We start from the raw sequence: 72089 nt of genomic DNA, 5'->3' as shown, positions 1-72089 counted from the left end.
GAGATAAGATCCTCACAACCCACTCGCTCGTCGCGTGATCTTCGAACATTAAAATCGATCCCCGATCAGAACCATGAATGACCATGAGAGTTGATGAAACACTAAAACGGATGCCTTGAAGTATTTATGAGCAATACACTTGATGCATCATATCATAAATCAATCAATAAAACTCAATTTACAAACCGTTGAATCGCGATCATGCTCAGCCCAACAATCATCTACATGTCCATGCCATAGACAATTCATCAGATTTACTCTCTCTAAATCTAAAGAAAATGAAATTGTGAGTTAGGTTGTGAAAGGCATACCTATGTTGACATATCGATATCCAAGTTTAGCAAGCTCAATTGACACCAATGCATCCGTTATAACACCGAAACAAAGCATCACTAGCATGTCATAAACCGATCTACTTATTTTTTGTTAGAGAAAACACATCAATATATTTATACCTGATTCTCTAATTATAGTCTCGTTGATATCACAATAAAAATGATTCCATAAAAGTGATTCCAAGTGTTCCAACTGCTCTTAAAAATCTTATGATCAGAAAAAAAAACATACCCCATGGGAGGAGTCATCCCAAGCCCATTCGCGAGCAGATTCCGACGTTCGACGATCGCTTCTTCCTTCCTCACACAATTGTACTTTCTCATACACAGTATTTCCTTATAGCAATAGCAACACTCTATTCCGTTAGTATTGATAGGGATTTTCTGTTCTGAAAAGATATCGATTATCACGATCTCATAGATATTTTTAGAATATATTATTATAATTTTAAATTATAAAACATTATCTTGATTACATCAATAATAAAGATTAGATCTCAAAAAGATTTCCGATATGATTTATCACGATCTCCTAAATATTTTAATATTATATTATCATAATTGTAAATTATAAAATTGATAATAATATATTATCATGATTCTATAAATAATAAAGAATTTTTTTTAATTATAAAATAATATAGATATCATTGAGATAAGATTATCAAGATCTTGTAGATATTTTAAAAATATTTTATTAAAATTTTATATTATAAAATATTATCTTGATTATATCAATAATAAAGATTAGATATCAAAATGATTTTCAAAAATCTCTCTAGAACGATTCAATGCAATAAAGATTCTAAATCATGATCGAAAAATTCTAAATCATAACAAACCATGATACGATCTTCTTAATATTTTAATATTATATTATCATAATCCTAAATTATAAATTTATAATAATAAAAAATATGTTTTTTATTATGAAATAATATATATATCATTGAGATAAGATTATCACGATCTCATAGATATTTTGAGAATATATTATTATGATTTTAAATTATAAAATATTATCTTAATTCTATCAATAATAAAGATTAGATCTCAAAATGATTTCGGAAATTATAAATTATTTAATAATTATTTAATAATTATTTTTTTAAAATAAAATATATAATCATGATTAAGGGATTCTAAATTATGATTTATCACGATCTTCTAAATATTTTAAAATTATATTATCATAATCTTAAATTATAAAATTTATAATAATAGATTATCATGATTCTATCAATAAAAAAGAATATGTTTTTTCTAAATTATGAAATAATATAGATATCATTGAGATAAAATTATCACGATCTTATAGATATTTTAAAAATATATTATTATAATTTTAAATTATAAAATATTATCTTGATTCAATCAATAATAAAGATTAGATCTCAGAAAGATTTCTGATGTGATTTATAAAATAACATGTTTTTCTAAATTATTAAATAATATAGATATCATTGAGAAAAAATTATAACGATCTCAAAAATATTTTAAGAATATATTATTATAATTTTAAATTATAAAATATTATCTTAATTCTATTAATAATAAAGATTAGATCTCAAAATGATTTATGAAATTATGAAATAATTTAATAAAATTTTATAATTATTTTTTTAAAATAAAATATATAATAATTATATTTTTATTTATCCATATAAATTTATAATCATTAAAATAAAATTTTAGTGACTCATAATCATCGGTACCATTAATTAATCACGTATTAGGGTGAGTTTTATATCTATTACCAAAAATCTCTCTAAAATGAGTTAATGTAACAAATAATCAAGATCATGATTAAGAGATTCTAAATCAATGTAAACCATGATATGATTTATCATGATCTTCTTAATATTTTAATATTATATTATCATAATCCTAAATGATAGATTCTATCAATAATAATGAACATGTTTTTCTAAATTATGAAATAATATATATATATTATTGAGATAAGATAATCACGATCACATAGATATTTTGAGAATATATTGTTATAATTTTATATTATAAAATATTATCTTGATTCTATCAATAATAAAGATTAGATCTCAAAATGATTTTCAAAATTATGAAATAATTTAATAAATATTTTTATAATTATTTTTTAAAATAAAATATATAATTATTATACTTCTAAAATTTTTATTTATACATATGAATTTATAATCATTATCAATAAAAATTTAGTGAGTGATAATTATTGGTACCGTTAACTCATCTTATGGTGAGTTTTATATCAATTACCAAAAATCTCTCTAGAATGAATTAGTGTAACAAAGAATCGATATCATGACTAAGTAATTATAAATCATGATAAACCATGATATGTTTTATCACGATCTCCTTAGTATTTTAATATTTTATTATTATAATCTTGAATTATAAAATTTATAATAATATATTATCATGATTCTATCAATAATAAAGAACATGTTTTCTAAATTATGAAATAATATAGATATCATTAAGATTATCATGATCTCATAGATATTTTGAGAATATATTATTATAATTTTCATTTATAAAATATTATCTTAATTCTATTAATAATAAAGATTAGATCTTAAAATGATTTATGAAATTATGAAATAATTTAATAATTATTTTTATAATTATTTTTTAAATAACATATATAATTATTATATTTTATAATTATTATTTTTACATATAAATTTATAATCATTATTAATAAAAAATTAGTGAGTCATACTCATTGGTACCGTTAATTTATGGCCTGGTGAGCTTTATATTCATACCAAAAATCTCTCTAGAATAAGTTTGTGTAATAAAAAATCATGATCAGGATCAAGGGATTATCACGATCTCCTTAATATTTTAATATTATATTATCATAATCATATATTATAAAATTTATAATAATATATTATCATGATTCTATTAATAATAAAGAATATACTTTTATAAATTATGAAATAATATAGATATCATTGAGATAAGATTATCACGATCTCATCGATATTTTGAGAATATATTATTATAATTTTAAATTATAAAATATGATCTTGATTATATCATTGATAAAGATTAGATCTCAAAAATATTTCCAAAATTATGAAGTAATTTAATAAATATTTTTTTATATAATTATTTTTTAAATAAAAAAATATAATTATAATTTTTTATAATAATTATTAGTAAAAATTTAGTGAGTCATGCTCATCGATGCCGTTAATTTATGACGTCTTGTGATTTATATTCATTCTAAAAAATCTCTTTAGAATGAGTTAGTATAACAAAAAATCTTGATCACTAAATCATGATAAACCAAGGTATGATTTATCATGATCTCTTTAATATTTTTATATTATGTTATCATAATTCTAAATTATAAAATTTATAATAATATATTACCATGATTCTATCAATAATAAAGAATATATTTTTCTAAATAATGAAATAATATAGATATCATTTAGATAAGATTATCACGATCTCATTGATATTTTAAGAATATATTATTATAATTTTAAAATATAAAATATTATTTTGATTATATCAATGATAAAGATTATATCTCAAAAAGGTTTCTGAAATTATGAAATAATTTAATAAATATTTTTTATATTTATTTTTTTTTAATAAAATATATAATTATTATATTTTATATTTTTTATTTGTGCATATAAATTTATAATCATTATTAATAAAAATTTAGCGAGTCATATTCATTAGTACCGTTAATTCATAACGGAGCTTTATATCCAAACAATAATGAAGAACATGTTTTTCTAAATTATGAAATAATATAGATATCATTGATATAAGATTATCTTATAGATATTTGGAGAATATATTATTATAATTTTAAAATATAAAATATTACCTTGATTTTATCAATAATAAAGATTAGATCTCAAAATGATTTCCGAAATTATGGAATAATTTAATAATTTTTTAATAATTTTTATATTTATTATATTTTTATATTTTTATTTATGCATATAAATTTATAATCGTTATCAATAAAAAATTAGTGAGTACTTTTGGTACCTTCAATTCATGACATCATAGTGTGAGCTTTATATCCATACGAAAAATCTCTCTAGAATGAGTTATTATAAAAAAAAAAAATCGAAATGATGATTAAAGAATTCCAAATCATTTTCAACCATGATATGATTTATCATGATCTACTTAATATTTTAATATTATATTATAATATCTTAAATTTATAATAATATTTAATAATGATTCTATCAATAATAAAAATTATGATTTTCTAAATTATGAAATAATATAGATATCACGATCTCATTAATATTTTAAGAATATATTATTATAATTTAAATTATAAAATATTAACTTAATTATATCAATGATAAAGATTAGATCCCAAAATGATTTCCAAAATTATGAAATAATTTAATAAATATGTTTTATAATTATTTTTGAAATAAAACATATAATTAATATTAATATATGCATATAAATTTATAATTATTATCAATAAATTTAGAATTATTGATAATAAAATTATAATTATTATCAATAAATTTATAATTATAAATTTATAATTATTTATAATTTATGACGGTGAGATTTCTTAACAACCAAATTGCCCTATCAAAATCAAAAATCAAATAAAAAGTGATCAAATCTACAAATAAGTTCCTAAAATGCTTCAAAAATTATAAGCACGAAATTCAAAAATAGCTCATCGCGTGATCTTCGAACGTTAAAATCGATCCCCGATCGGAACCATAGTTTACGCACATGAAAAGGAATATCATAGTATGCGATTTCTTAGGGAAAACAAGTCATGAATAAAAAAAGCTCGTATTCCTCAATTTCATTAAAATACCTTCAAATTCATGAATTTGTACATGAATTTATTCATCCTACGAGCCATCTACTTCATTAAAATACCAATAAATTCAAACATCGAATTTATACATGTATTTATTCATCTGAGCAGTGACTAGACTTTCGGTTCATCCTCTTCTGATAGTGTAAGAGGCGTCAACAGGAACATCTTGCAGGCATGGTGGTGCACGTCGGCTGTCAGTTCATTCACAAACCTCTTCTCTAGCGTCACATGCTACAGCAACCAATAATGTACAACCATGTTAACTATAATTGTCAATCGGTGACTGCAATGTGTAGGAGAAGATGGCGAAACATTTGGAGTACCTTCCAAAGATCTTTGACTTCCACAACCGTGTTTGGTGGAAGACCGATGTCATCCCATTGGGCTGTGATGGTTCTGAATTCAGGGGAACGGTTCAACAGAATGACTACAGTTCTGTATCTAGAGAGAGGTCCTGCCCAAACCTACATCCAAATTTCATAATCTCATGACTTGCGTGCTTCATAGGATGACAGAATATGAGAACAACTTGCAATGTCAATTACCAACCTCGGAATCTCCATACATTCGCACCTTCTTAGCTTGAACACCGAGAGGATCTGTTCATCAAAAAACAAACCATATGTGAAAACCATGCGCATGAGAGCCCCATCGATCGAACTCGTCGCATATGCCTACCTTGGTTTACAGCAATCACTTCCTCGTTGCCAAGGATAGCCAAGGTTTCCTTGGTCATGCTCCTTACATCACAACCGATAATAAGAGGAGCCTGCAAGGATGGATTAGATTGGAGTGGAGCAATATGTAAATAGAATCTTCACCATGCAGAAAGATAATGAGAGAGAGAGAGAGAGAGAGAGAGAAGAGAGAGAGAGAGAGTTATGCTACCTTGGAAGCAGCCCAGAGGCTAAAGTGCACGATGTACTCATCGTTACTCATACCACCATTTCCAACTTCGAGCATGTCTGGATCTATAGACATAAGCCGACATGTCAGACGTCTTGCACAAAAAATGATGGGATCGACTAATTATGCAAGCACTTACCATTCCAACCACCGGGCCTTGCATGCTCAGCGTAAACCTCATTCTGATCTGCCCTCGAGACCATACTGCAACATAAAGAAACAACAAACATTATGCCACACAAGAACATCAAGAAGAAACAAAGATGACTGACCGTACCTTTCCCATGAATCGTTTATGTCGAAAGTTGTTCTCCAACTATTCCCCAACTTGTCAGCCCAAAGAGCTGGATGCATGTCTCCCCTGAATCAGAGAGAACAAGAGCAAAGTCGATCAGCGAAGAAGCAAGAATCGTTTGCTCATATTCTCTAGTATTCTTTTTCTTTTTTACCATTCACATAGAGAGACAAAAATTGGTCTGCCTGTTCTCATCAGAGCTCGAGTCATCTCAGGATACCTATATCGACAGTTCTTCCTTGTTTCAGTGGCACACACGAAATCTCACCGAGACGAAAAAAAAGAAAACCTTACCGCTTCATCGGTTTCAAATCATCATTGTTACAGTTGTCGTACTTGAGGTAATCAATGCCCTGGTACAAGAATAAGAAGAATCAACAAGCTAATTCGTATTAGAGAAAGCTTCAACAGTTCGACCACGCATGCTCACCCATGAAGCAAAAGTTTCAGCATCTTTCTGCTCATGACCAAGCGAACCTGGCATCGTCTGGCTGCATGTTTGGTGCCTGCAATGCCCGACAAGTCTTATTTCAAGAACTCACAGATCGAGACAGTCATGAAGAGATGATCAGGATTCATTGTTCCGCTAGACTTACCCTGCGTCCGAGTAAATACCAAGTTTAAGCCCCTTGCCATGAACATAATCCGCGAGAGCTTTGATTCCTGATGGAAACGTTAACCTTTTTGGCACCATATAACCCTGGAAGCATCCATGAATGACCATGAGAGTTGATGAAACACTAAAACAGATGCCTTGAAGTATTTATGAGCAATACACTTGATGCATCATATCATAAATCAGTCAATAAAACCCCATTTACAAACCGTTGAATCGCGATCATGCTCAGCCCAACAATCATCTACATGTCCATGCCATAGACAATTCATCAGATTTACTCTCTCTAAATCTAAAGAAAATGAAATTGTGAGTGAGGTTGTGAAAGACATACCTATGTTGACATATCGATATCCAAGTTTAGCAAGCCCAGTAGACACCAATGCATCCGCTATAACACCGAAACAAAGCATCACTAGCATATCATAAACCGATCTACTTATTTTTTGTTAGAGAAAACACATCAATATATTTGTACCTGATTCTCTAATTATAGTCTCGTTGATATCGCAATAAAAGTGATTCCAAGTGTTCCAACTGCTCTTAAAAATCTTATGATCAAAAAAATTTACATGAATCTATCAAATAAAAAAAAAAAAACATACCCCATGGGAGGAGTCATCCCAAGCCCATTCGCGAGCAGATTCCGACGCTCGACGATCGGTCTTGCTTCGACGCTAATCAAACATTGGCTACACAATATCACCACCGCGATCATCACCAAACCGATTTGCTTCTTCATCTTCCTCACACAGCTGTACTTTCTCATACACAGTATTTCCTTATAGTACTTCTTTATACTTACGTAGAGAGCTTTATAGCAATAGCAACACTCTATTCCGTTAGTATTGATAGGGATTTTCTGTTCTGAAAAGATATCGATAAGATTATCACGATCTCATAGATATTTTTAGAATATATTATTATAATTTTAAATTATAAAATATTATCTTGATTACATCAATAATAAAGATTAGATCTCAAAAAGATTTCCGATATGATTTATCACGATCTCCTGAATATTTTAATATTATATTATCATAATTGTAAATTATAAAATTGATAATAATATATTATCATGATTCTATCAATAATAAAGAATTTTTTTTAATTATAAAATAATATAGATATCATTGAGATAAGATTATCAAGATCTCATAGATATTTTAAAAATATTTTATTAAAATTTCATATTATAAAATATTATCTTGATTATATCAATAATATAGATTAGATATCAAAATTATTTTCAAAATTATGAAATAATTTAATAAATATTTTTTAATTTTTATTTGTGCATATAAATTTATAATCATTATCAATAAAAATTTAGTGAGTCATATTAAATCATGATGTCTTAGGGTGAGCTTTATATCCATATCAAAGATCTCTCTAGAACAAGTCAATGCAACAAAGAATCTAAATCATGATCGTGAAATTCTAAATCATGATAAACCATGATAAGATCTTCTTAATATTTTAATATTATATTATCATAATCCTAAATTATAAATTTATAATAATAAAGAACATATTTTTTATTATAAAATAATATATATATTATTGAGATAAGATTATCACGATCTCATAGATATTTTGAGAATATATTATTATAATTTTAAATTATAAAATATTATCTTGATTCTATCAATAATAAAGATTAGAACTCAAAATGATTTTCGAAATTATGAAATTATTTAATAATTATTTAATAAATATTATTTTTAAATAAAATATATAATTATTATATTTTATAATTTTTATTTATGCATATAAATTTATAATATTATCAATAAAAATTTAGTAAGTGATAATCATTACCACAAAGAATCGAGATCATGATTAAGGGATTCTAAATCATGATTTATCACGATCTCCTAAATATTTTAAAATTATATTATCATAATCTTAAATTATAAAATTTATAATAATAGATTATCATGATTCTATCAATAAAAAAGAATATATTTTTTCTAAATTATGAAATAATATAGATATCATTGAGATAAAATTATCACGATCTTATAGATATTTTGAAAATATATTATTATAATTTTAAATTATAAAATATTATCTTGATTCAATCAATAATAAAGATTAGATCTAAAAATGATTTTCGAAAATATTAAAATAATTTAATATTTTTTTATAATTATTTTTTAAAATAAAATATATTATTATTTTTTATATTTTTTTATACATATAAATTTATAATCATTATCAGTAAAAATTTATTGAGTGATAATCATCGGTACCACATCTTAGGGTGAGTTTTATATCCATTACCAAAAGTCTCTCTATAATGAGTTAGTATAGCAAAAAATCGAGATCATGATTAAGAGATTCTAAATGATGATAAACCATGATATGATTTATTACTATCGCATTAATATTTTAATAGGGGGATAATCCAAGTGTTCTATCAGTGGCATATTGATAGGGGGAGTTTGGTTAAACTCCGGGGAGTTAAGATTAACTCTGTTAGTCATCAATTAGTTGTCATCATCAAAAAGAGGGAGATTGTTGAATCTCGAATTTTGATGATGAAACTAATTAATTACGTTTAGATGTTTAATTTCATTTTGAGTGATGCAGGTCTACTCGATCAGGATTAGACAGTTAACGCAGGAGGAATTGACGTTGCGTCGGACAAGATCACGATAGGATATTTGATGGCAGAAGGCTTTGGATATCGGGCATCGGGCCAAGAGCGGAATTACGCCAAGGATATCGGGGTTGCAGAGGTCAACCGCCGATTGGGCAACAAGCCGCAAGAGAGGACGATGCGCCGAAGAATCGGACAAAGCACCAACCAATGACGTGCCAGGCAATAGAATGTCAATTCGCATTGTAATAATTATCTAGATCGGAGTAGAGTTTTGGCTTGTGTGTGCAGGATTAACTACGATAACGATGAAGACATAAAGTGAAACAAAGTGTTGGAGTCAAGCGCGAAGGATTTGTTGTGAGTTCAAGAGTTCGACGGAATTCCGAAGGTTCGTCGGGAATGCTGCCGGAACTAGCCGAGAATGAGTAGGGAGCTTGCCGTAGGGTTTTTCGGAAGCTCGCCGGAAGGTTCGTTGGAAGTTCGCGGAGCTCGCCGAGAAAGATCGGAGCTTGCCGAAGAAGCTCGTTGGAACTCGCCAAGATCAAATCGTGAAGTCTAGGAGCTTGCCGACAGTCCACAGAATGGTTTCCGAGAGTTCGTCGGAAGACCGTCGGAAGTTCGCCGGAAGCTCGAAGGAAAAAGTCTTGACTTGCGGACTTTGTAATAGCTTAGAAAATATCTTTAAATTCATAGTTAGCATGTTAATTAGGGTTAGGATTAAGTGTTAATCCTATAACCCAAGTAGGGGCCAATTGGGCCCGAGTTCGGACTGGTTTGGGCCAAGTTTGAAGCCCAACCAGTGAGCTTACCCCAATCAGTGGTTTGGGCCGAGTGTTAATCCTATAAAATAGTGTAGGCGGTGGCACCGCCCAAAACCCGAGAACTGAGCGGTGGCACCGCTGGACTGAGCGGTGGCACCGCCCAACACCCGAGAGGTCGGGCGGTGGCACCGCCACCGACAGGCGATGGCACCGCTAGCCTCGGGAACCCAAGAGAATTCAAAATTTGGAGCCCAAATTTGAATCCTCTTGGGGCTTATAAATACCCCTCAATTCTCAGCTGAGATTACAACCTTTGAGAAAGCAATAGATTGAGATAAAAGTCTTAGAGAAGTCTTTAGCAAGTCTTGTTCTCAATTGCTTGAGTGTTCACCTCCTTCTTTCTCTTCAAAAATTTGCAAGAGTGTGAACCATTTGTAAAAAGTTGTAAGAGGGATATTTGTCCTTCCCCTTCAAAGAGATTTGTTAGTGGAAGTTGGGAGCCTCATTGAAAATGGCTTCGCAAGTGGATGTAGGTCATTTGACCGAACCATTTTAAATTGGCGTGTTCTCTGGTTTGCATTTACTTATTACTATTTACCTTACTGCAAACCTTCATATATGCTTTACTTTCTCATTACTTTTGCTGCACACCTTTACGAAAACGCTTTCAAGTTAAGCATTTCCGAGTTCGATTTTTATCGTACGAAAGATTTTCCAAAACCGACGTTTTAATCCGCTGCACTAATTCACCCCCCCTCTTAGTGCTGCTCCGATCCTAACATTATCATAATCTCCTTAATATATTTATATTATGTTATCATAATTCTAAATTATAAAATTTATAATAATATATTACCATGATTCTATCAATAATAAAGAATATGTATTTTAAATAATGAAATTATATATATATATATATATATATATATATATCATTGAGATAATTTTGAGAATATATTATTATAATTTTAAAATATAAAATATTATCTTGATTATATCAATGATAAAGATTAGATCTCAAAAAGGTTTCTGAAATTATGAAATAATTTAATAAATATTTTTTTATATTTATTTTTTAAATAAAATATATAATTATTATATTTTTATATTTTTTATTTGTGCATATAAATTTATAATCATTATCAATAAAAGTTAGTGAGTTATATTCATTAGTACCGTTAATTCATAACGATGAGCTTTATATCAATATCAAGATATGATTTATCACGATCTCATTAATATTTTAATATTATATTTTTATAATATTAAATTATAAAATTTATAATAATATAGTATAATGATTCTATCAATAATGAAGAACATGTTTTTCTAAATTATGAAAGAATATAGATATCATTGATATAAGATTATCACGATCTTAGAGATATTTGGAGAATATATTATTATAATTTTAAAATATAAAATATTACCTTGATTTTATCAATAATAAAGATTAGATCTCAAAATGATTTCTGAAATTATGGAATAATTTAATAAATTTTTATAATTTTTAAATAAAATATATAATTATTATATTATTATAATTTTTCTTTATGCATATAAATTTATAATCGTTATCAATAAAAATTTAGTGAGTCATACTTTTGATACCTTTAATTCATGACATCATAGGGTAGCTTTATAACCATACGAAAAACTCTCTAGAATGAGTTATTGTAAAAAAAAGAATCGAGATCATGATTAAAGGATTCCAAAACATTTTCAACCATGATATGATTTATCATGATCTACTTAATATTTTAATATTATATTATAATAATATTAAATTATAAAATTTATAATAATATTTCATAATGATTCTATAAATAATAAAGATCATGTTTTTCTAAATTATGAAATAATATAGATATCATTGAGATAAGATTATCACGATCTCATCGATATTTTAAGAATATATTATTATAATTTAAATTATAAAATATTAACTTGATTATATCAATGATAAAGATTAGATCCCAAAATGATTTCCGAAATTATGAAATAATTTAATAAATATTTTTTTTATAATTATTTTTGAAATAAAACATATAATTAATATTTATTTGTGCATACAAATTTATAATCATTATCAATAAAAAATTAGTGAGTCACTGTACCGTTAATTTATGATGAGTTAGTGTAGTAAAGAATCGAGATCACGATAAAGGGATTCTAAATTATTATAGACTATGATATGATTTATCACGATCTTTTGAATATTTTAATATTATATTATCATAAACTTAAATTATAAAATTTATAATAATATATTATTATGATTCTATCAATAATAAAGAACATGTTTTTCTAAATTATGAAATAATATCGATATCATTGAGATAAGATTATCACGATCTCAGAGATATTTGGAGAATATATTATTATAATTTTAAATTATAAAATATTATCTTGATTTTATCAATAATAAAGATTAGATCTCAAAATAATTTCTGAAATTATGAAATAATTTAATAAATATTTTTATAATTATTTTTGAAATAAAATATATAATTATTATATTTTTTATAATTTTTATTTGTGTATATAAATTTATAATCATTATCAATAAAAATTTATAGCCATACCGAAAATCTCTTTAGAAGACTTAGTGTAACAAATAACCAAGATCACAATCGATTGATTCTAAATCATGATAAACATAATATGATTTATCGTGGTCTCATTAATTGTTTAATATTATCTTATCAGGATCCTAAATTATAGAATTTATAATAATATATTATCATGATTCTATCAATAATAAAGATCTTGATTTTCAAAATTATGAAATAATATAGATATCTTTAAGATAAGATTATCAAGATCTTATCAATATTTTGAGAATATTTTATTAAATTTAAATTATAAATTATTGTTATGACTCTATCAATAAGAAAGATTATGATCTCAATATGATTTCATAAATTATGAAATAATTAAAAAATATTTTATACTTATTATTAATTTTTAAAAAATATATAATTATTATATATTATGATTTTTATTTATTCATATAAATTTATAATTATTATCAATAAATTTATAATTATAAAATTTATAATTATTTATAATTTATGACGTCTAACGAAAATCTCTCTAGAATAACTTATTATAACAAAGAATATAATTCAACAACCAAATTGCCCTATCAAAATCGCATATGTGAAAGCCATGCTCATGAGAGCATGAGAGCCCCATGCTCATGAGAGCCCCATCGAAATCATCGCATATGCCTACCTTGGTTTACATCAATCACTTCCTCGTTACCATGGTTAGCCAAGGTTTTCCTTACGTCACAACCGATAATAAGAGGAGCCTGCAAGGAAGGATTGGATTGGAGTGAAGAAATATGCAAATATAATCTTCACCACGCAAAAAGATAATGAGAGAGAGAGTTGATGAAACACTAAAACAGATGCCTTGAAGTATTTATGAGCAATACACTTGATGCATCATATCATAAACCAGTCAATAAATACTCATTTACAAACTGTTAAATCGCGATCATGCTCAGCCCAACATCTACGTGTCCATGCCATAGGCAATCATCAGATTTATTCCCTCTAAATCTAAAGAAAATGAAATTGTGAGTAAGATTGTGAGAGGCATACCTATGTTGACATATCGATATCCAAGTTTAGCAAGCCTTGTATCTGCTATAACACCGAAACAAAGCATCACTAGCATGTCATAAACTGATCTACTTATTTTTTGTTGGAGAAAACACATCAATATATTTGTACCTAATTCTCTAATTATAGTCTCATTGATATCGCAATAAAAGTGATTCCAAGTGTTCCAACTACTCTTAAAGTACATCTTATGATCAGAAAAATTTACATAAATCTATCAAATAAATGAAAAAAAAAACATACCCATGAGAGGAGTCATCCCAAGCCCATTTGCCAATCAAATGTGGGCTACACAACATCACCACCGCAATCATCACCAAACTTATTCCGTTAGTATGATAGGGATTTTCTATTAAGAAAGATATCGATAAGATTTTTCTATTAGGAAAGATATCGATAAGATTATCACGATCTCATAGATATTTTTAGAATATATTATTAAAATTTAAATTATAAAATATTATCTTGATTACATCAATAATAAAGATTAGTTTCCGATATGATTTATCACGATCTCCTTAATATTTTAATATTATATTATCATAATCGTAAATTATAGAATTGATAATAATATATTACAATGATTCTATCAATAATAAAGAAAATGTTTTTTAATTATAAAATAATATAGAAATCATTAAAATAAGATTATCAAGATCTCATAGATATTTTAAAAATATTTTATTAAAATTTCATATTATAAAATATTATCTTGATTATATCAATAATAAAGATTAGATCTCAAAATGATTTTCAAAATTATGAAATAATTGAATAAATATTTTTTAAAATTTTATTTGTGCATATAAATTTATAATCATTATCAATAAAAATTTAGTGAGTCATAAACATAGGTACAGTAAAATCATGATGTCTTAGGGCGAGCTTTATATCCATATCAAAAATCTCTCTAGAATGAGTTAATGTAACAAATAATCTAAATCATGATCGAGAGATTCTAAATCTTCTTAATATTTTAATATTATATTATCATTGAGATAATATTATCATGATCTTATAGATATTTTGAGAATATATTATTATAATTTTAAATTATATAATATTATCTTGATTCTATCAATAGTAAAGATTAGATCCCAAAATGATTTCTGAAATTATTAAAATAATTAAATAATTTTTTTATAGTTATTTTTTAAATGAAAATATATTATTATTTTTTAATAAATTTTATTTATATATATAAATTTATAATCACTATAAATAAAAATTTAGTGAGTGATAATCATCGGTACCACGTCTTAGGGTGAGTTTTATATCCATTACCAAAATCTCTCTAGAATGAGAGAGTATAACAAAGAATCGAGATCATGATTAAGAGATTCTAAATGATGATAAACCATGATATGATTTATTACTATCTCATTAATATTTTAATATTATATTATAATAATAATAAATTATAAATTTTATAATAATATATTATCATAATTCTATTACTAAAAAATAACATGTTTTTCTAAATTATTAAATAATATAGATATCATTGAGAAAAAATTATCATGATCTCAAAAATATTTTAAGAATATATTATTATAATTTTAAATTATAAAATATTATCTTAATTCTATTAATAATAAAGATTAGATCTCAAAATGATTTATGAAATTATGAAATAATTTAATAAATATTTTATAATTATTTTTTAAAAATAAAATATATAATAATTATATTTTTATTTGTCCATATAAATTTATAATCATTAAAATAAAATTTTAGTGACTCATAATCATTGGTACCGTTAATTCATCACGTATTAGGGTGAGTTTTATATCTATTACCAAAAAAATAATCAAGATCATGATTAAGAGATTCTAAATCAATGTAAACCATTATATGATTTATCATGATCTTCTTAATATTTTAATATTATATTATCATAATCCTAAATGATAGATTCTATCAATAATAATGAACATGTTTTTCTAAATTATGAAATAATATATATATTATTGAGATAAGATAATCACGATCACATAGATATTTTGAGAATATATTATTATAATTTTACATTATAAAATATTATCTTGATTCTATCAATAATAAAGATTAGATCTCAAAATGATTTTCAAAATTATGAAATAATTTAATTTTTTTTATAATTATTTTTTAAAATAAAATATATAATTATTATACTTTTACAATTTTTATTTATCCATATAAATTTATAATCATTATCAATAAAAATTTAGTGAGTGATAATTATCGGTACCGTTAATTCATGAAGTCTTATGGTGAGTTTTATATCAATTACCAAAAATCTCTCTAGAATGAGTTAGTGTAACAAAGAATCGATATCATGAATAAGTAATTCTAAATCATGATAAACGATGATATGTTTTATCATGATCTCCTTAGTATTTTAATATTTTATTATTATGATCTTGAATTATAAAATTTATAATAACATATTATCATGATTCTATCAATAATAAAGAACATGTTTTTCTAAATTATGAAATAATATAGATATCATTGAGATAAGATTATCAGGATCTCATAGATATTTTGAGAATATATTATTATAATTTTAAATTATAAAATATTATCTTAATTCTATTAATAATAAAGATTAGATCTCAAAATGATTTATGAAATTATGAAATAATTTAATAAGTATTTTTATAATTATTTTTTAAATAACATATATAATTATTATTTTTACATATAAATTTATAATAATTATTAATAAAAAAATTAGTGAGTTATACTCATTGGTACCATTAATTTATGGTCTCTTAGGGTGAGCTTTATATTCATACCAAAAATCTCTCTAGAATGAGTTTGTGTAATAAAAAATCATGATCACGATCAAGGGATTATCACGATCTCCTTATTATTTTAATATTATATTATCATAATCATATATTATAGAATTTATAATAATATATTATCATGATTTATTAATAATAAAAAATATATTTTTCTAAATTATGAAATAATATAGATATCACTGAAATAAGATTATCACGATCTCATCGATATTTTGAGAATATATTATTATAATTTTAAGTTATAAAATATTATCTTGATTATATCATTGATAACGATTAGATCTTAAAAATATTTCCAAAATTATGAAGTAATTTATCACGATCTTTTGAATATTTTAATATTATATTATCATAATCTTAAATTATAAAATTTATAATAATATATTATTATGATTCTATCAATAATAAAGAACATGTTTTTCTAAATTATGAAATAATATCGATATCACTGAGATAAGATTATCACGATCTTAGAGATATTTGGAGAATATATTATTATAATTTTAAATTATAAAATATTATCTTGATTTTATCAATAATAAAGATTAGATCTCAAAATAATTTCTAAAATTATGAAATAATTTAATAAATATTTTTATAATTATTTTTGAAATAAAATATATAATTATTATATTTTTATAATTTTTATTTGTGTATATAAATTTATAATCATTATCAATAAAAATTTATAGCCATACCTAAAATCTCTTTAGAAGACTTAGTGTAACAAAGAACCAAGATCACAATCGATTGATTCTAAATCATGATAAACATAATATGATTTATCGTTGTCTCATTAATTGTTTAATATTATCTTAAAATGATCCTAAATTATAGAATTTATAATAATATATTATCATGATTCTATCAATAATAAAGATCTTGATTTTCAAAATTATGAAATAATATAGATATCTTTAACATAAGATTATCAAGATCTTATCAATATTTTGAGAATATTTTATTAAATTTAAATTATAAATAATTGTCATGACTCTATCAATAATAAAGATTATGATCTCAATATGATTTCATAAATTATGAAATAATTAAAAAATATTTTATACCTATTATTAATTTTTAAAAAATATATATTTATTATATTTTATGATTTTTATTTATTCATATAAATTTATAATTATTATCAATAAATTTATAATTATAAAATTTATAATTATTTATAATTTATGACGTCTTACGAAAATCTCTCTAAATAACTTAGTATAACAAAGAATAGAATTCAACAAACAAATTGCCCTATCAAAATCAAAATCAAATGAAGAGTGATCAAATCTGCAAATACTATGTACTTTATTATCCTATAATGCTTCGAAAATTACAAGGTACAAGGAATATATGCGATTTCTTAGGGGAAACAAGTCATGAATAAAAAAAGCTCGTATTCCTCAATTTCATTAAAATACCATCAAATTCAAGTATCGAATTTGTACATGAATTTATTCATCCTACGAGCCCTCTACTTCATTAAAATACCAATAAATTCAAGCTGAATTTGTACATGTATTTATTCATTCGAGTAGTGACTAGACTTTCGGTTCATTCTCTTTCGATAGTGTAAGAGGCGTCAACAGGAACATCTTGCAGGCATGGTGGTGCTCTCAGTTCGTTCACCAACCTCTTCTCTAGTGTCACATGCTGCAGCAACCAATAATGTACAACCATGTTAACTACAATTGTCAATCGGTGACTGCAATGTGTAGGAGAAGATGGCAAAGCATTTGGGATACCTTCCAAAGATCTCTGACTTCCACAACCATGTTTGGTGGAAGACCGATGGCGTCCCATTGGGCTGCGATGGTTCTAAATTCAGGGGAGCGATTCAATAGAACGACTACAGTTCTATATCCAGAGAGAGGTCCTACCCAAACCTGCATCCAAACTTCCATGATCTACCTCGTGATCTCCATCCATTCGCACCTTCTTCGCTTGAACACCGAGAGGATCTGTTCATAAGAAAACAAACCATATGTGAAAGCCATGCTCATGAGAGCCCCATCGAACTCATCGCATATGCCTACCTTGGTTTACATCAATCACTTCCTCGTTGCCATGGTTAGCCAAGGTTTCCTTGGTCATGCTCCTTACATCACAACTGATAATAAGAGGAGCCTGTAAGAATGGATTGGATTGGAGTGAAGAAATATGTAAATATAATTTTCACCACGTAGAAAGATAATGAGAGAGAGAGTTGATGAAACACTAAAACGGATGCCTTGAAGTATTTATGAGCAATACACTTGATGCATCATATCATAAACCAGTCAATAAAAACTTATTTACAAACCGTTGAATCGCGATCATGCTCAGCCCAACATCTGCGTGTCCATGCCATAGGCAATTCATCAGATTTACTCCCTCTAAATCTAACGAAAATGAAATTGTGAGTAAGGTTGTGAGAGGCATACCTATGTTGACATATCGATATCCAAGTTTAGCAAGCCCAGTAGACACCAATGCATCTGCTATAACACCGAAACAAAGCATCACTAGCATGTCATAAACCGATCTACTTATTTTTTGTTGGAGAAAACACATCAATATATTTGTACCTGATTCTCTAATTATAGTCTCGTTGATATCGCAATAAAAGTGATTCCAAGTGTTCCAACTACTCTTAAAGTACATCTTATTATCAGAAAAATTTACATGAATCTATCAATAAATGAAAAAAAAAACATACCCCATGAATCTATCAAATAACTCAACTCCACGCCGAGTTCTCGGCTTTGATACCAAATGTTACGACCCGAGTCTAATGAGCCAATTGGTCAATAACTCTATTTTGATCCTTCAACCACGGACCAAAATGCTCAAGCGGGAGTTAACGTAGTATACTCATCAGGCCCATATAAGCTAATCATGCACATTGCCCACTTCCGATGTGGGACTAATGTCAGGCTGAGGAACGCCTTAGAGGAGACGGAAGGTTGAGCAGCAACCATTCCCGGGGGTGATAACCCTAGGTCAGTGAACAGCCTCTAGTAGCGCCCCGTGGTTACTATGTTGGCCTCCTGTTTAAGGGGAGGTGGGTGTTGCTCCCCGAGCCCAGGGGTTGAGTGGGTCAGGAGGCGATCGTTTCCCGAGTGTTCAGTCGGGTTGCCTGGTTAAGGTTGATCTTGTGTCATTGAGCCCTCCTTGTAGCGCCAATATAATAGTAGTCCTTTACACCATGGTAGAGTGAGCTGGCCCAGCTTGGTTCAGTCTCGGGTACGTAGGATCATCCATGTCGGCGTTCGGTCGGCGAGGATCGTAGTTTGACGAGGTCGGGCTTGGGCTCTAGCTTCAAAGTCGAGGACTCCCTTGGGTTGACCGCCTGCTTCTTGCCTCTGATCCCTGTACACAAGTCGGGGTCGGGAAGAGGCTCCCAACTTTGATCCCTCCGAAGATCTTGTTAGAACTGAGTTACAATCCCCCCTCTAACCGACCCCATGAAGGGTTTTTTATCTTCCCCCTAGGGGACCAGTCGTACCTGTCATATTTATTACTACCAACGCTGTACTCGATCGGCACCATCCCGACCTTTGCGGGACGGCGTTGTACTCGATCGACGTCGTCCCTACCCTCGCAGGACAATATTGTACTCGGTGGGCGTCGTCTCGGCCTTTGCGGGATGGCGCTGCACTCGGTCGACGCCATCCCGACCCTTGCGGGACGGTATTGTACTCAGTGGGCACCGTCCTAGCCTTTGATGGACGACGCCGTACTTGGTCGGTGCCGTCCCGACCTTTGTGGGATGGCATTGCACTCAGTCAACGTCGTCTCGGCCCTCGCAAGACAGCATTGTACTCGGTGGGCGTCGTCTTGGCCTTTGTTGGACGACATTGTATTTGGTCACCGCCGTCCCAACCTTTGCGGGACGATGCTGTACTTGGTCAGCGTCGCCCAACCTTTGCCGAATTAGCATTGACCGAGGGTATAATCTGGCGTGTTGTCCTTGATGCTGTTATGGTTAAAAATAATGGTCAAAGGGTAGGTTCCCAAGATATGCCCCATCAGAATCCAACTAAATTAGGGAACGAATGCTCAATCAAACATTTGCCAACCCCTGTTTGCTACTGTTCTGAGTCGGATCTCTCTCTCTCTCTCTCTCTCTCTCTCTCTCTCTCTCTCACTCTGGCAACTGCATGTTGCTCCATCCTAGACCTCGATAGGTTGGTGATCTCCGACATGGATCTTCTCGTGCCCTCGTCCAAGGCAGCACAAGTGCTTGCTTTGTCTTCAAACAGCCTCTTCGTACTCGCATCCAATTCACTGAATCTTTTGCTTGAATCCATGATCAGCATGCCAGCTCTCAGTGCCAAACAGATTCGACTGGTTCACGTCGCTCCACAAGCGTCCGACCATTATTATTAATTTTTTAAAAATATAATTATTCTTATTAAGTTAATCATTATTATCATCAATTTTTTCATTTATTATGGTCTAAATATTTTAATTTTTTATTCATAATAAATGTAACTGTTATTATTATTTGTTTATTATTATTCTTAATATTTTTCATTATGATCCAAACGTTACAAACTTTAATTATTTTTTGAACGTTATGAAGTTAGATGGTAATAAATATTTTCGATGGGAGAATATCTATATAAATAAGAAAAATAAGTGTACCATCAACGTTATGAAGCTGATGTACACTTACTCTCCATTCGAAATTCGCTAACCCGGTAGGGCATGGGATCAGAAATAGTCTCAGGGGCTCTAAGGGGGTGGCCAAAAACCGTACAAGTTAAGGAAGTGGCATAGACAAGGTTCGTTCGTTCCATGCTTCAATTACGAGCTCCTTTTTGCTCCATATTATACTACATCTAGAATGTGTGTGATCAAGGACCGGGTCCAGTTTGAATGAAGGTGTTTGGCAGCTTAAAAATTTCCTACACCATTTAAAATGAGAGTTTCGAGTTGGAAAGTACCAAAATACTAAAAGAAATCATTGCTAAAATTCTTAACAATAACGGTTAGAGGTACGTAATTTTTGTTTTCGTATTAAATTTTCTTATAATTCTAATATCATATTATTTTCATAATTTACCTACAGGGATTATAAATTAAAATATAATTTGATAGTTTCATCATAAAGACTATTTGAATTAAAATTTTAGCTCACAGGTAATTTTTATGTCATGAGATTCATTTTTTGGCATGTTTCATATTGGTAAAATATGTAATTTAGACTATTAAGCCTCAAATTTTGATATAAGTATTTTGGATTATACGTAATTTCTTAAACTATTAATTTCTCTGATATCTGATGTGACATTTCCAAACTTAAGGTGATAACTATAAGATATGGAAGGAGAGGATTCTCCTTTGTTTAGAATGGATGAATATTGATTATGCTATTAGGAAGGATGAACCACCTATAGTTACTAATAAAAGCACTCTAGCTGAGGTCGTGCTATATGAGCGATGAAAGTGATCCAATCGGTTCAACGTGATGTTTCTCGAGACTAAGATAACTGCTGATATACGTGGTTCTGTTGACCAGCATGAGAAGGTCTGAGACTTACTACAAGCTATCGATAAGCAATTCATCACTTCGGAAAAGGCACTAACAAGTCCTTAGTAATGAAATTCTCATCTCTTAGACTCATCAACATAAAGGGTGTGCATGAACATATAATGTAAATGCGAGATATTGTGACTCAATTTAAGAAACTCGAAATTGATATGTCAAAATCCTTCATAGTGCACTACATTCTAAACACCCTTTCATATCAATATGTGTCTTTTAAGATTTCATACAACACACATAAGGACAAATGGTCAATCAATGAATAAATGACCATGTGTGTTCAAGAAAAAAAGAGGTTAGTGATGGAGCTAGATGAGAGTGTACTGGTGGTAACCACTCACGAGAAGAATAAAACTGAAAAAAAAATCAAACTAATCAAAAAGCTAATTAGTAGGGAAAATATAAAATATCACCCCAAACAAATATCAAGAAAGAAGTCAAGTGTTTCTTCTATAAAAATAAGGGATACAAAAAGAAGAAATGCATGAAATTCCAATAATAGCTTGAAAAGAACCTTATTTGTGTGCAATAAATCTAATATGATTAATATTAATATTAACACCTAGTGGATTGACTCTGAATCAATAATCCATATTGCAAACTCTTTGTAGGGTATGCAAAACCTAAGGAAGCTAGTGGGAAGTGATTAATGTATCTTATCAAGTAATAAGATGGGCTCACATGTGGAGGCAATTGGAACATGCATTTTTAACTCTAAGTAGTGGTTTTATTTTAAAATTAGAAATGACCTTTTATATACTAAGTTTCTCACAAAACTTAATTTATATTTTCAGACTCGTATTATTTAGATATTCCTTTAATTTTCAAGGCATATCGTTTTGTTTAATATATAAATAAGATTGTGTTGGGAATAGCATATTGTTTGATAGTCTTTATCGTATTTTCTTATAAAATGATGACACTCATAGTTCAATACATGTTCATGCTAGCACTAAAAGGTGTATTATTAATAAGGACTCCTCTATATTATGGTACTGAAGATTAGGACATATCTCCATAGAGAGAATTAAGAGATTAGTTAATGATGAGATACTTATTACTCTTGATTTTACTAATTTTAAGACTTATGTGGACTGTATTAAGAGAAAACAGATCAACAAATCCAAGAAAGATGTTAATAGGAGTTCAGATATATTAGAGATCATTCATATTGAGATATATTGTCCAGACATGGACGCATATAGTCAAAAAATTTTCATCTCCTTTATAGATGATTACTCATGATATATGTATATCTATTTGCTTTATAACAAAAATGAAGCATTTGATGCCTTTAAAGTCTTTAAGGCTGAAGTTAAGAATCAATGTGGTAAGTAAATTAAAATTGTGAGATCAGATAGAGGTGAAGAATATTATGTTAGATATACTGAGAATGGACAAGTCCCTAGTCTTTTTGCTAAATTTCTTCAAGAATATGAGATTGTTGCCCAATGCATTATGCCTGGTTCTTTAGACCAGAATAGTATTATAGAAAGAAAAAATCGAATATTATTAGACATGGCGCGAAGTATGCTTAGCAACTCCAATCTTCCTAAATTCTTGTAGACTAAAGTACTAAAGACTACTATATATATATTAACCGAGTTCCAACCAAGATTATCCTAAAAACACCATTTGAATTATGGAAAAGTTGAAAATCGAGTTTACGACATATGCATGTTTGGGGATGTTCATCTAAGGTTAAGATATATAATGTAACACCCCTGATTAGACCCACATCGAAAGTGAGTAAAGATTAAGATTGGCTTATAAGGGTCTGATGAGTGTACTACTATCAACTTCAGCTTAAGCATTTTGGTCAGTGGTTTAGACCAAACGAAGTTGATAGGCTAGTTAGCCCATCAGGCTCGGGTCATGATATTTGGTATCAGAGCCAACCTAGCATTTGAGCATAGTGAGGGGGGCTCGAGTAGGAAAGGGCTACCCGTAGACGGAGTCAGAGGACTCATCATGGCGTGGAGCCACCACTGGGTTACGCCTCATATGCACTATGCTAGGGCCTGGGTTATGTTGGGCGTTGACGAGGACGTCAAGCCTTTGAGTGGGGGTGATTGTAACACCCCTGATTAGTCCAACATCGAAAGTGGGCAAAGATTAAGATTGGTTTATAAGGGTAAGAGAGTTCCAACCAAGATTATCCTAATGTAACACCCCTGATTAGTCTCACATCGAAAGTGGACAAAGATTAAGATTGGCTTATAAGATTGGTTTAGACCAAACAAAGTTGATAGGCTAGTTAGCCCATCAGACATAATAAATAAAATCATACATCAGCCACATGCAACACATGCATAATAACACTGCCCTCGACAGGGATACTTAGTCACATAAGTTAGGTTGTACATGACCATATGGTTTGAGTCGATTCGATTTGATCGATCAACTTGACTCAAGTCATACCCCAATTAGACTCTAGTCCCTTTATATAAGAGAAGATGAGATCTCCTCGAAAAGTAAGTAATAATTTAATTTTTATTTTTAATTTATTTTTTATTTACTTTCACACATAAAAAAAGTAATATAATATTCATTTCTCATAGTTCACACACAAAAATGGAATGTAAACTATTTACTTCCTAAATATCAAATCACTCATTAGGAAATAAATCAATTAATAATTTAATTGATTAGTAGAATTCCTAACTTATCCATGTGATTAAGGAAACCAAATTTAATTATTTCCTTAACTATAATACACAAATATAGAAGTTAATAATAAAGTAATATATCATTTATAGTAATTAATTTATGTTAAGGGAGAAATTAACGGTGATTACAATAGCACTCGGTTGAACAACGAATCATTGAGATTCCATAAGTTACTAATAGTATTCTAATAGATCAAGTAATTTAGGAATTACAACAAGCTCCTGAACAACTAGTTGATCCATAAGTTACTTAGGGAAATATTGGTACCACATTAAGAAGATCTATTAGAAATAAAATATCAATAATTTCTAGTGATTATGTTGTATATCTATAATAATCTGACTACAATATTAGTGCCAAAATTGATCATGAAACCTTTTCATAGGCCATGAGTTATAAAGAGTCAGATTTGTGACATAATACCATGAAAGAGGAGATGAATTCCATAAAGAGTAATAAAGTCTGAAATCTTGTAGAGTTGCTTAATGAAGTAAAGGCTATTAGTTACAAATGGGTCTTAAGACCAAGAAAAATTTGTTAGGCAACATTGAGAGATACAAGGCAAGACTTATTACAAAGGGATTTACTCAAAAAGAGAGAATCGATTACATTGAGATATTTTCTTCTGTATCTAAGAAAGATTCTTTTTTTATTATTTTAGCATTGGTTGCTTATTTTGACCTTGAGTTACAATAAATGGATGTAAAAATAATATTTCTTAATAGAGATCTAGAGGAGGAGGTTTATATGAAATAACATAAAGGTTTCTCCTCTAGTGTCAGTGAACACTTGGTTTGTAAGCTTAAGAAATCTATTTACAGTTTAAAATAAGTCTCCCGATAATGGTATTTTAAATTTTATAGAGTGATTTCTTCATTTGGATTTGTTGAAAATCTCATGGATCAATATATATACCAGAAGGTCGGTGGGAGTAAAATATATTTTTCTTATTTTGTATGTAGATGGATATTTTGCTTATAACCAACAATAAGGGTTTGCAGCATGAGATGAAACAATTCCTTTCTAAAAACTTTGCTACGAAGGACATGGGTGAAGTATCTTATCTCATTGGCATTAAGATCCATAGAGATAGACCTAGAGGCATTTTAGGTCTATCATAAGAAACATATATTAATGAGTTTTTAGAAAGATTTTGGATGAAGGATTGTTCACCAAGTGTTGCTCCCATTATGAAAGGTGATAGGTTCAATTTGAACCAATGCCTAAAGAACAACCTTGAGAGGGAATCAATGAAAAACATCATATATACTTCTATCGTAGGAAGCCTTATGTATGCCTAGGTCTGTACTAGACCTAATATTGCATTTGCTATGGGGATGCTATGTCGATATCAGAGTAATCTAGGTATGAACCACTAAAGAGCTACAAAGAAAGTGATGAGATATCTTCAAGAAACCAAAGATTATATGATTATATATAGACATAAAATAATTTGGATGTGATTGGCTACTCAAATTCAGACTTCACTAGCTGTGTTGATTCTCATAAATTAACATCAGGATACATTTTTATGATGGCTGATGAAGCTATTTCTTAAAGAAGTGTCGAGCAGACTTTGACTGCTACTTCTACCATGGAAGCTAAGTTTGTCTCTTATTTTGAGGCTACTTCAAATGGTGTATGGCTTAAGAGTTTTATTTCTGGGCTTTGAATCATGGATTTTATTTCTAGGCATCGACATTAAGAATTTTCTATGACAATTCAACTATTGTCTTTATGGCCAAAAATAATAAAAGTCGAAGTCGAAGTAAACACATTAACATTAAGTATTTAGTCATAAGAGAATGTATAAAAGAAAAAAAAAAAGTGGTTATTGAGCATAGTAACACTGAATTGATGATTACTGATCATTTGACTAAAAGCATGCCACCTTTGAAATTCAAGGATCATGTAGAGAAAATGAGACTTTATTTCACTTTATAATTGTATTGAAACTCTTATATATTATGATATTTTCTCATTCATTTACACATTAATTTGAGAAAATATATTTGTGTTGAATCTCAGATTTTGATGATAAAACCAATTGATAAGTGTTTATGATTTAATCTGTATTTTGAGTGACGCAGAATCCTTCGATTAGGGAGAGACAATTAAAGCAGGAAGAATTATGTTGGGCCAAAGGAAAACGTGTCAGAAGATTGGACGTCGGGCCGGAGGATTGGTCGACGTATCGATAGAAGGTTTCGAGCCATGGATTCAGGCATCGGGCTAAGAAGAGCAGATATTGCGCTAAGGATATCGAAGTTGCAGAGCTCAACTGGCTGATTGGGCAATAGGCCGCAAGAGAGGACGATGCGCCGAAGAATCGAACGAAGCATCGATGGACCAATGACATGCCGGACAACATGATTCATGCTTAGTAATAATTGTCTAGATCGAAGTGTATTTTTATATGTGCAGGATTAACTACGATAGCAAGGCATAAAGCAAAATGAAGTCTTGGAGTCAAGAACGCGATTTCGTTAGGAGTTTGAGAGTTCGTTGGAAGTCCGGACGTTCGTCGGAAGTTCTGTCGGAATCAACCAAGAAGTCCAGGAGCTTGCCAAAGAAACTCATCGGAACTCGCCAAGAAGATCATCATGAAGTCCAGGAGCTTGCAGGGAGTCTACCGGAACATTGCCAAGAGATCATCGGAAGTTCGCTGGAAGATCGTTGGAAGAAATCGGACTTATCTTGCTTAGAATATATCTTAGGAATCGTAGTTAGCACATAATTAGAGTTGGGATTGGGAGGTAATCCTATCAACTCTGTTAGGGGCCAACTGGGCCCGAAGTTGGATTGGTTTAGGCCGGATTCAAGGCGCAACCAGGGTGCTGAAACCTAGTCGGCGGTGGCACCGCCTAGGGAACAGCACCCCAGGATTCCTAGGCGGTGGTACCACCTGTAGCAATGCTGCCAGTGGTGGTACCATCTAGTACCAGATCCTGCGACTGTAATACCGCCCAAGAACGATCGTGGTACCGCTAATACCCAGGAAACATAGGATGAGACCTTTTTAGGCTCCAAGTTTGAATTAACTTGAAGCCTATAAATACCCCTCTCAACCCTGGTTAACTTACACAAGCACAGAGAATTTAAAAGTGAGAAAACGCTGCTGCAATCTCTTGAGAAATTCCCTCCTCCACTCTAAGTTTAGAATTCTGTAAGAGAGGAATGAGTGCTTGTAAGGGTTGTCTCCTAAACCCGGTAAAAGAAGAATAGGGGTGTAAGAAGGAGGTTCATATTCGCCTATTAAAGGAAGATCGATAGTAGATGTCGGTGGCCTCGACGGAAGAGGAATCAACGAAGTGGATGTAGGTCACGATGACCGAACCACTCTAAAATCTGGTTTACATTTCCTTCTTGTAATTTACATTAACTGCAAATTGCCTTCAATACTTTTACGAACACGCTTTCAAGTTAAGTTTTTGAAATCAGTTTTTAACGTACGAAGAAATTTCCATAACCGACGTGATTTTACTGCTGCACTAATTCACCCCCCTAGTGCCGACCCCGCTCTTGATCCGAACAATTTGTACTAAACCAAGAATAAACATAAGGTTTATTCATTAAGTAATTTACCAAGATTAATTCTTAAGAAACTAAATACATCATGATACATGAATGATAATACTCGCTCTTAGATGACTTATCGCTATGATTCATGTATTTATTTCTTAAGAAAATTATTCGATAAGATTAATTAAGTTATTAAGTTAAACATATGGATAAAGTAGGAGAATGTAATCATTCTTATTAAATTTCTCATCTATTATCATTATTTTTTTAGTGAATGTAACCGTCTCGTTAAGTTGATCATTCATATTATTAATTTCTTCATTTATTATGGTCTAAATATTTTAATTTTTCATTCATTATGAGTGCAACTATTATTATTAAATATTTTATTTATTATTATTAAAAAAAATTATTATGATTCAAACATTATAAACTTAAATTAATTCTTGAACATTACGAAGTTAGTGATAATAAATATTCTTGATGAGAGAACGTCTATATAAATGAGGTTTTTGGTCTCTAAGCTCTTTCTCTTTCAAATCTTAAGGATTTTTTATACCATCTAAAGCAAGAGTTCTGAATCGAGAGGTGCCAAAATACTAAAAGAAATTATTGTTGAAATTCTTGATAATAATAGTTGGAGGTATGCAATTTTTGTTTCTACGTTAAATTTCCTTGTGTTTCTATTATGGTGGTTAAGAAACACATTTTGGTCTTAAATTTTCTAATCGTGATCTTATGCTTGAGCCCTGTTCGTGCCTTCAGCCGGTATGTTGATCTTCCTAAAGCTTCTTCCAACACGATCGACGTAGTTGACCGCCTCCTCGTGCCGACAGGAGGCGAACAGGAACCGGGAGCTTGTGAAGTACTCAAAGACGGCATTGTCGTCCTCCGCGTTGACCTTGCGTCGACACGGCGGGCAGGTAGAGTGAGCCGCCAGCCAGCGATCAATGCAGTCGATGTGGAACGCATGCTTGCACCTGGGCAGCAGGCGGAGGAGCTCCGCGCCGTCGAACCTAAACAGGCAAACGATGCATTCAAGGCCATCCCACGCATCGCGCAGCCCCGAGAACCAGAACACGAGAAGCGACTCGACCGCGGCCTTGTTGATGCCCGAGAACCGACACTGCGGAAGGAGAAAGCCATCGTTTCTGGATAGCTCAACGACCGTGAACCGGCAAAACTTGACATATACGAGGAGGAGGAAGGTGACAGAGAACATGACGGTGAAGATGCCAACAACCATGGCCAGGCTGGGCCAGAAGGAGAAGGTGGCGTCAAGCAACGACCATGTGCTGCCATCGGACGGTTGCACGGCGACACGGACAGGGGCCGAGATCAACAACAGGAAAAGTAGAACATCAAAGCAGGGAAGGAAGACATGCTGTCTTGTAGGAAGAGTTTTGGCCTCTTCCTTCTTCCTCTGTGGATTTGTGGCTCTGATGGCTGTCATTATTTTGCTGAGTTAGAATTGGAGTTTGAAGCTCTAAAGCAAACATTTTGAGAGTTATCTTTAGGAGAGATGATATCGGTCGAGAGAGGAAAAAAGAATTTATCGGAATTGACAAGAATTTCAGAACGATAAAACAAATCTTAATAGGACGAGAAGAGACAGAGTTCGAACCATGCTAGATTTTCTGATAACTTCTTACTCACGAGCATCAACTGGTGCAATGGGGAACTCGAGGGGAATCTGTAACCCTTCCTCTATATTTCCTGTGCCACCTTGTGTTGAATTCAGTGGAGAAGGAAGCATCTTCATGCATGAACATGTCACCCCGTTGACTCGGACGATGTTGAAGGACACACGGGCGTGCTGTGCTGTCTTGCGGGTGCGCGTCCAACGGGCACGGTTGGACGTGGGTCGTAAGCCACATCTGCCGAGGTTTGGTGTCGAGCAGGAATGGTGCAGGATTGCGTCATCGGCGGCGGCGGGAGAGTTCAGCGGGCACAGAAGGTTTCTCTATCACGATCGGCGTAGCTCCAAGAAGGCGTATGGAAGCAGAGGGGACGATAACTCGGCGCGGGAGGACAAATCCCACACGGCATTGACGGCGGTGAGAGAAGCGGACACGGGCAGGCACGTCCACCGTTGTAGAAAGGTCGATTACCTTCCCAAAACATAATAATAATATTATGGACTTGTGCACGACGGGTGTTTGATAACATTATTGGGCATGTAATCTGCACGATAATTATTTCTCCCTTTGACATAAATTAATTATCATAAATAATATATTATTTTATTTAAATTATTAATTTCTTTATTTATATATTATAGTTAAGAAAATGATTAAAATTAATTTTCTTAATCACATGGATAAATTAAAATTTTTATCAATCAATTAAATTATTAATTTATTAATTTCCTAAAAAAGTGATTTTTAGAAAGTAAATATTTTAAATTTTATTTTATGTATGAACCATAAGAAATAAATATTATAATTTTATCATTGTGTGTAAAAAAAATAAAAATTAAATTATTATTTACCTTTTAGGTACATTAATCTTCTTCTATAAAAAGGGAGGTTCTCCTCTCTCGTTATTTTATCGAGCTTAATAGCGAAAAGATTTAGGAGAGGATTATTTGAGGAAAGAAATTTTCGAGGAGAGGTTAGATTTTCTTTTTTTTTCTTATTAATTTTATTTATATTTTAAAATCTTTGATGTTAGAATTATTATAATATGTGTGATGCATAATAATATTTTAATTTAAAATTTTTATAATTAATAAATAATGATAATTAAATTATGATGTTAGAGTGATTAGTTAATTTAATAATAGTTCTAATTCATTTAATTAAACATATTTATGTTTCAAGAAATTATATATAAATTATGTGAGAATTTAGAATAGGATTTCGTGAGAGAAGAGAAATCCTCGAGTAAAGGTAAGATCTTCTATTCTTTTCTTATTAGTTTTTATTTATATTTTAAAATCTTTGATGTTAGAATTATTATAATTTATGTGATGCATAATAATATCTTAATTTTAAAATTTTATGATTAATAAATAACGATCATTGAATTATGATATTAGAATGATTAGTTAATTTAATAATAGTTCTAATTCATTTAATTAGATATATTTATGTTTCAAGAAATTATGTATAAATTTTTATGATCTAATTAGTTTTAAATTTGGAATCGTGAATCTAAATTAGTTAATTCATGAAAATAATAATTTTAAAGTTAATTATTATGTCATAATATTTTAAAATATTAAAGTCTAATTTAATAGAAATGATTAAATTAAAGTCTAACTTAAGTTAAAGTTGATTGATTAGACCAACCCATATGGTCAAATATAATCTATCATATATGGTTAGGCGTGACTCTGAAGTCAATATAACTTATGCAATTAAGATATGACTAGTCCATATGATCAAATACAATTAAAAATAAATAGATATATTATTGCTTGTAATTTGACTCGTGTATATATAATGTTAAAGAGATAGTGAGTGGATATTGGTTTCCAATAAAAAAAGATGTTGGCATCAAACAAAGGAGTCAAGTATTAAATTCCCGATAAGCATAATAAATTCCTCCACTAAATGCGTGTCTACTATCCATATTTCTTTTTCTCTCACGGGATCATAATAATTCTTGACATGTTCTATAATCTTGTACCGATTGGATCATTTGTCCCGAGCCAGGCATCTAATTCAACCAAATATTTTCCATTTTTTAGGATCCAGAATCGAACCATATATATATATATATATGTACATAAAAAGATCAGGAGGATAATGCAGATAAAACATACCATGTTTACCCGGAATTGCATTTGGATTTATTTTATCCGATCATTGAAACCCCTCATAAAAGCCGACCATAAATTATTCGGTTCTTTGACTTTTCATATCAGAATGAGTCAACAGATCCATGGTAACAAAGGAAACAAAATTCTTGGTTGCGTCACATCATTGGATAATCCTACATCATCAGCCTCCTCTTCTGACCACTGATATCCGAAGCAAATGATTCACACGACGATATTGGTCATAGATGGCCACAGATATGTTCGTTGCTGTAAGGAAACATTATCTTTGTTGTGGCTGCTAAAATTGAAATTTCCATATGATGATGAGATAAAGTTAAATTACGTGGGAAATAACAATGAAACAGCAGCCGTCCGCTTCGATTCCGCAAGAATTCGAGTCCTCTGTTCGTCGTCTTACCCCCCCACTCTTTTCATCGAAAAAAGATCCTATAAATTATCATCATATTACCAACTTCAACCAAAGTCAAACCCCGCAGCCGCCAAGATATTGATTTCTTTCACCGTATCCAAACCTAACAAAATTGTTTCTTTCGACATATCCGACCCTATCATAGACTACTATTTCTTTCCAAGTCGCGGTTTGCTCTTATGCCGGTCATGTCCAGCGGGCATATGCCATTCTTTTCTCCCCTCCCTCCCTCCCTCCCCCTCTCTCGGGAGCCTCACCAAGATCGAGACCCCGCTGCTCTAGTCAAAGCCTGCCTCTTATTTTTACGGATTCACATGACTTGTCTGTCTGTTGATTCATCGACAGGCATCCTCCTACCAGCTAGTAAAATAACACTGATCATCTAGTGTTCGCTTCATGTTTTTTTTCTTCCTCGAGTTTGACCGTCGTTCTAACAGATCTGGCTTGCTCCTGCAGTTACAAGAAGCTGAGTGACAGACAGGGAGACGGGAGCGATGGCTGGGGGCTTTGTTGGTGGTGAGTTGGGCAGGAGAGCAGAGCTGTACGAGGGTAGGATCACCGGCTACTTCATATTGGCATGCGTCGTGGGATCCCTCGGAGGATCCCTCTTTGGTTACGATCTCGGCGTATCCGGTAAGTCCTCGTTGCCACCTCCCCCCCCTTCTTCGCGTTTCCTGGTCTTCTCCAGAGTTCATTGTTTGTTGGAGAAATGATTTCATCTGATGTGCCATCGCTCTGAAATGAAAAGTTTTGGTCGTTAATGGTTCCTCGATCAAATCTTCGGGTGTTCTCGGAAGATAGTTGGCGTTGATGGGTATTTTGTGTGTCTCGTTATTATCTCCATGAAAATTGTGTGGTATTTAACTCTTCCTGGCCGGAGACCGGAGAGATGAATCTATTCTTATTGTGTATTCATGAAAAGGCCTGAAGACCGCTCCCCCACGAATTGGGAACTCAGACGGGCACACTTTTTAGAGTTACTTTTTTATCTTCTTTTGACTTTCGGATATCCTTTTCCTCGTTTGCGCAAACGAAAGGTTCACAGTTCCTAATCGCTTTAATATAAATGCTCTGAAAATTTTGCCAAGAGCTTCGATTCTTTTTCCTTTAACCTTGTGATTAAACAGAGCAATTTTGTGGATCAGTAAAGTATCATTTTCCCAACAATTAATTTGAAAGTCTACTAGGATTTATTTCGTGATGAAAGAGAGAAATTTTCGTCCCAGTTCACTCAGCATCCAAACCTGCAGGTGGAGTGACTTCCATGGACGACTTCTTGAAGGAGTTCTTCCCCCGTGTCTACCGGAGAAAGCAAGCACATCTTCATGAAACCGACTACTGTAAATACGACAATCAAGTGTTGACTCTCTTCACGTCCGCCCTCTACTTCGCGGCACTCGTCTCCACTTTTGGAGCCTCGCCGGTGACCAGGAAATACGGAAGAAGGATCAGCATCATGTGTGGTTCGGTCAGCTTCTTCCTCGGCGGAGCTATCAATGCAGGAGCAGTCAACATCTTCATGCTAATCGTCGGCCGAATATTACTTGGAATTGGCATCGGATTTGGAAATCAGGTAAGAACTTACTAGCCATACGCATCGGAGCGTGACCCATCTGAATGATGCTCCCCGGTAAGCTAATAAGCTAGAATCGCAAAATTTTGGTATTGAATCAATGTTGCAGTGCACGGAAGGAAGATCCAAGCTAAAGTTTTGATTATCAAATCGATCTAATCGCTCTAACCATTAAGCTTATCGCGTTATCTATGCATCAGCATGATCCTAGAAACAAACAAGCATCATGTAGAAGAGCAGGTTCAAGCGAAAAGCATGTTATCTTTTTTTGATGTCTCGACGCGTTCCTGATATCTGTGATGCTGGCGACAGGCTGTTCCCCTCTATCTTTCGGAGATAGCGCCACCGAAGATCCGAGGGGCGGTCAACCAATTGTTCCAGCTGACCACCTGCTTGGGTATATTGGTAGCTGACATCATCAACTACTTCACAGAAAAGCTTCACCCATGGGGATGGAGACTCTCCCTTGGCCTCGCCACGGTGCCGGCGACGCTGATGTTTGTGGGCGGTGTCTTCCTTCCCGAAACCCCCAACAGCCTCGTCGAACAAGGCAAGCTAGACGAAGCAAGATTAATACTGGAAAAAGTAAGGGGGACCAAGCAGGTGGATGCAGAGTTTGAGGACCTAAAGGAGGCCAGCCAAGCAGCGCGAGCGGTGAAGCATCCCTTCAGGAACCTCCTCGAGCCAAGAAATCGTCCCCAGCTCGTTATAGGAGCTCTTGGCATTCCTGCGTTCCAGCAGCTATCCGGAATGAACTCGATTCTATTCTATTCTCCCGTGATCTTTCAGAGCCTGGGCATGGGCTCCGGGGCTTCTCTCTATTCGTCCATCATAACGAGCTCTATGCTTGTGATCGGGGCACTCGTCTCCATGTCGGTCGTCGATAGGATGGGAAGGAGATTCTTGTTCATCGAAGCTGGCATTCAGATGATAACCTCCATGGTAAGCAGCTTCCGTAGTATCCAACTCGTTGGCTCTAAAATTCGGATGCCAAGTCGATTGGTAACAATATGCCAATCGATGAGAAAAAAATACATATATTAAATTAAATTAAATCTTTAACATCTTCCGAGAGCTTCGAATTTGAGATGATATAGCTGCATGTTTTCTCCATTTAGCAGAATTAAAATATGATAGGTGCTAACTTTTTTTATGACCGACTGATGTGCTTCGGTTTGTCGAGAACTATGATGACACTCTGGACTTGCTTCACTCACAACATCAATGCAAGAGTGTTGATGTCGTCGCCAGAGTGTCTTCACTGATTCTGACTGACAAAAGTTGTTCTTTTTTTTTTGTCTCCGACAGGTAATCGTCGCTATAATTCTTGCACTAAAATTCGGTCATGGGGTGATGCTCCCCAAAGGATTGGCTGTGATCCTGGTGATCGCAATCTGTGCCTTCGTGGTGGCCTACGGATGGTCCTGGGGACCTCTTGGTTGGCTGGTTCCGAGCGAGATCTTCCCTCTGGAGACGAGATCGGCAGGTCAAAGCGTTGTGGTGTGCGTCAACATGTTCTTCACCGCCGCGATCGCTCAGTGCTTCCTTGCCATGCTTTGCCATATGAGGTGGGGTGTCTTCATCCTCTTTGCTGGCTTGATTGTGATCATGTCCTCGTTCGTCATCTTGCTTCTACCCGAAACCAAGCAAGTTCCGATCGAAGAGATGTCACGGCTTTGGGAGAAGCATTGGTTCTGGAAGAGCATCGTCGCCAGAAATCCTGCCTGAGAGCCAACAGCAGGTCTCCAGATGATTTAGAGTTTGGTTTACGTTTTAGATGGGTGAACACACACACACCTATGTTATTTTCATCTTTCAAGCTGTTGATGAAGCAAACAGCAAAGATAGGAATAACTCCAATTACCTGTTGTTGTTGTTGTTGTTGTTATTGCAAATCAATCAAGTTTCCACTAAATGGCCTCATGTCTCCCCATCCATATATCCATAAATAAATATAGATATGATCATTGCTTTTAGCGAGAAGAATCAGATGCCTCCATCGTAAACAGAAAGTGGAGGGTCTTGAGATCATCCTTGTCGCTTCTTTCATGATCTCCCAAGTTTTACATGTACGAGTGAGAGTCCATTTTTCTGCAGACTATCCGTGACATCCCATCTTAGTTTTAGACTTGTGACACTGCAGTCTGGTTTTTCTTTCTTACTCAATGGTGGAGTCTGATGCCCGTAGACTGTTATCTTCTGATCGGTGTCTTAACGATGAAGCAGAGGAACGAAGTGAAGTCATCCGAGTGAGGCAGAGGCACTATAACTCGGTGCTCATTCAGTGATCCGAATGGACACCCATGGGATGGATGTTGGTGGACCATTGGTTAGCGTGTCATTGTTTAGTTACGAGGGAGTATGCTTTCAGAAGAAGAAGAAGATAAATATAATAATAACTTTTATCATTATTATAGTAATTATAATTTAAATACATGATGCTGCTTTTCTATTAGCAGTGATGGCATGCCTCCCAATTCATCTTTCTAAAAATCATATGGTCAATGTGGTTGTTGTTGGTCTTTTTTTTATAAATATTTTCTTTTCTCTAATAAACAATGAGCAGTGATGCCATTCCTCCAACAGCACTAAACGCAACATAAGGTGATTCGAAATGTTTATATTTATTATATTTATTATTATTATTATTATTATTATTATTATTATTATTATTATTACAACAATACTAAGGCAACATTGAGATTAGATTGTTTTACTATATATATATATATATATATATATATAATTGAGATTAATTGAGATTTGTTTACAATGTCTTTGAACTAATTAAATTTTGATTACGGTGATCCAAATAGAATTAGTAATAAAAAACATTATAACTCTATTCAAAATATTATGATCGATTTGGACTAACAATAAATCGATATTGCTAGTTCGATTTAGTTAGATTATAATGAAACTAAGAAAGTTGTTAACGAGGATAATATTTTATTTAAGATAGAAAAGGGCTTACTAAAAGCATTATAAAAATTTCAGAGGTGAAATATGAAAAAAAAAATGACTTGGATTTTTTCCTAAGAAACCGCTCAAAAAATATATTTTGTCGTAATTTAAAAGATAAAAAAGAAAAAGGAAAGGAATGAGAGAGAGAGAGAGAGAGAGAGAGAGAGAGAGAGAGAGAGCGAGGGGAAAGAGTCTCATGGTAAAGCTAACTGGATTGGATAGTTCCCCCCGAGGATCACCTGCAAGTATTGTAACTCACTCTCCCATCACACCCGTGCATCCGCGGGGGCCACTCCACACTTCGAAACAATGAACGCTCCGATTGACGGCGCGTCGTTACAGTAGTTGGAGAGGATTCCCAGTCTCACTCCCCCATCTTTTTCCCTCCCTCGTCTCTCCTCGTTCCTGTCGTTCCTAAGTTTCCTTCTTCTCGTTCGATCATACTATTTACTTAATCCCCGATTCCCCCCGTCCTCCCCTTCCCAGGTCACCGAAACCCTAGTGGAATCAACGCCGATGGCCGCCATGGAGCCTCCGCCCGCCGCCGAACCCGAGTGAGCCCTCCATCCGCCCCTCGTCTTCCCCACCAACAATTTCGCTCACGGTTCTTCGACCTCCGTGCAGGCTCGTCCTCTTCTTCGGCAGCTCGTCTTTCCAGGATCCCGATATCGTGGAGGTCTCGCCGTCGGCCTGCACCTCCAGCCCGCCGAAGCCGAAGCGGAGCCAGGTGCTGGTGTCGATCTCCCTCCCCATTCTTTTCTCTCGTTCCTCGATTCCGTAACTTCTCTTCGATTGAATCATCTCCTGTGATGTTTGATGGGTCCAATAAAAATCCGATCTTGAGGGCTGGGTTGCGGATAGGTCATCGTGTTGTCGATGTCCTATTCTTGGGCGGAAAAAGGAAAACCCTAGAGTGTAGCATCACGTCTTAGGAATGAGTTTAATACGCATATTTATCTGTCTTTTTTTATTACGTCCATTTTATTGCATGTGGAACTTATTGATGACTCATTGCTTTCTCAATTGGATGGATATTCATTAAATCTGGCTCGTGAATGTGCTTCTTGGCATAGAAAATCCACGTTCTATTAAATCTGAGAAATACTTATTGTTCTATTTATCGTGAACTGATATCTGATACCTACGAATGCTTCAAAGGTAAGACCATGATAAACGAAAAACTGGTAGCAGTTTCTGATTAAAAGAATTCATCTTCTGCTTGTGAAAGAATTAGAGTGTCTGTCTTGTTTTCTGCCCACATTAGTTCTAGATTGTGGTACTTCTGCATTTTATTCCGTTTGGTATTTAAGTTTTCTTTCATATTCGTTTTTATGGATGGAGCTTATTTGTCATTGATAAAAAGCTTTATATGGATGCTAAGAAGAATTGTGCGTATGCAAGTCTTGCATCAATCTCAAGCATGCAATTGTCTTACCATCTGGGCTCCACTTCATGGGTCTGGCTTGCCCAAGAGGGGCTAGATGCTCGGCCAATGCAAGTCTTGATTTGCAGCACCTTTATCGCAGCTTTCTGTTTTTGAAGTTATCTTTTGTGCAGGAAGATATATGCATCCGCTTTTTATTTCTGTGATATGAATTGTATTGTTGTGACATGTACAATAATTAACATCCTAAACCGATGAACTGCAGTGTTATTTTTGTCGTATTGCTTCTAATCTTTTTATCATATTCATCTTTCACCATCCTTTCTTTTTTTTCTTGGTTTGGTGTTGTTGTTAGTGTTGATTTGATACCCTAGGTAAAGTACATAAGCCTTGTTGGAGTTTCATTACCAATTTTCTTATTTATCTTCCTTTAATAGAAGCTATCTGAATGACATATTGATGTTGATTGCAACTGTTTATTTCTCATTGTTGATTTATTTTTTGGATCATCAGATAATGAGTTTGTTATATAGGAAAGTTTAGATGCTTGTTGAGCTTTAATTTATGTTTGTGTTTAAGGTTGTTCCTCATGTTGTAATTGAGCTTGTTGGAGATGATGATGGTGTTGTGTCAATCGGTGAAAGCACTTCAGACTACAAGAACAAAGAAGCTGTCAGAAATGATAAAAGCTGTCCAAAGCAACCGAAGGTAGAAAAGTTCTTCATTTATACCCAAAGAACTTCTTACTCAGAATTTTTATTTTAGCATGTTATTTTGCTTCCCAAATTATCAACCACCCAAACTATCAACTAATATGAATAAGAAAGAAATTATTCCTTTTCTGTCAATCTAGGATGCCTTGCTCAATGACCTTATGAGTTCGAGTGCAAATAATGATTCTGAACATGTCGCACCACTGGATAATTTAAAGAGCTATGAGGCAGGACAACTGGATCTTAAATATTATGATGATGTAGAATATGATTATGCTTATGATGATGAATATGACTACGAATATGATGCTGAAGATATTGAAAATGATTTTGATCTTAATTTGGCTACTAAATTTGATGATCTGGACCTGCCAACTGGCATTGAGTTAACTGTACCATGGCTGGAAGTTCCTGCTACCAAAGAGCTAAGCAAGAACAAGGACAAGATAGTGATTGAAGATGAAATTGATGTGAAATATAGATCATTTAAACAACTTGATACTGTTCAGGATCATGAAGATCATTATTTCAGCAGACCAGATCTTCTAAAAGCTATTCCATCTACTAAAAAGGTCAGTAATACAAAACATTTCTATGCAACTTTTAATTCTAAATGCTGTGCTAACTTTTCCTGATATTTTTATACTAACAGCCTTCAAAAGATTGGTCAAAGAGGATTCAGCATGAGTGGAAGGTCTTAGAAAAAGATCTTCCTGGTGAGTTTGTGACACACGCCGCACCACAGTCAATTCTGGATATTTATAATTTTGTTGATGTAGATCTTGTTAGATTTCAACATTCAATCCTTGTGAAAATTACCAGTATGTCCTATTAATCACTTAGATGGTAAGGTTGTCCATTTTATTTGTGATATGTTGAATTAGTGTAGCATAATTTTCTGCAAAGCATATAGGTTGAAAAGAAAAAGGAAAGCAGAAAATAAGAAAAGACTGACTTCCTCATTCTTCTCATCTTAGGAAGAAATATCACTAACCCAAATAAGTTGATGTGTCTATCAGCCACACAATTGTGTCAGATACTTACCTCTGTTTTCCTCAAATAGTAGTGTTATATCATATTCTCACGCTAATGTCTGAAGTAAACGATAAGAACTATAAGCTGGACAGACTCATCCACACCATCCACCATGTATTGTCTGTTATCTGGTATTTTCTGTCTTCTTGCATGTATGTGACGCTAGTTTTTACGCATTCTTTGAACTTGGGAACATGTAAGTTGAAAAGATTAGGCTCTCTTTAAGCAGACACTTGCATTCCTAATGTCAATTAGTGGAATTTTTTTTTTTGGAGAATATTATGTTGTGCTCGTCCTGCATTGTTTCTTTGGATGCATACAATAACTTGTTTTCCTACATGATAGCTCTCATTACACAATTTTCATGTCATCTGCATCATGTTTCTCAAGTGTCACTGCAGCGAGGTTCATGTTACCAATGTTGTTATAATATGGTCTCATAAAATTCTTGACAGCGTAGTGCTTTTGCTCTGCCAGAATTGGAAACCAAACGAGTGATACTCGAGCTGATCAGATTCACTTTTGTTTTGTTTTTCATTCTTGTTTCATTTGATATTGTTGACTTTTTGGTTCTCATGTCACGTCCTGAACAGAGATGATATATGTTAGAATTTATGAGGGTAGGATGGACATTCTAAGGGCTGTTATAATTGGACCACCTGGAACTCCATATCATGATGGCCTTTTCTTCTTCGACACTTACTTTCCTCCGAACTATCCCCAAACCCCTCCGGTGTGTAACTCTTATTATACTTCTAGCAATCAATGATTTCTATCTTTGTCGCAAGAAATAGATTGATTCTTTTCTAATATCATGCAGATGGTTCATTATCATTCTGGTGGGCTCAGACTAAACCCAAACTTGTATGCTTGTGGGAAGGTTTGCCTTAGCCTTCTGAATACATGGCCTGGCAGTGGATGCGAAACATGGAATCCATTAAATTCAACAATGCTGCAGGTCTTGATCTCTATTCAGGCTCTTGTTCTCAATACCAAGCCATACTTCAATGAGCCAGGATATGCACAAACAGCTAATACAGATCATGGGGAGAAGGAATCTCTGATGTATAATGAGAATACTTTTCTCTTGTCATGCAAAACAATGTTATATTCACTAAGGAAGCCTCCAACGGTATGAATCATGCATCATTATATACATATTTCTTTTTGCACTTTGAGGTGTGCATCCCTCTGTTGCATCCTGGATACAACTAGAACAATTCATATGTATTTTTTGTTTTTTTTTATGACTTTGAAAAGTTAAACTTTTGCAAGCTCTCTGTATGTGTTTTATAGTTCTCTTGAGAAGCTAAACTTCTTTATCTTTGAGCTTGCAGTGCTTTTAATATGACTTTCATAACCGCAGATTTCTACCATGTTCTGATTACAGCATTTTGACGACTTTGTGGCTGGACATTTCCGAAATCGTGGGCATACGATTCTTGTGGCATGCAAAGCCTACATGGGTGGTGCACAAGTCGGATGTGTTGTTGGTGAAGGCGTGCATGATGTTAGTAAGGGTGATAAGAGTTGCTCACCAGCATTCAAGAGCTCCCTAGAGAAATTATTTGAGGATCTTCTGATGGAGTTTGCTGTCAAAGGGGCTGACTGCATTGAATTTCTGCCTCAGAAGGCTAAAGTTGGAATAGCCAACACAGCCGATACTACTTTATGATTGTGAAATCAAGTTCAAATTAATTTTGCCCAGAAGGCATTTAGGTTACATTTTGACCTATAGAGTTCAGAAAGCACCAGCTGTATGGTTTAACCATCTTAACTTATTCATCATGTAAATATCATATGTAAATATTTCTAGTTTGTTATTCTGATCTTGGAGTAGATTGTGCATGTGTTCCTTTGCTTTGCTTCATATTGTGTGTTTATTTTCCATAATCAATGTTCATGCTACTTTAGCTAGTTCAAATGGTATGTTCAGGGAGATGGCTGAAAGCAACATTATTCAGTTAACTAGATTTTGTTTATTGCTTAGCTAGTATCATATACACATAGATATTAACATATATACTATTAGCAATAGACAATTGAAGCTGAAAGCATTATTATCCCAGACCAGGAACTAGAGCTTAAGTTATGTAATTGTGTACTTCAATATTGTTCAAACTTTAACATGTCTGATTGAATTCAGAAATTTCAAATTATACTGTTCATCATTTAATGCTCACTTAGAGTTCATTTGGTGGTGTTATATCTTTTTTCCTTTAATAGGACATTAAATGGTGTTTTATCTAAAAATGTTTATCAATGGTGTTATATCTTTTTTCCTTTGATAGGGCATTGGATGGTGTTTAATCTATTTTTTTTTTTGTTAATGGTGTTATCTACTATTATAATATGTCTGAAAAATTATGATTCAAAACTAAGTTGATTAGATTAGTGTGTCATTCCAAATCAAGACTAATGTCATGGGCATTGTCAAACAATGATCTAGAACCTCTAGTACAACTTATTCATTCAAATACTTGAAAAGGAAGTAAAAGATTTTGAAGACCTCTAGTCATGTATGAAGCAGAATATTTTCTTGTACTAACTTAGCTATGATTCCTTCTTCTTTTGGCTCATAATTATATTGAAGGAAGTCATCTATGTGGAGTAGGTGGAATTAAAGGCTTGATGTTAACGTGGCTGTTTCTTCTCAGTAAATGTTGATGTCAATCTGTATCTCCTCTGTGAACACCTCCACCACTGACAATGCTTCCACATTGTTGCTTTCACAAAGAAACAATGTGATAGAAACAATGTAGGCATTTAAACTTGTACTGCTCCCCTGCCTTGTAAATGCCTCCATAGAACTGCCACTTGAGTTTCTTATTAGCAGGTATGAAGCTTTTGTTTGATCATCAAACTTATGCACGAACCCCAATTATGTTGTTTTACAAAGATGTGTTAATTATCTCAAAATTCCTCCTCTGTTTAATGTATTGCAGGGTTTCCAAAAGAAAGCTCGTCTACAACTCCAAGATGCTGCTGTAGGGATTTTTAAACTATCTTGCAGCAGCCAGGGAACTCCCAACTGCACAAATCAGTGAGGTTCTAAGTCTTTGCCTTCATCTAACAAAAACAATGGTGTTCCAATAGAAATTTGTGTGTGCAGTAGATAAATGGACTAGAATCAATATTGTTAAGTGTCAAATTTAATTTGGTAGTTCTGCTGTGATAACATTGTCATTGTCAAATTTAAAAATTAAGCTTGTAAAATAGATCTTGAATTGAACTTTTTGATATGACAATCCTGACTAGGAGAATCCTGATGTGAGTCTGACAATGTCCCATCTTCAAAGTCACTCCCCAAAAGACTTATGTCTGATGAGATCTCTGTGTGTTTGAGATATGTTTAGAAGAATCATGTAGATTGAAATGAAATTCTAGAAATCAAAGAGTTTGAAAAATATTATTTGAATAAAATAATATTTTTCATTTGGATCTATGTTGGCATAACAATTTTTTTTTGATTTTTTTAAAATTTTCTATGGGTTATACTTCATTCATTAAGAATATTATAGAGATAACAAGTTAATCCGAACTTCAACTCTCCAATATATCTTATTTGAAGGTTAAGATAAAACAGATACATTCTACGAAGATAAAAGTCATGGGTGATCTCATTATAATGACAATAGAAAAATGTTGCCGTCTTTTGTTTATTGTTTTCCACTTCTTCGTTTATATTATTTATCAATAGAAAAATCGGATGATTAAAACATAAATGCTGCATCATGGTGATCAGATTCGTTGCATCAACGGTCAACGCAGGTGACACGTCGTACCCACTGAAGTGGGACCCATTGTAACCCATAACTTGTTTTATCGATACATTTAAATGTTTTTCCATTAAAAGAAACGCCAACGTGGGGTTTGGGATTCGGCGGTCATATAACTTCTCGTTACAAACTTTGTAACGGTATGTGAATGTTTCGTTATGTTCGGTCCACGAAAATAACGTTTCGCCAACCAATAAGAAGGCCGGCCGGCCTCCCTCTTCGGCCACTCCCCCGTCATTCTCACCCTCGTCCTGCCTCCCTGCGCGCTCGCAGCTTCGCCCATGGCGACGACTTCCTCTTCCCCTCTCGTTAGGGTTTCTCCCATCTCCTCCGTAATTCTACTCGCCCTCGTCCTCTCCTCCTCCGCCTCCTCCTCCCCGATCTCGTACGCCGACCACTGCGCCACGGTCGTCGCGGAATCCCCCACCACAGGCCACTCCTTGGACGCCACCGCCTTTCGTCTCTCCACCGGTATCTTCTCCGGCGCCGACGCCTTCTTCGGCGGAAGCGACCGCTCCAGATCCTTCTTCTTCCGTCGCCGGTCCATCCTCCCCACCCAGACCCCCGGCGTCCTCCAGATCATAGCGACCCTCACCCTCCGCTCCGGCGCCGGTTTCCACCACATCCGAGGCCGGCACGTACTTGATCGCTCCGCTGGCGAGTTCCATCATGTCCGGCCTCGGATCCCTCGGACATTCCCCCAGCGCGGAATGGTTAGCTTCGATCTCTCCGGATACTGGTCTGAGGCCGCTGGGAAGCTTTGCATGGTGGGGACCGGCCATGGCCGATCGCTTGAAGGTGAACCTCTACAGATTTCTGCTGTCCTAATGCTCGATTACCCAAAGATTACAGACATCTATTCGAGCTTGATTAGTGGGAATTTGGAGAACTTGGATGCCGTCGGTAGCTCGAATCATTTCGACCCCATTGCTATCTTAGCGTATGCACCGGGGAATTACGCGTACACACAGATATCTCATGCACAGAAATCATGTGCTCGTCTAAATGCTGTGGAGTCGCTACGGCTTGAGTCTGCTTCTTTCTGCTACTACATGCAGAGTCTTTCAAGGGTGCGGTTTGAGTTGGATTTGGGGAAGAATTGCTCATCTGGATTTTGTAGCCCATTTGCTGAGATCTCAGAATCTACTCTAGGTTTCATGTCTTTCAATCAAATACAATGTTCTGGTGATGGAAAGTTTCATATGTATATCGGATTCTCCAATACCAGTAGCTTTTACTTTGGCAGTCTCTTGATCCCCGGGAAGGCACTGGTTGGTGAAGGGGCTTGGGATCCTCAGAAGAACCGGCTTTGCCTTGTTGCGTGTCATGTAAGGAGCTTGAACGATTCTTTGTCGAGATCTACTGTTGATGATTGCACAATTAGGATTTGCTTGTGGTTCCCTGCTGTATGGTCGATTGAGAGTCGGTATACTGCTGCCGGGCGTATTTGGAGTGACAACAATGAGAATGATTCTGGCTCTTTTGACGCAGTCTCATTCTGGAGCACTGACCGTTATATGGGTTCTCTTCCTGGCTTGAAGTACAATTACACTAAGACAGAAGTTGTGAAGAAGTCTTGTGCAAATGACAGTTCCAGAAGTGTGGGAAAAAGGACATATCCTGATGCAAATGCTTTTCGTGATTTTAGATTTCATGTGTCTGTGAAAAATTCTGAAGGAAAGACGACATGGGGGGACTTCACCCCAGTTTCAATTGGCCAGATGATTTATGGTAATTTGTTTGGATCCAATGTAGATACTATGCCCTCAGTTAGCGAGGAGCATCGCAGCCTTCACAATGTGAGCTATGGGATACACTTTACGTTTCCAAATGCATCTTCAAGTATGAATGAAGCAGAAAAGATCTCAGCAGAAGGAATATACAATGCTCAAACTGGGTTTCTTTGCTTGGTTGGTTGTCGGCATATAGGCTCCTTGGCTGGTAAGAAGGAAGCGAAACAAGGTGAGTCCATGGACTGTGGAATTGTTATCAACATACAACTTGCTCCTTTGAATCCCAAAGTGGGGGAGCAACTTAATGGAACAATTAGGAGCACACGAGACAAGTTGGACCCGCTTTTCTTTGAACATCTGGAGATTACTTCATTAACTATCTACAGGAACCAGGCAATTCAATCTATGTGGAGGATGGATATAGAAATTATCATGGTTTTGGTCTCTCTGACACTTTCGTGCATTTTCATTGGATTGCAGCTCTTCCATTTCAAAAATAACCCAGAAGTACTTCCATCGGTATCTATCACAATGGTCGTCATTCTCACTCTGGGGCATATGATCCCTTTGGTGCTCAATTTTCAAGCTTTGTTTAGAATAAGTGGCAGTCAAAATGTTTTATTGTGGAGCGGTGGGTGGCTTGAGGTAAATGAGGTGATAGTAAGGATCATGACAATGGTAGCTTTCCTACTGCTAATTCGTTTTCTTCAACTTTCATGTACTGCAAGATCAGCTGATGAAGGCAAGAGGGATCTGTGGACAGCAGAAAAAAATTCTATTAAAACATGCTTACCTTTGTATATAGTTGGGGGGTTGACTGCCTGGTTCGTTCACAGAATATCTAATCAATCGGAATTAAAAAGAAGACCACTTTATGTTACCCAGCCTCATCATACTCTGTGGGGCGATTTGATGTCCTATGCTGGCTTAATACTTGATGGATTTTTGCTCCCACAGGTTCTATTTAACATATTCTCTAGCTCCAAATATAAGGCTCTTTCTCCTTCCTTCTATATTGGAAATACTATTGTTCGAGCACTGCCCCATGCATATGATGCCTATAGAAGTCACCATTATGTGCCTCGTTTCAATTCATCCTACATGTATGCTAGTCCATACGAGGGATTTTATTCGTTGGTATGGGATATCATTATTCCTTGCGGAGGACTGTTTCTTGCAGTACTCATATACTTACAGCAGCGGTTTGGTGGTACTTGTCTCTTTCCTTTTAGAAGTAGCAAGCCTAGGGCATATGAATTAGTTCCTGTAGTGAGCTCTTCGAATATACATTGTTAACTGTTAACACTCACTGTATATCAAATATTGATGGAGCTTTTCCCCATCAAGTGACAATTCTGTTTGGTTACTGTAAAGCTTTCAATTGATAAATGTTAAACTGGACATGTTTGTTCTGCCTCCCTCCTTTTTGTTCTCATGTATTGTATCTAAAGATAAAATTGAGAAAATTATGCTTGGTATGGCACATTTTGTTTTCTTGTGTCATGTGATGAAGCAGATCCTTCATTTACATTTTGTGTTAATTATCTGGAACAAGCTAATCTAGATAACTCTCCTTTGAATTATTCTTGTGGCCTTTAGTTGTGAATTGTCTCACATCCATGCAATAGCTGGCAAGGTAATGGAGCAGTCAGACATGCAATTTAAATGAATCGAGGGAATTCGAAGGAAGGATGCAAGCAACAATGGATATCCTGACTTTTAGATTTGAAGTTCTTTGTATGTAATAGCTGGGGAGGTTTGATATCTACACCACTTAAGCTTGCATGGAGCCAAGTACCTGAGGGAGTCCATAACGAGAGCAAGAAGCTGTAATGTCCCATCTGCATGGGGTTGGCCACCATCAAGTTTTATTCATGACAAAATAACTATTCAAACTAAGAGCAATCAAATCTCTATTATTGCTTTCAACAATGTTTTCCGAGGTATCTCTCTAACTCTCTTCACATTTAATATGAATCGATTCACCACTAAATATCTGCTGGTTCATATGCATTGTTCCTTGTGGACTCCTTTTAGTGTCCATACAGCAATGATTTGGTGGTAATATAGTAAGCCTAGGGCATATGATTTACTTCCCCTAGTGATCTCATAGCATAAACATAGTTAACACTGTATAACAATGTCAATGGAGTTTTCTCCATTGCACAAATCTATTTAGTCATTAGAAACCTTTCATTAGATAAATGTTAAATTATATATATTTGTTCTGCTCTCTGCCCTTTTATTCTGACTTATCTCAGATGAGAAGGATAATTCTTGTTGGTATTACACATTGTGTTTTTATGTATCACTTAATGAATGCAGATTTATCATTAATACTATACTGATAATTTTGAATTAATCAAAGCTATATAAAATCTCTCCTTCAGCTCTCCTGTACTTTGAATTTCCTCAAATTTCATGCAACAACTGGCGAAGAAGTGAACCGGTTACAACTGATCGATATCCTGATCTTTTTTCTTTCATGCAACAACTGGCGAAGAATTTCCTCAAATTTCATGCAACAACTGGCGAAGAATTTCCTCAAATTTCATGCAACAACTGATGGATATCCTGATCTTTTTTCTTTCTTTTGAATTGCTTTGGATTCAATAGTAGCTGAGGTGGGAAATTTATGTCACTGCAGCTTGTAAAGAGCTAAGTACCAACCTTAGCATCCCGACTTTTGGGTCGGTTACGTGAATCTTTTCATGATATCCAACTTAGGACAATATCACTATTCAAAATAAATATGATTGTCTCTTCCTCAAGACATTGTTATTGCATGGTTTAAATGTCTGAAATGTTAGACGAACAAGAAACACTGCATTTTAGAGGGCAGGCATGATATGAATCTGTATTTTGAATAATATCTCCTATTTGTTTCGGAAAGTCTCACTACAAATTCTAGGTGTTGATGCACAGGGCAAGCATCTACCTTTTGAATGTTTATTAGTTTAATTTTGTTATTCTAACTCAACTTGGAACTCTGACCTTTACTATGGAGCCCTTATGCCTCGTGTACTGATAGGTCTGCCGATCATGCCCAGTGCGTGAAATTATTAGAATGATTTCATTTGGATTCCCCTTTTGACATGTCGGGTACAGACCATGATTTGTTTCCTTTTTTTTTTTTTAATCCTAATAATTAGCTCATGAGCACCAAGTTTGGAGTGTATTGGCAGCATGCTCAATTATCATCCCACATTCATCTCCAGCTTATGTGAGAGCTTGGTTGCATCCTCCATTAGCATAGCAGTTAATTTTTAAATGGCAGGTGTCATGCTAAATTTATCAAGTTATGTGTTACTTGGAAGAATTTTTATTTTTATTTTAAAATTAAATTAGATTGTACAATGAGTTTGTTGATATATCTCCGTACGCAATTGAATCGTAGTATCTGCAATAACAGATGGGAATTTCATGATGTCATCATGGTCGTGTTGACGCGAGAGGTTGCAGATTTCATCGTTTATTTCCTGCCTCCTCCCTTCCCAACAAAGAAGCATAATTTATAGTTCTGAATGGCATGGCTGATACACCAACCATCAGGTATGTAAGTTGAAAACCTCGTCCTGCAACCATCATATGTGTAGTCTTGTGATGAATGCAAATTTCTTTGTTTGTACAAGAAGGTTCTTGATATATCTCTGTATGCTATTTGAGTTGTCATATCTGCATATATTTGATGGGAGTTGAATGATGTCATCGGGGTTCTGTTGATGCTGGAGGTGCAGGTTTCATTGTCTCTATATTTCCTGCCTCAACCAACCAAGCACAATTTTAAAGAGTTGTGAATGGCCTGACACACCAACCATCATGCATACTTCTTAGCCATCCTCCAGCCTCCAGCCTCCAGCCTTGCTATCTTGACTCGCTGTCTGCAGCCTAAAAAGTGAGGACCTGGGCGATCACACTGCTGTGGTATTTTAGGGGGATTCACAGGACCAATCTGTTCTCAGGGGAAAGCCAGAGAGCCTTCATGATCAGGGGGATATTGTGGAAGCAGAGTTCATTGACTCATGATAAATAATGGTGTGGTTACCCATTTCATGTAATTATTACAAGAGATGGGGAAAAAAGAAGGCCTACCACACCTCAAATCACTTCCACAAAGTACATTCGGTACTCCTTTTTTTAACTTGACTCCACCACGTCCTTCGCCCTCTGTGCAAAGCCCCATTGCTTCTACCCCCTCTACTTCTCTTGATTTCGCTCCACCACCTCCTCCTTCCGCCGCAAAGCCCCATCGCTTCTCTATCCCTTTTACTTCTCTGCTTTGTCTCCACCACCTCCCTCCTTCCGCAAAGCCCCATTGCTTCTCTACCCCGACGACGCGACGATAGGAGAAAGACATGAGCAATAGGGGGAAACAACATACGGGAAAAAAACCCACCACCCCAAAAGAAAAACTTCTTTTTAAGAAAATAACCCTCTTTACTATCTATAACTATATTTTAGAATGTGATGTTCTCACAAAAACAGATTACAAAAGCTTAAAGATCTTCGAGGCAGGTTCATTGCAGCAGGATGTAAGGTTAGTCAATCTACACTCATCCTGCAAGCAGAAACCTGAGGTAGAGGCATTCATTTCATTTGTGCGATATCCGACTCCCAACTGGCAAATAAATCTTTTGGAACAGCGTTTGAAGGTATCTTTTTCTTTTTCTCCCAAAAAAAATTATACCAATTCCAAAATTAAAGATGCAAGAGATCATTACCACAAATGTTTTCCTAGGCATGCAAGCCAATTAAAGTAAGACTCAGAATTCAGATGTGCCTCAAAGTACCAACTCAAGAACACATTGTCCAACTATCAAACACCAAATATGGCTGAGCCAAACACCAACTTGCTTAGGATGCACTTCTTCTAATCACCTTTCTACCAGAATTGACTGCTCACTTATTGTCAGCATCAACTTTCGGTCTGCTCCCTCAACCGGCGAATGGTGCTCCTCACGGTAACAGCACTGGCAGTGCTAATATATACATCATGGAGACAACGTTATGGAAGAGCAAAATAACAGAGGCAAATAGCCAGGCCAGAGCACAAAAGAACAACACACTTACTTCAAGGTATAAGCACCACCCGCCTTCACCTTCCCACAATCCTTGCATCCCCAAATCCCAACTGCTTTTCTTTTCACAGCATACTAGGAAAGTGCCAACAAGGGCGTTAAGATATGTTGGTCAGTAGCAGCTACAAATTTATGAAAAAGAGATTAAAAGATACAATGAAACACCAAACACGGAAACAATTTATGCACCAATTTAATCAAGGAACCATACATTCAGCGAGCTCTTCGTGATAGCAATGATGAACAGCACATGACCATTAAAAAACCCACAAACCATACAGAAACCACATGAACTCATATGTTAGACAAAACGACAATCCAACACAAGCTAAGCCAAAACTTTACTCATGACACAAATTTTAAGGCATTGAATCACAAGATCCATATAAACAAAATTTTTAAACTTCAATGATGTGTTTCGGGAGAAGGGAAATGTAGAGCTCGGTCAACTTAATTGTTTTTTATAACTAGGTTGTACATGCAATGCAATGTGCCTAAATATGACCAACCACACTCAGTTGAAAGAAGTTGTACCTTTCCACAGAATTCACAGAAATACTTTGCATGCTGCGAAACTTCCATTTTCTTAATTTGCTTGCGCAAACTGGCACCATATCTGGTACCTGAAGCCAAGAAATGTGACTTAGATAAGCACACAACTGGTGAATCTATTACGTAGAAAGGAGAAGAAATTATTGAACAGATTCAGAGCACAGCATACCATATTTGCCAACAATTCCAGCCTTCTTGGTGCGCTTCGTCTGCATTCAAGTCAAACAAAAAGAAGCCATGATCAGAAGAAAGAACTAAATCAGCTTTTAAATAGTTAGTGTTACTGTTCTAGTCGATTCCAAGCACTGGTACAAGTCCACACCAAAAAAGCTGCACTAGTCACCAATCTAGATTAGCCAACATTTAGAACTAATGTTGGCACATAACAAATAGCATATGGCAAGCTAATCACAAAATAAATATGAAAAAACCTCCTTCATTTGCCCTAAGTTTCTGCACTGGCCCTTTATGACTTTGGAGATACATACGATCCAAGGAGAAACTAGTCATAGACTCTCAAAACCCAACATATGACAAGTTAGAAACACGCTTTTATCGAGACTTGAAGTATCTTTTGAAGCTGCATAGTTAGAGATGAGTTTCGACTACAAAGGCTATCTCTCTCTCTCTAACAAAATGCATTATAGAAGATGGACTTATATATCTATAATTGTCACTAGTATTTGGCTTTATTGGATCTTCATTCAGCAACTTACTTTTAAAAATTGCAATCAACATAAGTGTTTTTTTTCATTTAAACATTAACAAAAAAAATTGAAGATTCCTTAAGAATATTTTTCTTCAATCACATAGATTCCATTCCTTGCATCAAATCACAAAGCCACTCCCCAATGCAAACACTACTAAGTCTCGTTTAGTTCTCTTATGAAGTTTCACCATCCCGAGCACCTCATCGCACACCATCCTTGACAAAGAACACCACATATGTAAGAAAGGCAAACCTTCATGTCTTCCTACCAAATCATAACACTAAATCCCATATTTCAACCCCTTCTCACACTCCAAAATTCAATTTTTACAGAAGCACTATCCGGTCACTTGCATGCTTTTCAATTATTCTCCGACATTTCCCAAACCATGAGTACTACCCATCAGGCCTCCAACCCCTCTACGACGTGTAAATGAGCAAGCAAACGTAACTACGACGGGCAGCAGAAAGCACTACGACAGGGCGCGAAGGATAAGGAAGAGATCAAAGAGCATACCATGGTGCGGGGAGACGGGAGACTTTGTCTTCGCTCCGGCGAAACCCTAACGAGGAGACGAGCGCGCCGTTCCCCGTCGCCGCTGCTTTCTTTTATAACCGAAACCCTAATCGTTTCGATCGGTCGTTCGATCAATCGCGACCGTCGGATAGCCAACAATTGTCGTTGATATCGGGTGCGCTGACCGTCCAATTGACGGACATATCAAAGAGCGTCCCTTAGTTTTCGATTGATGGACTCAGTAGCTTCGTTTCATTTCGTTGTTGTTTAGTTTCGTAAGTGAGATGAACCTGTTATTTGTTCGATCAATCGTAGCCGTCGGATAATTGACATTGGATGTTGGTATCGCAGACGCCGACCGTTCGATTGAGGTATATCAGAGGGCTTTCGAAGGCTTAAATGGGCCGATAACGGGCTGAGTTGTCATCCTCATAAATACTTCATATATAATTTATTTAGAAGTGTTGTGTTTTTTACATGACATGAGTGAGTTCTTTGCTCTCTCTCTCTCTCTCTCTCTCTTTTCTGGGTTGTTAGATTATAGTAGAAAATTTGGCTTATGAATCTACTGTGATGCAAAAATAATACAAGTAAGTTTTAAAGGTTTTTTATTAGTTGATAATTATAAGTAAGGAGAATGACTAAGTTGTTTGATATATCTAATCTCAGAAGAAGTTGTTTCGTTAATTTGATGAGTTCACAATACTTGAAATCCGAAGTAACAAATATATATGTGCTCATCTAGTCTTTGTATATTATTATTGATAGAAATAAAATACAAAGGAGAAATACGACATCTCTTCAACAGAGTTGGGGAGATCTTGGCTATTGTTGAGGTTGTTATCACGGAAGATCTTAACTGTTCTCATGCCCCCGCAAGACGGTGCTTCTATCAATAACGCCAATCTTGGACCGATGTGATGAAAGCGAGTTGCGAGTGAGAGGCTTTGTAAGAGAGTCCACTAGTTGATCAACCGTATGTACGTGAGAAACACGTAGTTGATGTCTGACAACTTGTTCTCGCACGAAGTGAAAGTCGATGGCTATGTGTTTCATCCGTGAGTGGAATACTGGATTAGCATATAGATAAATGGCTTCGACATTGTCACAATATATTATAGGAGTAGAGGTGATGTTGATACCAAGTTCCTTGAGGAGATTCATGACCTAATTGAGTTCTGCAGCAACGGGAGCTATGACACGGTATTCAGCTTCAATTGTAGAACGTACAACTGTCGTTTGCTTCTTAGAACTTCAACTGATTGGGTTAGATCCAAGGAAGAGAATATACCTTGACGTGAATGTTTTGTCATCAAAATTCCCTACCTAATCAGCATCGGCAAAGGTGTGGAGATTAAGGGGGGAATGTTTATGGAAAAAGAGGGCATGATTGATAGTCCTATGAAGATATCGTAAGATTCGTTTGATTGCAAACCAATGCATAGTAGATGGTCGATGCATGAATTGGGATAGTTTATTGACCGCAAATGAGATATCTAGATGGGTGAGAGATAAGTATCGTAAGGAGCCAAGGACTTGACGGTATTGAGTTGGGTCTGTAGTAGGGCTTCCATCACAAAGTTTGAGTGACTCGCTAGTAGACAAAGGTGTTGTAACTGCCTTTGCATCTTACATATTCGTTTTGGATAATAGATCTTGAATATACTTTCGTTGTGATAGGAAGACCCCGGAAGATGTATATGTTGCTTCTACTCCCCAAAAATAGCTCAAGGGTCCTAGATCTTTAAGGGAGAATCGATCTGCTAAATGCTTGAGGAATGCTTTGATTTCCATAGGATTGTTGCCTATAACAATAATATCACCCATATATACTAGAAGATATATTATATTGCCACTTTGGTGATGGAGAAATAAGGAGGTATCATACTTGGAGTTGATGTAGCCAACTGATGCCAAAAACGAGCTAAGTTCGGTGTACCAAGCTCTTGGAGCTTGATGAAGTTCATAAATAGCTTTTTGTAGTTTACAAACATACTTTGGATATTGAGGGTGGATGAAGCCAGGAGGCTACTGCATGAAGACATCGTCAGTTAGGGTCCCCTGTAGAAAGGCATTGTTAACGTCGAGTTGACATAAATGCCAGCCTTGTGAGATGACCAAACTTAGAATAAGTCGGATTGTTGTGGGTTTAACAACAAGGCTGAATGTCTCTGTGAAGTCAACATCAAGTCGTTGATGAAACCCTTTGGCCACTAGACGTGCTTTATATCTAGCTACGAATCCATCTGGGTTCCGCTTAATTCGAAAGACCCACTTACACCCGATGATATTTTGTATGGGATGAGAGGGTACAAGGGTCCATGTAGAATTATGGAGGAGTGCATCATATTCTTCACACATGACTTTATGCTAGGATGGAGATTTTTGGGCTTGAATAATTATGGTAGCTTTAGTGGTCTCTGATGAGAATGTTATGATGGTATGTAGGTCAAGGATTTGTCATGGTTTAAAGACACCACTTTTGGATTGTGTTGTCATTGAATGTCCAAGGGTTATAGGGTGTGTTGTAGGTATGGGCGATAGAGGTTGAGGGACTTCAGTGTCATTGGTCCCAGGAGAGGATAAAGGTAGCGATTGTGATTCCGAGGGAATGCCTTCAGTCGTAGGAGAACCTAGTGAAGAAGGGATAGACACAATGGAGGGGGTGAGGAGCTATTGCACCGGGAGAGTGAGAGAGTGTGAATCCTGAGGAGAAGGACTAGATGATATTATGGGAGACTCGATTGACCGGATTGATGGTATACTCCAGTGATGTATATGTGATTGAGTAGGTGACGCAGTAGGAGACTCAGGGTTGTGAAATAAAAATGTAGTCTCTATAAAAATAACATGACGGAACGTAAAGACTTTTCGAGGTTGGGGTTTATAGCATCGAAAGACATTATAGTCAAGGGAGTATCCAATAAAAATGTAAGGTTTAGATTTTGATGTTATTTTATATGAGGCATATAGACGCAACTATGGATAACATAGACAACCAAACACTTTAAGTTTTTGAAGGTTCGGGGATTTGTGAAATAATTTTTCAAATGGCGACTCGTACTCAAGGATTAGAGTGAGCATACGATTAATAAGGTAGACGGTAGTTTGAAATGCTGTAGTCCAAAAAGTTAGTGGCATAAAGGCTTGGTATAGGAGTGTGAGACTAGTTTCAACTATATGTCGATGTTTATGTTCAGCAGAGCCGACGAGTTGAGGAGTGTGTGGAGGTGACTTGAGGTGTTGTATACCACAAGTAGATAGGCAAGATGTGAGGACTTGATATTCGCCACTACCATTAGAGTAAACAGTCTTAATTTTAAACTGAAAAAAGTTCTCGACTAATCTTCAAAAGTTGGTAAAGACTGTTGAAACTTCAGATTTATGGTGAAGAGGGTATAATCATGTGTATTTGGTGAAATAGTCTACGAAAATAACATAAAATCTGAATTTGTCAAAGGAAGTGATTGGAGTGGGGCCCTAAACATCAGTGTAAATAACTTCAAGGGGTTTAGAGTAGGATATGGAGGATTTTTCAAAGGGAAGTCTATGACTTTTATTACTTAAACAAGCATCATAATGGGTTATGATTGTTGAATCTCGGATTTTGATGATGAAGTCAATTGTCATTTGTTGTCTAATCTATGTGTTGAGATAAGTGTGCAGGATTAACTACGATGAAAGTTAGACAAGCAGCAGGAGTTGCGCCGGAGTCAAGTTCATGATCACGTTGGAAGTTCGAGAGTTCGACGGAAGTTCGGACGGTCGTCGGAGGTTCTGCGAGAACAGATCCGAGAAGTCCAGAAGCTTGCCAAGCGAAGCTCGTCGGAACTTGCCAAGTGGATCGTCGCAAAGTCCAGGAGTTTGCCGGAAGTCCGCAAGAGCATCACCGAGGGTTCATCGGATGATCGACGGAAGTTCGCCGGAAACTCGCCGGAAAGAGCGATTGACGCACCGAAGCAAAGCTGCAGAAATTGTCTTAGATCTAATCGTAGTTAGCACGTTGATTAAGTTGGAAAATGGGAGGTGATCCCATTAGCTTAATCTTGGGGCAATTGGGCCCCTGAAAGACTGAAATTGGGCCGAATGGAGCTAACCATTCGGACCCTGATTGCACCAGGAGGTGCAACCGCCTAGGCCAGGAGGTGGCACCGCCTGGGCTAAGCCTCCCAGCGAGACTAGGTGGTGCAACCTCCCCAGCCGGGAGGTGGCACCGCCTGAGCTCAATCTTCGAGCAAGATTGGGCGGTGCAACCTCCCTGACAGAGAGGTGGCACCGCCTGAGCTCAGTCTTCGAGCAAGACTGGGCGGTGCAACCTCCCTGACAGAGAGGTGGCACCGCCTGAGCTCGGTCTTCGAGCACTGCCAGGCGGTGCAACCTCTCCAGTCAAGAGGTGCAACCGCCTGATCCCGGAATTCCGGGATTTGATCGTTTTGAGCTCCAAATTTGAACTGGGTTGGGGCCTATAAATACCCCACCCATTCAGCACTGAAAAGATACAGACCTACACCGAAATCTTGATCTTTTCTGTGATTCTAAGAGCTCAAAAGTGTTGTTAAGCCTTTAAGTCTCCTCCTTCTGTTCTTCAAGTTTTTGAGTTGTAAAGTGAGGAGAGAAAGGTCTGTAAAGGTTGTCTCCTGAGCCTGTCAAAAGGAGAGAAACTGTAAAAGGGCAGTTGGCCTTCGCCTATTGAAGGAGGGCCTCTAGTTGACGTCGGTGACCTCGTCGGTGGAGGAAGCCAAAAGTGGAGTAGGTCAAGACTGATCGAACCACTCTAAATCTCTGGTTTGCGTTTATTTTGAGCACTTTATCATTACTGCAAATCTCCTTCATAACTACTGCTCTCTGCGCTTTTATGAACAAATTCTAAGTGCTGTTCTTTCCGAATCTGCATTCAGACGTAAATCGGTGTTTTCGTACATTACAGTTTACGTTTACGTTTTAATTCTGCAAAACTGTCTTCTACGCCTTCACGAACAAGTTTTTAAGTGCTGATCTGTCCGAATCTGCTTTCAGACGTAAACCAGCATTTTCGTACGATATTTACATCGCAGTTTACGTTTACGCCTTGATTCTGCAAAACTGTCTTCTGCGCTTTTACGAACGAGTTTCTAAAGTTCAGATCCCTTTGAAACTGCGTCTAGACGTAAAATTGCGTTTAGACGTAAAACTGCTCAAACTGTGTAAAGACGTTTTAGACGTAAACTGAGTTTAGACGTAAATCTGCGTTTAGACGTAAAACTGCGTTTAGACGTAAATCTGCGTTTAGACGTAAAACTACGTTTAGACGTAAATCTGAGTTTAGACGTAAATCTGCGTTTAGACGTAAAACTGCGTTTAGACGTAAATCTGCGTTTAGACGTAAAACTGCGTTTAGACGTAAATCTGCGTTTAGACGTAAACTGTGCTTAGACGCAAACTGTGTTTAGACGCAAACTGCGCTTAGACGCAATCTGCGCTTAGACGCAAACTGCACTTAGATACAAACTGAGAATTAGCTTTTGCATCATAATAGTTTTTATTGAACGAACGCAGCTTTTGGTTTTAATCGCTGTAAGATTTCCGCTGCACTAATTCACCCCTCCCCCCTCTTAGTGCTCTCGATCCTAACAATTGGTATCAGAGCAAGGTTAACTCTCTAACAGATTAAAACCCAAAGAGAAATGACATACGCCGGAAACCAAGAGGGGCATTCTATTACGCGTCCACCCATGTTCAGTGGGACGGACTACACCTACTGGAAGACCCGAATGAGGATCTTTCTTATTTCTATGGATTTTGAACTGTGGAATCTTGTCGAAAACGGATTTTCGAAGTCTTCTCTTCCAATGATCGATTGGAATGATTTGGAGAAGAAGGCTTTCGCTCTTAATGCAAAGGCTATGAATGCCTTATTTTGTGCACTTGATAAAAACGAGTTTAACCGTGTTTCAACTTGTGAAACCGCATTTGATATTTGGCACACACTCGAAGTGACCCATGAGGGCGCAAGTAGAGTAAAAGAGTCAAAAATCAATTTGTTGTTACATTCTTTTGAACTTTTCCGCATGAAACCGAGTGAAACCATTGGCGACATGTTTACCCGTTTCACGGATGTCGTCAACGGTCTAAAAGGACTCGGAAAGAGCTTTTCAGATTTTGAGCTTGTTAACAAGATACTAAGATCCCTTCCTAAGAGTTGGGATCCTAAAGTCACTGCTATTCAAGAGGCAAAAGATCTGCGAAATTTCCCTCTTGAAGAACTAATCGGGTCATTAATGACCTACGAAATGACTTGTAAAGCTCATGAAGAGCAAGAAGACATCCTTCCAAAGAACAGGAAGGATATGACACTCAAAACTTCTGAATGCCACTTGAGAGAAAACTCAAGTGATGAGGACTGTGATGATGACTTGGCACTTCTAACAAGAAAGTTTAAAAAGTTCTTTAAAAGAAACAAGTTTAAGAATGATGCAAAAAATAAACTTGAACCCAAGAAGGACCAAGTAATCTGTGATGAATGCAAAAAGCCGGGACACTACAAGAGTGATTGTCCCCAAGTCAAGAAGAGAACATCAAAGAAAAAGGCGCTTCAAGCAACATGGGATGACTCAAGCGCATCCGAAGAAGAGGAGTCCAACACCGAGCAAGTTGCTCATTACGCCTTAATGGCCATCGAAGATGAGGTAACAAATTCAATAGATGCAGATTTATCATTCGATGAATTATTAAATGCTTTCCATGAATTGTTTGATGAATGCAAAAATATCAGTAGAAAATACAAATTGCTGAAAAAGGTGCATGATAGTCTTACTTGTGAGTTTGACAAGTTAAAAGTTGAACATCATGATAGTTTACATTCATGTATCAAATGTCATGATTTAGAAACTTTCCAAAAAGAAAACCTGCTACTCAAGGACACCTTGAAGAAATTCGAGGTTGGTAGCAAGTCATTGAACATGATCCTTGCAAACAAGGGTCACGTTCCTAAAAGAAGTGGAATTGGATTCGTGAGAAGTCCTCACCAAAATCCAACCACCTTCATAAAAGGCTCCATCTTACAACACCAAGCAAAATGCAACTTTTGTTGCAAAATTGGACACAAGACACATTGTTGTCCATTCAAGAAAATAAGTCCAAACAAATTGATTTGGGTTCCTAAAGGAACCATGAAAAATTCTATGCAACATGATAAGAAATGTAGATCTATTTATGAGGCACCCAAAAGCAAATGGGTACCTAAACATCATCCTTTCTTGTAGAAAACTAAACCATCGCAAGCTAGGAGCAAGAGATGGTACCTTGATAGTGGATGCTCAAGGCATATGACCGGAGATCCATCTCAATTCTCTAAGCTCACTAGCATAGACGAAGGCTATGTCACCTTCGGAGACAACAACAAGGGTAAAATCATTGGCAAAGGAACCATAGGTAACAAATCCAACCTCTTTATTAAAGATGTTCTGTTAGTTGATGGTTTAAAACATAACCTCTTGAGTATTAGTCAATTATGTGATAAAGGATATACTGTCAAATTCGAATCTAATGCTTGCATCATTGAAAAACCACATAAAAATATGTCTATGATTGCATTAAAACATAATAACGTATACACTATTGACATAAATGACTTATGTGATGAAATGTGTTTTGCGGTTATGAATGAGGATGCTTGGTTATGGCATAGAAGATTAGGTCATGCTAGCATGAAACTAATCACTCAAGTATCATCTAGAGAACTTGTAAGAGGAATTCCTCATATCAAGTTCATCAAAGATAATGTATGCGATGCTTGCCAATTAGGTAAACAAATTAAGGGTAGTTTCAAAGCTAAGAATCAAATAAGCACCTCTAGGCCCTTACAATTGATCCATATGGACTTGTTCGGACCAATCTCTACATCGAGTCTAGGAGGTAGCAAATACGCATTTGTCATTGTTGATGACTATAGCAGATATACATGGACCTACTTCTTAAAACAGAAAAATGAATGCTTTAGATATTTTACCAAGTTTTGTAAACTTGTTCAAAATGAGAAGGGATCTATGATTTCGTCAATTAGAAGTGATCATGGTGGAGAATTTCAAAACCATGATTTCCAAGAATTCTGTGAACTCAATGGATACAACCATAATTTCTCTACTCCAAGAAATCCTCAACAAAATGGGGTAGTAGAAAGAAAAAATCGAAATCTACAAGAAATGGCAAGAACCATGTTGAATGAACATAGCCTACCCAAATATTTTTGGGCCGAAGCTGTAAACACTGCATGCTATATTTTGAATAGAGTTCTAGTAAGACCCTTACTCACCAAAACTCCTTATGAGTTATGGAATAACAAAAAACCCAATGTCTCATATTTTAAAGTCTTTGGGTGTAAGTGTTTTATCTTAAATGAAAAGGATAACTTAGGAAAATTCGATGCTAAATCTGATGAAGGAATCTTTCTTGGTTATTCTTCGATTTCTAAAGCTTTTCATATTTTCAATAAAAGAACTTTAATTATTGAAGAATCCATCCATGTTGTTTTCAATGAGATTTCCGAAATTAAGAAAAATGATCTTGATGATGATGTTAACTTTGATTCTTTAAATTTAAACGAAACCCCGTCTCCAACTAGCAACTTGGATGCATCCACTTCCTTACCCAAGGATTGGAAGTATGTAGATGCTCATCCTAAGGAGCTAATCTTAGGAGACACGTCAAAGGGGGTTCAAACACGATCTTCTCTTAAAACTTTTTGTGCAAACGCTGTCTTTCTCTCCCAAATTGAACCCAAATGCATTGACGAAGCCATGAAAGATGATTCATGGATTATCGCAATGCAAGATGAATTGAATCAATTTGAGAGAAATGAGGTGTGGACGCTTGTTCCTAGGCCAAATGACCATTTAGTTATTGGTACTAAATGGGTCTTTAGAAACAAGCAAGATGAAAATGGTATCGTGGTTAGAAACAAGGCTAGATTAGTGGCCAAAGGTTTCAACCAAGAAGAAGGTATCGATTACGAAGAAACCTTCGCACCTGTGGCTCGATTGGAAGCCATAAGGATGCTCCTTGCCTACGCTAGTTGTAATAATTTTAAGTTATTTCAAATGGATGTTAAAAGCGCTTTTCTAAATGGCTTTATTTCCGAAGAAGTCTATGTTGAACAACCTCCTGGATTTGAAAATAATAGTCTCCCTAATCATGTGTTTAGATTAACTAAAGCTCTCTATGGCTTAAAACAAGCTCCAAGGGCTTGGTATGAGAGACTTAGTTCTTTTCTCATTGAAAATAATTTCATAAAAGGCAAGGTTGATACTACATTATTCATCAAGAATTTTGAAAATAATTTTCTCATTGTTCAAATTTATGTTGATGATATTATCTTTGGTTCTACGAATGAATCTCTCTGTGAATCTTTTGCTAAAACTATGAGTCTTGAATTCGAAATGAGTTTAATGGGAGAGTTAACATTCTTCTTAGGTTTACAAATCAAACAACTAAGCAATGACATCTTTATTAGTCAAACTAAATATGCCATGAATCTACTCAAGAAGTTTAATATGGAGAACTCAAAAGCCATTAACACTCCTATGAGCACATCCACTAAATTAGAAATTGATAAAAGTGGAGAAAGCTTTGATCAAAAAACTTATAGGGGTATGATAGGAAGTTTACTTTACCTCACTGCAACAAGACCAGACATCATGTTCAGTGTAGGACTTTGTGCTAGATTTCAATCAAACCCTAAGATATCTCATCTCAAAGCAGTTAAAAGAATACTCAGATACCTTAATGGTACCACAAATCTAGGATTATGGTACCCAAAATCAGAGAATCTTGAGTTAATTGCTTATGCTGATGCGGACTTTGCTGGTTGTAGATTAGATAGAAAAAGCACATCAGGAACATGTCAATTTTTAGGACATGCTCTTGTTTCCTGGTCATCTAAGAAACAAAGCTCGGTTGCTCTATCAACAACCGAAGCTGAATATATTGTAGCAAGTGCATGCTGTGCACAAGTTGTATGGATGAAAAACACTTTAGAAGATTACAAAATTAATCTTAAAGATATTCCCATTAAATGTGATAACACGAGTGCAATATGCTTAACAAAGAATCCTATACAACACTCAAGAACAAAACATATTGATATCAGACATCACTTTATACGAGATCATGTTGCGAATCATGATATAATCATAGAGTTCATTGATACTAAACATCAACTAGCTGATATCTTTACAAAACCTCTAAGTGAAGAACAATTTGATTTCATTCGAAGAGAATTAGGAATGTTGATGTGTCCGAATACTTAAACTAGTTAATATTATTTTTCGAACTTTATTAAATGATCAAATCACTTGATTGCCATGTTTCCATGATTATATGTGAAAATCTGCAACAAAATCTTATCCGAATGCATCTTATTTATTCGAATGCTATACACCAGATTTTCTCGTACACTTTCATGAAAAATAAGTTTCTGAAATAAATTTGATGAAGTGATTCATGTGTATGTATTCCATCCTGCAAAATCTTTACATAGACAATGGATTATAACAAAAAGGGAAAGAAGTATTTAAAGCAATCTATGTAAAATTCCTCTATAAGCTTGCTATTATTATTTTTCTGGTATCATAATTACTATGCTTTTTGTTGATGACAAAGGGGGAGATATATGAATTGATAAACACTGCCATGATTAGAAATACTATGAGTGATGCTATAAACACACTGCTATGATTATGCCATCCTTGCATCACCAAGAGATATATGAACATATGCTAAAGTTTGCATTATGCCTTGAGTTGATATCTTATAATGTGAAGAAAATGCAAAACTTGCTAGAATATTTCAAATGTGTGCATTATGTAATAGTGCTTCACAGCTTTATATGATAATGTTCAAACTACATGATGAATAGTTACAAACACAATCATACAAACTTGATGATGTATGTCAAGCTTTGACATCATCCTTGAAGAGATACATCATGATGAGTATCATGATGGGAGTATTGATAAGTTTAACTGATCTAACTTATCAATACGTCACTTGAATTCTTAGGTCTTGAATTCAAGGTTGACTTATCTCAACTATGGCATATAGACAGGGGGAGTAAAGGATAACTCCATTATCAATTGATTGTCATCATCAAAAAGGGGGAGATTGTTGAATCTCGGATTTTGATGATGAAGTCAATTATCATTTGTTGTCTAATCTATGTGTTGAGATAAGTGTGCAGGATTAACTACGATGAAAGTTAGACAAGCAGCAGGAGTTGCGCCGGAGTCAAGTTCATGATCACGTTGGAAGTTCGAGAGTTCGACGGAAGTTCGGACGGTCGTCGGAGGTTCTACGAGAACAGATCCGAGAAGTCCAGAAGCTTGCCAAGCGAAGCTCGTCGGAACTTGCCAAGTGGATCGTCGCAAAGTCCAGGAGTTTGCCGGAAGTCCGCAGGAGCATCACCGAGGGTTCATCAGATGATCGACGGAAGTTCGCCGGAAACTCGCCGGAAGGAGCGATTGACGCACTGAAGCAAAGCTGCAGAAATTGTCTTAGATCTAATCGTAGTTAGCACATTGATTAAGTTGGAAAATGGGAGGTGATCCCATTAGCTTAATCTTGGGGCAATTGGGCCCCTGAAAGACTGAAATTGGGCCGAATGGAGCTAACCATTCGGACCCTGATTGCACCAGGAGGTGCAACCGCCTAGGCCAGGAGGTGGCACCGCCTGGGCTAAGCCTCCTAGCGAGACTGGGCGGTGCAACCTCCCCAGCCGGGAGGTGGCACCGCCTGAGCTCAGTCTTCGAGCAAGACTGGGCGGTGCAACCTCCCTGACAGAGAGGTGGCACCGCTTGAGCTCAGTCTTCGAGCAAGACTGGGCGGTGCAACCTCCCTGACAGAGAGGTGGCACCGCCTGAGCTCGGTCTTCGAGCACTGCCAGGCGGTGCAACCTCTCCAGTCAAGAGGTGCAACCGCCTGATCCCGGAATTCCGGGATTTGATCGTTTTGAGCTCCAAATTTGAACTGGGTTGGGGCCTATAAATACCCCACCCATTCAGCACTGAAAAGATACAGACCTACACCGAAATCTTGATCTTTTCTGTGATTCTAAGAGCTCAAAAGTGTTGTTAAGCCTTTAAGTCTCCTCCTTCTGTTCTTCAAGTTTTTGTGTTGTAAAGTGAGGAGAGAAAGGTCTGTAAAGGTTGTCTCCTGAGCCTGTCAAAAGGAGAGAAACTGTAAAAGGGCAGTTGGCCTTCGCCTATTGAAGGAGGGCCTCTAGTCGACGTCGGTGACCTCGTCGGTGGAGGAAGCCAAAAGTGGAGTAGGTCAAGACTGACCGAACCACTCTAAATCTCTGGTTTGCATTTATTTTGAGCACTTTATCATTACTGCAAATCTCCTTCATAACCACTGCTCTCTGCGCTTTTACGAACAAATTCTAAGTGCTGTTCTTTCCGAATCTGCATTCAGACGTAAATCGGTGTTTTCGTACATTACAGTTTACGTTTACGTTTTAATTCTGCAAAACTGTCTTCTACGCCTTTACGAACAAGTTTTTAAGTGCTGATCTGTCCGAATCTACTTTCAGATGTAAACCAGCGTTTTCGTACGATATTTACATCGCAGTTTACGTTTACGCCTTGATTATGCAAAACTGTCTTCTGCGCTTTTACGAACGAGTTTCTAAAGTTCAGATCCCTTTGAAACTGCGTCTAGACGTAAAATTGCGTTTAGACGTAAAACTGCTCAAACTGTGTAAAGACGTTTTAGACGTAAACTGAGTTTAGACGTAAATCTGCGTTTAGACGTAAAACTGCGTTTAGACGTAAATCTGCGTTTAGACGTAAAACTGCGTTTAGATGTAAATCTGAGTTTAGACGTAAATTTGCGTTTAGACGTAAAACTACGTTTAGACGTAAATCTGCGTTTAGACGTAAACTGCGTTTAGACGTAAATCTGCGTTTAGACGTAAACTGTGTTTAGACGCAAACTGCGCTTAGACGCAATCTGCGCTTAGACGCAAACTGCACTTAGATACAAACTGAGAATTAGCTTTTGCATCATAATAGTTTTTATTGAACGAACGCAGCTTTTGGTTTTAATCGCTATAAGATTTCCGCTGCACTAATTCACCCCCCCCCCCTCTTAGTGCTCTCGATCCTAACAATGATGTTATTGGATTTAAGCATAGGAAGAGAATAATGGGAAAGCAGTTTTTGCTGAATAAGAGTTGAGGGATGACCAAGACGACGATGCCACACGTCAGTTGGAGCTGCGACCGAAGAGTAGGTAGTGGGTTGGGTGATTTATGGAACCGACGGCTACTCGTAAATGTTGTCTTTACTCTGGCCTCGGACCAAGGATGCTCCTGTGCTTAAATCCTTAACAAGAAAGGAATTAGGAAAGAATTCAATTGAGGTATGATTCTGTTTGCAGAATTGAGAAATAAAAATGAGGTTTCCTTTGATTTGGGGTGCACACGAAACATCATCTAGCGTAAATGAAGTACTATGTGAATTAAGCATTGTGGAACCGGTATGAGTAATGGGGAGTTCGTTACCATCACCGATGATGATGTCTTCAGTTCCGCCATAGTCGTTGTGGATGGACAAGTTTTGTAAATCAGAGGTGATGTGATGAGATACGCCAGAATCTATAATCCAATTTTGATCACCAATAGTCGAAGTAGCTGTGAGATTTGCATGAGACCAATGCGATGGAGGAGGTAGTCTGGATCGAGTTCTACAAACTTTTGCAGAGTGACCAACTTTGTCACATAGCTGGCAGACAACTCTTCGTTGATTTATATAATCAGGACGCCAGGGATGAGGATAATTGAAGTAGTCGCCTTGATGGTTGCAATTGAAATGTTCAGAGGGTTGAGGAGGAGAGGTTTGTTCGGAGCTCTTGTTATACCGGTTGCTCTTCTTCTTAGGTTTTTGACTGACTTGAGCTATAATGGATGGTCTTGGCAACCTGTCCTCATGCTTGAGATATATCTTATAGTCCGTCAACTTATCATAGAGTTCTTCAAATGACACTAGTGAATCATGTGCCCGTATTACTGCTGCCAATTCCTTGTACTCATCTCCTAGGCCGTTTAGGATATGGACAGTAACTTCTTCATCACTGAGGGAATGACCTATCAAGGCCAAGTCATCGATACTAATCTTTATGTTGTGTAGATAATCAACAACAGTACTTCCCTCTTATTTTATCTTCATGAGACTGGATAGAAAACTAAGCATGCGAGTGCGGGAACGATTGGCCAGGATGGTTTGCAACTTGCACAAAGCTTCGACACCAATGCCACATGAAGAAATGAGTGGGGCGAGGGAACCAACGACCGAGGCTTGATTTGTTAGGATCAAGAGCACTAAGAGGGGGGGGGGGGGGTGAATTAGTGCAGCGGAAAACCTTCTACGATAAAAATCGCGTTCGTTCAATAAAAGTGATTTCGGTAAGAAAGCCGATTCATAAATCACTTTAACTTTTGATTAAGCAAGATGCAGTTAAAGCAAGGATATAAAGGCAGTTTGCAGTTATGATAGAAATCAGAATGTAAGCGCAAACTGAAATATGATGATCGTACGATAAAACTGATTTACGTCTAAACGCCGATTCGGAAAGTGCAAAGCTTAAAACCCAATCGTATATGCGTAGAAAGCAGTAAGCTTTTGAGGAGGTTTGTAGTAAAGATAATATGCTCAAAGTAAATGCAAACCGAGATTTAGAGTGGTTCGGTCAATCTTGACCTACTCCACTTTTGGCTTCCTCCACCAACGAGGTCACTGACGTCAACTAGAGGCCTTCCTTCAATAGGCGAAGGCCAACCACCCTTTTACATTTTCATTCCTTTTGACGGGCTTAGGAGACAACCCTTACAGAATTTTCTCTCCTCTCTTTAAAGCTCAGAACTTGGAAGAAAAGAGGGAGAAGAACTTTTGGCCTTTACAACAATTTTGAGCTCTAAAAATCACAGAACAAGATCAGGATTTCAGTGTATATTTGGTGCCTTTTCAGTGCTGAATGGGTGGGGTATTTATAGGCCACAACCCAGTTTGAATTTGGAGCTCAAAACTGTCAATTCCCAGAATTCCGGGATTTGGCGGTTGCACCTCCTGACTGGAGCGGTTGCACCGCTTGGCAGAGCTCGAAGACTGAGCCTCTGGGCGGTGCCACCTCCTGTCAGGGGCGATTGCACCTCCTGCTAGAGCTCGAAGACTGAGCTCAGGCGGTGCCACCTCCTGACTAAGGTGGTTGCACCGCTCAGCCAGAGCTCGGAGACCGAGCCCAGGCGGTGCCACCTCCTATCAGGGGAGGTTGCACCGCCCAGTCTCGCTCGGAGATTGAGCCCAGGCGGTGCCACCTCCTAGCTGGGGCGGTTGCACTGCCCAGTCTCGCTCGGAGACTAAGCCCAGGCGGTGCCACCTCCTGGCTCGGGCGGTTCAACCGCCTGGCAGAAATCAGGGTCCGAATGGGTTGATCCATTCGGCCCAATTTGGGTTTTTCAGGGGCCCAATTGCCCCAAGATTAAGTTAATGGGATCACCTCCCATTTCCAACTTAATCATTGTGCTAACTACGATATTCCCTAAGACATTTACTGCAACTTGCTCCGGTGCGTCAATCGCTTCTTCCGGCGAGCTTCCGGCGAACTTCCGTCGATCATCCGATGAACCCTCGGTGATGCTCCTGCGGACTTCCGGCAAACTCCTGGACTTGCGACGATCCACTTGGCGAGTTCTGATGAGCTTCTTTGGCAAGCTCATGGACTTCTCGGATTTGTTCCCACAGAACCTCCGACGACTGTCCGAACTTCCGTCGAACTCTCGAACTCCCAACGTGATCATTGTCTTGACTCCGGCGCAACTTCTGCTGCATGTCTTTCTTCCATTGTAGTTAATCCTGCACACTTAAAACAAAACTTTGATCGAGACAATTAATCCTAAGCAATTAACCAAGTTGTTTGGCATGTCATTGGTCCATCGACGCTTCGTCCGATTCTTCGGCGCATCATCCTCTCCTACAACCTATTGCCCAATCGGCCAGTTGACTCTGCAACTCTGATATCTTTGGCACAATACCCGCTCTTCTTGGCCCGATGCCCGAGTCCACAGCCCGAAGCCTTCTGTCGATACGTTGACCGATCCACCGGCCCGACGTCCAATCTTCTAACATGTTCCTTCGGCACAACATGATTTTCCTGCTTTAATTGTCTCATCCTGATCAAAGCATCCTGCGTCACTCAAAACGTAGATTAAATCATAAACATATATCAAGTAGTTTCATCATCAAAATATGAGATTCAACAATCTTCCCCTTTTTGATGATGACAACCACTTGATGACGAAGTTAAACTTAACTCCCGGAGTTTAAACAAACTCCCCCTATCAATATGCTATATTGATAGAACCTTGAATTCAAACTGAATTCAAGTCATTGCAATATTCATCATGAATACTTACAACACGTCATCATGAACTTATGCATAAACTTATGCATAACATCATACTTCTCCCCCATTTTCATCAACAAAAAGGAGAAGTCCAACTATTCTTGTGTTTGGAATATTAGTTTAACTTATTGCATGAAAAACATAATATCAAGTTTTATCATCATGCAGTTTTGAAGCCAGAAAATTCAGCAAATGTTACATCATGCTTAGAACATTCAAGCTATCAAGTTTTAGATATGCAAGTTTTACAGCATACAAGATAGCACTTTTAGAACATGCAAGCAAGCAATGTTACAACATTTTAGAACTTGCAGGCTAGCAATTTAGAGATGTTCAAGAAGGCAACTCTCGCTTCTTGAAATATGCAAGTTGCAAGCTAGCAAATTTTTGCTTCCTTTGCAATGTTTGAGCTCGCAATTTTGCTTCCATTGCTAGGTGTAAGTTTAGTATGTTTAATTTTCTTGAGATAGCAACTATTTGCTTCTCTTTATACTACAAGCTAGCAATTTTTACGATATCCAAGTTTTGTTTCTTGAGATAGGCAAGATAGCACTTTTGCAATTTTTGTTTGGCAAGCTTGTGATGTTCAAGATAACAAATTCTTCTCTTTTGAGAAGTGTCATTTTTGCATTCTTTGCAAAGTGCAAGCTAGCAAAATGCCAAACTAGGAAGAGATAATGTTTTACATGAGGCAAGCAAACAATTTGGCAAGTGTTACATTTGCATCTTCTCTTTAGATGTGCAAGAAAATAAACAAGTTTTTGTATTTTCTTGATATTTCAAGCTAGCAATTATCGGTGATGTTCAAGATAGCAATTTCTTCTCTTTTGTAATTTTTATCTTTTTCTTGAATTGTGCTAGCAATCTATCTCCCCCTTTGTCATTGTCAAAAAGAAGGGAAAAACCATTTACATCAATTTCTAAATCATGACAAAGGTAAGTAATCATTCTTATTTGTGCATCATTATAGTTTTAATGCACAAATTCATTAACATTTCATTTTTTATGCACTATACCGAAAAATCAATCATCATTATGAGCATATCAAACATGATACTCAAACATTAAAATTTTAAAGCATTTATCAACATGTTGATCATGATACCAAACATTCATCATTTAAAGCATTCATGATACATATCATATGCAATACATCATGTACATCATTGTCATAAGTATTGCATGCATCATTTCAAATTCATGAATATTTCATCATTGCATGCATCATGCTAAATCATAAAATATACAATCATCATTAATGCATGATTCCTAATCATGATGGTACCAAATTTATCAAATTACATCCTACCGATCGAAACTTCTTATTTGTATACATCAAAACAAATTAATGAATATTTCATATATTCTTATCATCACATAAGGAATATCAAGAAGAATTATTAGGTGATGAGATAAACATTTCATGAATACAAGGAATTGCATAAAAATCATATCATAAGTGTTTCATGTATTCATATTATCATATGAAGCATACAAGACAACAATGCAAAGAAATCATGTCATGAAGAATATCAATGTGAAAATTCAGCAAAGATCACATGATACAATCGCAAAGCATGATATAATTATGCGATATATCATGAGATGATAATTTATCATATCAATGAAAGATATCAATGAGGATCAATTCGTGAATACCAAAGATATGATTCATGGTTTATTAAAATTATTCTTAACAAGTTCACGATCAAGATTCATATAATTCTTAATAAAGCAAATTGATGTACAATCATCACACAAGACATACAAGGCAAAGAAATCTTGTTATTTCTATATTATGAAATATATGATATCAAGGCTCATGATTCATTTGAAAAGATATAGCACAAAGAGCAACTTGAAACATTCTTATCAAGATCACATTTTAAAATATTCCAAGTATCAAGATATCAATATGACACTTCATTGAATTCTGAGAAATCAAAAGACAAGTTACACTTCATTTGAAGAATTCCTTTTTGATAAATGTAGGGAGCATAATGAACGATCTTGATTTATAAAGAACTTCATGTTATAATTATCAAGATCATGATTTTAATAATTATTTTCTTTAGCAAAGAATCACAAAAGCACTTTATTTTTGCATAAGAAATCTCATTGTATTATGATTTATAAATTCTTTCTCTACACATGAATCATAGGAGATATGTATGTGAAATAAATCTTTGCAAGTAAAAACACTATCATTCATATTTCAAGATGGAATTTATAAGCAGGAATCATTTCATCAAATCCATTTCAGAAAAATATTTTTCATATAATAAGTGTAGGAGAAAATTCGATTGTTAGGATACCAATTGTTAAGCGAATCCGAAAATGAAATTAACACTTTCATGCATTCGGACAAGATTTTGCTATAGATTTTAAAGTTCAATCATGAAGATAAAACATGCTCATGATCATAAAAATTTATGTATCCAAAACACATAATTTCCAACATATTATTAAGGCATGTAATAGTGTAAAATCATCATGACAATTAAGTGATTTGAACATTGAATCAAGAAAGTCCGAAAAATAATCTTAACAAGTTCATGCATTCGAGCACATTTTTGCCATAGTTTTTCAAATACACTCATGAAAATAACACATGCTTATCATCAGCTTAAAATCTCATGCATAAAATTGTTAATCAAAATATTTAATTTCATCATTATGCATTTCTTCAAATCAAACATGATTTTCTTTTTAATCAAAATCGAGAAATAACAATGGAAATCAACGTAATTCACATTATTACTTCTTAACCATGATTTCATATTTTCAATCAAGATCATTTTATTTGTTTATCATAAAATATGTAATATTATCATTTTCAAAATTACTTAGCATGATCATATTTTTTTTTTAAACATATAATTTTTAAGAAAATTAATTCTAAACTAAAAGAG

The 72089-nt window shown here is 35.3% G+C and overlaps 4 protein-coding genes and 1 pseudogene across 6 annotated transcripts; 2 read left to right on the top strand and 3 right to left on the bottom strand.

The window, feature by feature from the left end:
• Nucleotides 1-5128: 5128 nt before the first annotated feature.
• On the bottom strand, nucleotides 5129-7767 carry LOC103974157 (alpha-galactosidase 1-like). Its single transcript, XM_065154137.1, has 15 exons — nucleotides 7598-7767; nucleotides 7471-7529; nucleotides 7327-7383; nucleotides 7202-7236; nucleotides 6973-7076; nucleotides 6807-6882; nucleotides 6671-6729; nucleotides 6531-6596; nucleotides 6359-6442; nucleotides 6221-6285; nucleotides 6064-6146; nucleotides 5854-5944; nucleotides 5725-5774; nucleotides 5499-5639; nucleotides 5129-5406 (listed from the first exon to the last, which is right to left on the bottom strand). Exons 1-15 carry the CDS (start codon nucleotides 7759-7761, stop codon nucleotides 5287-5289), a joined length of 1254 nt encoding a protein of 417 aa, XP_065010209.1. The 5' UTR covers nucleotides 7762-7767; the 3' UTR covers nucleotides 5129-5286.
• A 21482-nt stretch (nucleotides 7768-29249) lies between these two features.
• On the bottom strand, nucleotides 29250-29966 carry LOC135641413 (E3 ubiquitin-protein ligase ATL42-like). The gene has a single exon (XM_065156770.1). It carries the CDS (start codon nucleotides 29964-29966, stop codon nucleotides 29250-29252), a length of 717 nt encoding a protein of 238 aa, XP_065012842.1.
• A 2842-nt stretch (nucleotides 29967-32808) lies between these two features.
• LOC103988812 (sugar transport protein 14) lies at nucleotides 32809-36197 on the top strand. The gene is made up of 5 exons (XM_009407455.3): nucleotides 32809-33072; nucleotides 33166-33342; nucleotides 33960-34282; nucleotides 34595-35224; nucleotides 35591-36197. The coding sequence occupies exons 2-5, from the start codon at nucleotides 33204-33206 to the stop codon at nucleotides 36008-36010; spliced, it is 1512 nt and encodes a 503-aa protein (XP_009405730.1). The 5' UTR covers nucleotides 32809-33072; nucleotides 33166-33203; the 3' UTR covers nucleotides 36011-36197.
• A 1442-nt stretch (nucleotides 36198-37639) lies between these two features.
• Nucleotides 37640-47308, top strand: LOC135641412 (uncharacterized; annotated as a pseudogene). Its single transcript, XR_010497726.1, has 9 exons — nucleotides 37640-37800; nucleotides 37871-37973; nucleotides 39210-39338; nucleotides 39484-39915; nucleotides 39996-40059; nucleotides 40972-41111; nucleotides 41199-41510; nucleotides 41745-42051; nucleotides 44359-47308. The product of XR_010497726.1 is annotated as an uncharacterized LOC135641412 (transcript).
• A 3299-nt stretch (nucleotides 47309-50607) lies between these two features.
• On the bottom strand, nucleotides 50608-52948 carry LOC135640500 (large ribosomal subunit protein eL43). Of its 2 annotated transcripts, XM_065154976.1 has the most exons (5): nucleotides 52747-52948; nucleotides 51690-51729; nucleotides 51503-51591; nucleotides 50961-51043; nucleotides 50608-50869 (listed from the first exon to the last, which is right to left on the bottom strand). In XM_065154976.1, exons 1-5 carry the CDS (start codon nucleotides 52747-52749, stop codon nucleotides 50806-50808), a joined length of 279 nt encoding a protein of 92 aa, XP_065011048.1. In that variant the 5' UTR covers nucleotides 52750-52948; the 3' UTR covers nucleotides 50608-50805. The 2 variants fall into 2 exon arrangements, with proteins under 2 accessions (XP_065011048.1, XP_065011047.1); XM_065154975.1 differs by lacking the exon at nucleotides 52747-52948 and having other exon boundaries at nucleotides 51690-51735.
• Between the last annotated feature and the right edge of the window lie 19141 nt (nucleotides 52949-72089).

This window comes from Musa acuminata, chromosome BXJ3-6 (genome assembly GCF_036884655.1).
Source record: "Musa acuminata AAA Group cultivar baxijiao chromosome BXJ3-6, Cavendish_Baxijiao_AAA, whole genome shotgun sequence".
Classification (NCBI taxonomy): domain Eukaryota; kingdom Viridiplantae; phylum Streptophyta; class Magnoliopsida; order Zingiberales; family Musaceae; genus Musa; species Musa acuminata.
This window is presented reverse-complemented; position numbering and strand designations above follow the sequence as displayed.

What these genes read in the sequence shown, in the direction of transcription:
- LOC135641413 (XM_065156770.1), bottom strand. Translation starts at nt 29,966, where the DNA reads ATGACAGCCATCAGAGCCACAAATCCACAGAGGAAGAAGGAAGAGGCC.
- LOC103988812 (XM_009407455.3), top strand. Translation starts at nt 33,204, where the DNA reads ATGGCTGGGGGCTTTGTTGGTGGTGAGTTGGGCAGGAGAGCAGAGCTG. An exon ending in GCATCGGATTTGGAAATCAG is followed by an intron (nt 34,283 to 34,594) that starts GTAAGAACTTAC and finishes TGCTGGCGACAG; the next exon opens with GCTGTTCCCCTCTATCTTTC. An exon ending in TTCAGATGATAACCTCCATG is followed by an intron (nt 35,225 to 35,590) that starts GTAAGCAGCTTC and finishes TGTCTCCGACAG; the next exon opens with GTAATCGTCGCTATAATTCT.
- LOC103974157 (XM_065154137.1), bottom strand. Translation starts at nt 7,761, where the DNA reads ATGAGAAAGTACAGCTGTGTGAGGAAGATGAAGAAGCAAATCGGTTTG. An exon ending in AGCATGATCGCGATTCAACG is followed by an intron (nt 7,077 to 7,201) that starts GTTTGTAAATGG and finishes GGATGCTTCCAG; the next exon opens with GGTTATATGGTGCCAAAAAG. An exon ending in TTTGTCTCTCTATGTGAATG is followed by an intron (nt 6,443 to 6,530) that starts GTAAAAAAGAAA and finishes TCTCTGATTCAG; the next exon opens with GGGAGACATGCATCCAGCTC.
- LOC135640500 (XM_065154975.1), bottom strand. Translation starts at nt 51,735, where the DNA reads ATGCAGACGAAGCGCACCAAGAAGGCTGGAATTGTTGGCAAATATG. An exon ending in TCTGTGAATTCTGTGGAAAG is followed by an intron (nt 51,044 to 51,502) that starts GTACAACTTCTT and finishes GCACTTTCCTAG; the next exon opens with TATGCTGTGAAAAGAAAAGC. An exon ending in GGTGGTGCTTATACCTTGAA is followed by an intron (nt 50,870 to 50,960) that starts GTAAGTGTGTTG and finishes TGTATATATTAG; the next exon opens with CACTGCCAGTGCTGTTACCG.